The sequence below is a fragment of the Atractosteus spatula genome, chromosome 18 (assembly GCF_055471065.1).
Source record: "Atractosteus spatula isolate fAtrSpa1 chromosome 18, fAtrSpa1.hap1, whole genome shotgun sequence".
In the NCBI taxonomy this organism is placed as follows: domain Eukaryota; kingdom Metazoa; phylum Chordata; class Actinopteri; order Semionotiformes; family Lepisosteidae; genus Atractosteus; species Atractosteus spatula.
The window spans coordinates 11,360,024-11,416,016 of NC_142723.1; the positions used below are offsets into that span (position 1 = coordinate 11,360,024).

A 55,993-nucleotide genomic window follows, 5' to 3' on the forward strand; every position below is an offset into this window, starting at 1 on the left:
CACCCCACCATTTGTCCAATAGCTTGTGTCTTATAATATGTATATATAATATAGATATAATATATGCATGAGGAGGTGGTGGTACTATATATGCATATGTAGAAACAAAGTAGAAATACAATGTGATACTATTAATATTGTCCCTCCAGCAGATGAACTATAATAAGCATTTTAATCATTAGAAATAAAATATGCAAACTGGAAGTTCTCGGTCACACTTTGACAACTGAAATATGTCTAAAACATTAATTCAATGGTTATTTTGTTCATTATCTCAACTGGATCGTGCTCGATAATACACGTTTATACAATCAACATGGTCTTTATCCTATTGTATTATAGATGTAACTCTAAGCATTATGCTGTGCATTTAGAGACTTGTATTGAAACATCCCAGATTTTTGTGTAATCAAACATTTTGTGACTTGTATTTGGAAGACCTGGATTCATAGACACACAATAGATGCAAACCTAATGTTATATTATTCTTACTGCATGTACCTAGTGTACAAATTAACGTTAATGCCCTACTGTATACTGTATATATGAGTATTCTCATCTTCTCAGTGTGCACAGTTATAATAATATGGAATCACTATGCTGGAACATCAGCCTATGATTTATATTATATAAATTGAAGAATGTTTAAAAATCCAAACCAAGATGCATGAATGATTTTGGGTCAAAAAAAGGTCATGCAGAATAAACAGTTTCTTAACTGGCTATCATCATCTATCATTGTTGGCATCTCAACATTTTCATAATGGGGACTCTCACAACATAGAACAGAATTTGTCATACTCAAGGAAGAAGAACTAAATAAATCTAAAAGGCACTGCTTTTGTTAGATTAATATTAAGAAGAAAAACTTTGTTATTAAAGACAAAAAATGGTATATGTGAATCAAGAACATCACCTCCATCCCTAAAAAAGAAACAAATGTTTTCTTTCAGTGTGACATTTCAAAATCTGCTAAATTTCCTTTAAACTGTAGCTACACACAATAAAAATACTCAGCTGCTTCCCTGAGGTCTAATTCATCACTGACTGCAGGCATGTTCTTAATAGGATAAAGTTAAAACAGCACTACATTTCTTTTTTCAGTGTCCGTGGAATCTCTCTCCTCCTGTCCTCCTGAAGATAGCAGTAACGGAAGAGCGGCATATAAGAAGCCATGAACTGCAACTAATAATTATCTGAATGCCTTGAAAATGCCATGTCTAACTGTCACTGCGCAAGCACACAAATTTACAGAAGAGACGCTGGAGCAATTTTCTCTTAAGTGGTGGAAAACTGACATTTCAGCACCAAAAAATTAATGACCAATAATAAATGTAAATAAATTAAACTGACAATCAGTTTCAGAATTTTGGGATTAACAGATGGGGGGTTGCTTTATTGTGAGGGTATCACTGCCAACACTCTCTTTTTTTATTGTGAGTTCCCAAATATGGAAGTCAGTCTTAAATGTCAGCCTTTTAAAGCTGTATGACGCAGTGTAGAATGGCACAGGTACGGTGGTCTCCGGTTATCTGAGCAGAGCGTGTGAGGGAATATGAGCAAAAGCTTGTTTCTGGAAGAAAGGTTCACTGATTTTTCAACTCATTTCTGAGCTGCAGTAAGTTTTTTTTTCTAAGTGTGGGATTTACCAGAAATAATGGGATAATTCTCTTAGATAGGAAGCATTACTAAGCAAATGGTCCCTTCCTGATAACAGTAAGAAGTAAGAACCACATAGCCTCTTCACTATGCTATGCTATAGTGAACATAACATATTCTTCCAAAGAATATCATGTGAAGTTACTACAAAATGCTGGTCCAGTCTAAACATATAAGTCATGGCAGGCTTCTCTCACACATATTTATGTAAAGGACTGATAAAACACACACCGTAATGACACAGGACATGTAGGATAAGAGACTGTCATTAGAGAGATGCTCTTGAGCTACTGTATGCCTTCATGCTACTGTCTTGAAACACCAGTACACAGAGTCCTGGGACAGAATGAAGTTCGGTAACAATCAGAAAGGTGGTTTGTTTAATCAAGCTCTTCTTTGCTAAACAAAGAGGTTGCTAAAGCCAAAAGAACAACTGGTTTTCTCACATCCAGTAACATACATCAGACTGCAGGCTTCAGAGTGCAAAATCGGTAAGCTTTGAAAAAGCATATTGAAACAGCAGATTGAAGTTGTAAAAATGTAAGCCTCATTGGATTTTTTGCTTCAAGGGGTAGTGTAGATGAAGATTGAGGGTGACTGCCAGATTGCCCGTCATAAATGCTTTTGTGAAAGCCGAATACTTGACCAAAGATGGAGATGAAAAGGTAAAGCTGGCCCACTGTATGTTTGCTTTAAAAATTGTCTATGAAGAACAATGAATAATACACACTGTGCTACAGCACTATATTTCTCTTTGCTGTGATTTCTGAGGATGAAGCAGAAATTCTAAAATGAATAGCGCAAAGACAGGCATGCCGGGACAATCAGATGAAAGCTCAACAAAGCATATAAAAAAATTCAGAAGATCATTTGCTGTAAGTGCAAGAGAGAAAACCCACAAGTTGCCCAAGGGATAGCCCAGAGAGTAGAAAGTAAAATGTTCAACAGCAAAATTCTTGTATTAAGTTTCATGTGACTGCTGCTTTATGCTTCCTTGTTTGAAGTCTTTGCCCATTTTCCATACTTTTAAAGTGAGGTTTGTCTAAATGCAATGTAGCTCCCTTTGAAGTAAAGGGTTATGAAGATTTGTATGGTGAACTGATAGCCTTTAATGATGCCAATCTCATACATTGTTGTTATAATAATCTTCTTAAAAACTGAGGCTACAGTGGTGAACATGCCTCCTTACAGTGTCAGAAGCTTTAATATAATATAAAACAACAGTGATTACTTTATATTATAGCCTCTTACTAGATCTTTTTTTTCCTCTATTCCATCCCATCTCGATCTTTACCACAGTGAGCTTAGCACTCATTTGATTTTCACAGCAAAATGCAATGTTCTCCATTTAGCTAGGCTGGAGCTCACATGGAATTACAAAACACTCAGTCCGGTATCTGATACTAATCTGTTCTGGCCTACCATTATCTTTTCATTTAGATACACACCACAAAGGCCCTGCTCCTTCAGGCATGCATGTTGAGTGAGAATTAATATTTAATGTTTGTGTATTTACAACAGATGAAACAACCTCATCAAAGTCTTGATTCTCCCCCAAATTCCCAAAATCTACTATTTCCACATCCTCCTAAAAGTTTAGTTAATTCCCTACACGTCAGGAATTTTCTGAAGCACAAAATTATGGGGAAAAAAACAAGCATAATGAAAACTGAAACCAATGGTAGTTTCTTGTAGTTGTGGGGTGCTGGATCAAACAGCCCAGGCATGTTTTTGAAACACATTCCCTGGAGCGCTTCGAGAAATGACTGGGCAAGATCCTTGTTTATAGGGTTGCTCTTAGGTTATTGATCCAAGACTACCTTTTCTTTCTTACTTCTTGTGGGGTATGCTGTGACTTTTATTCAGAGAACTTACGTGATACATTGACTGTGTGAGTGTGTGTGTGTCTGTTTCTTCCCTGCAATGTACTGGCATCCAGTCCAGAGTGTATCCTGCCTGTCACACTTTCTTGCCAGGATAGGTGCCAGCTCTGCCGTGACCATGAATTGGGTAAAGTGGTTAGAAAAAGACTGGATGAATGATAAGGATAGAGGGAAACTGTAGATACTAAGAAGAAAAAAATGTACAGTCAATGAGTTCCAGGGCACTAAGATACTGATAACCTCTGAGTAATTATTGTGTGTTACTGACAAAACTTAAACAGTAGTTCCCCAATGAATAGTAAATTCACTGTCTCAAAATATGTAGATGGAGTCATATTTCACATCACAAGATGTATTTGACAATGACATCAAACAGAATATATGTGGTGATTGGAAGCCTTTTCCCCGCAACTCGATCACTAAAAAATAAAATGTCACATTGCTGTTGGAAAAGTAAAGTGAAAAATGAAGAGGACTTTGAATTGTTGAAAAGTACATTACTGCTCTGTAAGGAATTCACAGAAGAGCAAGCAGACTAACTTCTCATTTCTCATTTGAACAGAACAAGACAGGACAAAAGGGCAAAGGAGACTGTAAGGACACTGGATTTAAGAATTCAGAATCCTAACCAGAGGAATTCTTCACAATTCAATTCCATGAGTACCTTTTGGCACAAGTTGAAATTAAGTGAATTTGGACTGGACACAGATGGAGCTTCTTCATGTAAAGATTTGTGGGTGCCTAGAACTAACATTCCAACTGCAGTATGTAGCTCAATCTGATTCCTTGTGATTTATTCAAAAACATAGCTGGATGAGAAACTCATACCCATAAGCTGCCAACATGAGAAAGACAGGTTGAGACTATAATTGAGTTATGTAATTATGTTCACCTGCTGAAAATGAACTGATATGTCTCTATACAGGTAGCAACGTAGTCTACTCATATATAGTTCACTGCAAGATTTTGTTGTGCAGAAGGCACTCCATGCAATCCAGCAGTAGTAGCTTAGTATAATTTCCTTTGGGTAAGATCCAGAGCTTCGCTAGCTTTCACCATGTAGAGATATCACCTTTTGAAAGATAAAAACTGATGGATTGTTCTTTGCAGAAATGGGATTTCTCAGACTCCTTCACTTGGGAGAAACCCACTAAAATTACATTTACAGAAATAAAAGGACACTGACTGCACTTATATAAAAAACATCTAAAAGAACTCCATTGCTTACCTGCATAATACACTGTTCATGGAGCAGTAAATGTAGCTGTGAAGTTGTCATTGTAAAGAAAGGGTTTATGGAATTTAATCTTTAGCCAAAGTGCTTTAGTACAGTGTGTGTGCAGAGATCCACAAGCCTGGATCTTCTCAGACTAGTTGCAAAGACTATTTAAAACCTTGTAATACTGCTCTTTACCACCTTACGAACTGTTTCATGTTCATTAGGTGGTTAATGGTTTGAGCAATACATTTTTAAGACATCCCCTGGGCTTTTCCAATAGTTTTAAATAGGGTTCTTGGCCTGACCACAGCAGCAACATCATTATTCAGAAACCACTGCCTGGCATTCAATGGCAGTGTGGCAAAACACATTACAATTAAGGCTGCTTCAGAATAGAACTAAAAAGCATTAATGCACAGCTGTCAATAATGACCAACATACAGAAATAGCCTAGAGAATTGCATTCTTTTTGAAAGAATGTTTGAAAAAAAATGTTTTCTGTGGTTCACTAAGTAATCCATGGTATGTATCTTCATTCATTATTAGAAACCCTCTTATTTCTGATAAGAGCTATGGCATCCCAGACTACAGTATGGACAGGATACCTGTCCACACAGGGCACACGCACAATTTTGAGAAACGATTTCACCTAGTCAGCTAGTCTCTGAAAGGGGAGGGGGAATCTGAGCACCTAAAGAAAACCACACAAAGATGAAGAGCGCATTCACACTCTACACAGAAGGTGACACAATCCAGAATCGAACCCAGGACCCAAGAGCTGTGAGGCAGCACTGCTCATTCTCATTCCACCCTGGTATCCATATAATCTTCTAGATCACTTGCAGGCTGCTCCACTTAAAAATCACTGAACGACTTTGCAGTTGTTGTCTTTCTGCTTCTGGAAAAGAAGTTAACGCTGAACCTGAAGCATCTCGAGAAAATCCAAATAAACAGGAAGATACCATGTAAGGAAAAGACCACGTGTGAGGCAGCAATACTGACGTCCTCCACTCCACTACGTCGCCCCTCAAGTACAAACCCAAACCTCCTTACACCGGGTTGCAACATAGGCAGCTTGAAATCACCCTGTGTTAGATTACCAGTTACGATTAAGCTCCTGTGTCTAAGGTACCTTGAGCCATCTGAAACTGTGCTTCAGATTACAATATTTTTTCGCGACGCTAGAGGGAGTCTAATAATGGTTAAAAATCAGATAAGGTAAATTCAAACCCACAGTGTATCACTACATCAGTCTTAGTGGCAGCGTTAATAAGGAGCTGGTCCCAGATTTAATAAGATTCCAGTTTTATATTCACCAAATATATATCCCAGCATTAACGCGCCTTTTGCACTGTGCTGCTATTATGCTTGGACTGATTATGTAAACTATGACTACATTACAATATTGTATTTCTTATTTATACCCCAGATTTTACGCACATACTTTGAAATGCACGGAACGCGCACGTGCGTCTTTTAAAGGTGCTCAAAATTATACGAAAGCCAAAGTTGGATCTCTCACTGCAGCAAAGTAGCAAGACAATTCCAAACATCATCTGCCTACAGGCTATGCAAGTAAGGACTACAAGATATACTTCTAAATTTAAAAAATAGAACATTTCCAGTATGAGAAATTTCCAGTATGTAATCTGAATTAGCTTTTAATTACTGATTTCTACAGATTTATCCTCTGCTTGTGTCTTCTTCTAAAGTAACGATATCATATCTCCTGGTCTTGTGACTTGTGATTAACAATGTAGAGGTATTAAAGCGCATTGTGAAGATGCGATGTGTTTTTAGCAAGTCTATGGTGTAAGAACAAATGATTCGTTCATCGCTCACATTTGGATCGATACATGCGTACATACGAACAGGAGTGTTTAAATCTTCGACATACTGTACAAAACGCTATAGTACTGTATATCAAGGTGTATGCCATAGGCTAGCTGGAGAGGCAAACGAGGACGAGGGTGGAATAGAGTGTTGTTTTTTTTCGTATACTGTACGTGTAAAACTAGCAATGTAAAAACGGAGCAGCACCCAAAGCTACCAAGGTATCTAATGTTGCCGGGGTTAGTATTTGAATGTGAGAAGCTCTGGGTATTCCTTTTTATTAAATAACGCATTCAGGAGGCTGAGAACTGACGTCAGATAGCGCCTTTAAATATTTATCATCAGCTCTTCGCTGCTGCAAAGGCATTCTTGGGAACTTTGAGGGAGCAGAAGCTGAAATGCACGGCCTTTAAGCTCTGAAATCTTGCAAAAGCACTCAGATTGAGAAGGAAGGAGTGCGCATTACACCACACTGGTTTAAATGCGTAAAAAAAGAAGCAGTAATAAATCGTCGTGAACTTAAAAAGTGGATTTCTGAAGTTTCCCAAAAGGATAATTCTTTTATGAAAATCTATAAGGGGATGTCCGTGAACTGAATGAACCAAGGAAGTACAAGAATATCGCTGGACTGCACAGAATTGATACAGGATTTTGAGTGGCTTTGAGTGACTCGGTTGCTGCGTAATGGGCAAATCTCAGATTGTCATGTATTGTCATTTTACCTAACTTAAGGAGAAATTGCTTGATCTCACAGACACGAAATGCCTTGGCAGGTGGCGCCGTGTGGCAAACCGGCCACTTCGAGACCTCTCACCGGTCCGTTACGGAAGAATTCTGTCACTTTATCACGGCTAGATTAAACTGCCCGACTCCTATATACCGCCTTGGTACTTCTGGATCTTCTTTCCACATAAGCGTTTTTTGGAATACTGCTTGATCCTACAGATGTCCCAGAAAAACGTAGGAGCCCAGGAAAGATCCAAAAGCAAAAACATGCAACGTCTTAATCCATGGAGACATGGCATATAGGTTCACCAGCCGACTCGTGCCATCTTCAAATAGGTTAACCAGAAGATTTCTTTTTATATTCACGCTTTCCTTGTCGTTTACTTATTTATGCTACAGTCTCATATTCTGTTCTGATACCATCATGCAAAGCCAGCGTTATGAAGAGCACAGGTGCCTCCTATCCCAAAACGTAGGGAGCAAAAAACTTCTGCAAAAATCCCACTATTGCACTTTGCCGGTAGACTCCAAGGCGATCCGGGATGCGACCTCGAATTTGGGTTTGACTCGCCAGGGAACAAGCCCAGTTCATAACCAAAGCAAAAACTTTGCAGCCTTCCTCAGTACTCCGCGGAGTTTCGGCACGCCAGAGCGGAGGTCAAATAATTCTGGCACCCCGAAATTTGGAAACAAGAAATTACCGAATGCGATCATTGTCGGCGTTAAAAAAGGTGGAACCAGGGCTGTACTCGAGTTCATTAGGGTGCACCCAGATGTGCGAGCAGTTGGCACGGAGCCGCATTTCTTCGATAGAAACTATGACAGAGGTTTAGACTGGTACAGGTAAGGCAACGTCTTTGCGCACTGATGTTGTTTTCAATGTGGCACCACATACCAGCTTGTAAATGTTCTCTTGCAAATAAAAAAGCGCAATTTATTTAGTTCGTAACACGTGTTTTTTCTTTTAAGCACATAAACCATAAATTAGAAGGCCAACAAAACTCGTCCAATACTAACAGATAAACAATCTTGGTAATACAACAGGCCTATAATTTCGTTTAAGTTTTTACAATACGTGAAGCTATCAGCATCCTCAAGAATCGGTTCGTTGCCCAAATTCTGTAAGCCCCGAAACTATACGAAAGAATACAGCGTTTAAGTGTTTATCAGACTTTTTTTAAAATTAGAAATCCTTCTAGACCTATAGGAGAAATAAATATATACCGTATGGCGTATTGTTAGTAATTAATCCGCGAATTAATATATATATATATTCTGTATGTATTACATTTTGTGTTCACGTTTGGTTTGCGAGTTTATACAGTACAGTATGAATGGGTCTTCACAGAAAATGCGAGTGCTTATCTATACAGTCTGTATGGGATCCACAGAAGTATTGGAATACCCTCTGTAGCTTAATATTCTGCGTAATAATAATGATTATGATGATGACATTTTTAAATGTTCCTAATACGCTTTGTTGGTACTGTACAGCTGTAGCATTACAAAAATCATCTGGTTATGAACCTGACAGAAAGAAATAAATAAGGGTCAATTGTTCATGTCAGACCTGTATTACCAATAGCCAAAGGGCTCTCGGCTTTCCTGGCTTTCAGCGTGTGTCTTGCATAAAAACGTATTTGCGATTTTGGTATGCAGCGTAAATAAGCGATGATGGAACGAGTTAATGCAAACAATTTGAAAAGCTTCAAGTCTCATTTTTCTCATTTATTGACCGCATATTACCCTTTCCGTGTAATCAGCAGATGATGTATGATGCAGGTTGAGATTAAACAATCTATCAGTGTGGAACGGCATCATCATCGGGTTAAGGAACGGTAAATGGGAAAACAGTTTTCTCAGAATTGCATCACACAGCTTTCTTGTAGAGCGAATTGGAACGTTTGGTTCTTTCGGCAAGAACTGGTCTACAGCAGGTTATACTGTTGTATGCAGTAGTCACTCTGATCTTGTTGCTATTACGTGGTAAAACTAGATATGCTTAACACAAACAGGCACTAAAATAAAATTGCTAATAGTACAGCATGCTTACAATGGTATTTGGAAACGTAATGGCACCATGTGTATTCTACAGTGAAAGTGAAAAGAAAAAGCATACAGCACTGTATCTTCAGATTCACTACAGATGCAATTGCAATGGTCTTATTTTGTTTTTCTCTTTAATTAAGGTCTTTCTTAAGAATATACACTACAAGCTGCCCTGAGTGTACTTTAAGAATTTAAATACCATTTTATAACTGATCTTGAAGTTTAATCATTAAAAAACAAGTCCACGTATTTGCAATTGGGTAACTTTACTGAGCTTGTTGGTTAAGTTTGATTTAAACGGAAAAAAAAACTGAGCATATCTTTGAAAAATACAATTAATAACTATAATAATTCTACACTGGAAATTGGATGTGACTTATTATTGTTTCCTTGTTATTTTAAGTACAGTAAATACCTTGGTAAATTTACATTTCGGTGTCTTTCTTGTTTTACAGTAAGAGTAATCAGAAGAGATATTTTTAAAGCCCGTTTTACTCTGAAGCAGACTACTCTAAATCATACACAACAGCGTAATGAATTCAGCAGGGATGTGTCTGCTAGATTAAGGTTAGAAAGACATTTATATGCAAAAATGACAGGAAACTAATTCTGTTTGATTCCACACCTGGATACTAGAATTGCTTGGCAAACATTCTGTCCTACTTTATACATTTTCTAACCAGCTAAGCCATTTTCATTCTTTTGATCTGCGCCTGTGTTTTATAAAACCTAGGGCTTGAAAAGAAATACTTTTAGGTTCCAAAACATACAGCTTCAGCAGATGACTGAGGTGGTTTCCTCTGCAAACAGTAAATAAAAAAGATATTTTTCTGAATTAAGAAAACAAGATAGTCATGTTCGTCGGTCTTCCCTGATGGACATTATAGAAACTCCCCAAACTGAATCAAACACACTAAATGATATTGACAGTTAAAACAAGTGCACACAATTCAATACCATCAGTACTTGATAATGTAACAGATCCATGAATGCCTTAAAACTAAGGGATGCAAATGATAATTGATTTTAATATGTTATTTCTTTGCTGTAGAAAATGTGTACATTTAAATAATTAGGACAAAACTGGATCAGTACATCAAGACAGCAAGTTTCTTTTTATGGTTTTTAAATAAGGTCAGCCTTGTGAATTTAACAACTTCAAACAAAATCATGAAATGAAGACAATTTTGAGTTTTATCACTGTGGACAAACCAACAATAGGCACATTATTTACTTCACATGCAATTTGTATGGGAGAATAAATAGATTTTCCAATAAATATTTTTAATGTGTGTCTGCAAACACAGTAGTAAATCAGTGCATCCCTGCAATCTATACAACATGCCCCCCGTACAGTTTAGTACTTGAAATAACAAGGTTTATTTTATACCACTTAAGTCATATAGTCTACACCAATCTAAAGGAAAAGATTGAGTACATTGTTGCGATTTGCAACATTACCCTGCCTCCAGAAACAAACTCTGTGAAGAAGAGGTTACGGCGCAGTTTCTCCATTTGTACCTAACTGTTGGAAAAATGGTGCAGGAAAAGGTTAGCAGCTCTGACTGGGCACATCGACCTCAAATATCTAGAACATCACCATCAGAAACACGGAAAATATTGATCAGAGCAGTCAGCTAATGATCAGACTCTCCTTCTGATGGCCTGAGAGGCAAATTAATCCAAGAGTTTCAGGACTATCTTGATTGATCAAAGAAGCACTATTTTAACTACCTTACAGCCTGGGTTGGATATTGCCAAGAGGCTGTTTCGCACATCCAAAAGGGGGGACTCTTAGCAGAAATACTGTAAATCACACCTGCTGGCCCTCAGTTTTGTTTGTGTCTCTGTGGCCCGATGGTTGCACTTCAAAATAAGTCTGTGTCTTTGAATCACTAGCAGAGCCTTTCGCAATCAGGGAAGAACATATTGCTATAATCAAGGTTAAGTGCTAGAACACAGATGAGCTCTAGCAAAGACTTGATTCAATGCCTTAACACTGGAAAGAAGATGCCCCCCCCCCTTGTGGCATTAACAAGTGTTTTCCATCTTGTTATATTTTAGTCAGTAGGATACTCTACATCAGAAAACTAGTTTGTTTTTTTTGTTCTACTTTATCCTCAGAGTGAACCAAGCTGCACCACCCTGCTGATTAATATTCACCTGAATAGAAAGAGATGACTGCATGGACATTGCTTCAGTAAAATAAAATGAAAAGCAAAGAGAGAAACAAACAAAGGGGGGCAGAAGGAGGGAGGGTGAAAGTGTGATGGAGAGGAAATATAGAAATGTATCTAAATTCTTGTGTACTATATCTGCTGTTTCAATCAAGAAGCTTATTTTATTTAATATTAGTATTGGATATTGTATGTATTTAATTAGGGTTAGAATTAGTGCTGATGTGTTTTATTTGTATGTACTGTACACTCTTTACAGTTTACCTTTGAAAATCAAATTAAGATTTTTAAAGAGGATGTTTAGTTGGTTATAAGATTTTCCCACAAATGTAAATGTAAAGGTTAGGTAGTCCATTGATTAAGGTAAAGGACGTGTTACAAAATGGCCTCTGTTTCAAACCCAGTATCTGTCACTGAATTATTGGTTTGCCATGTTCTTTTTCCTTTTGGAAGAGAGTAGACCCAAGATCCTGATGTCAATGACTCTACAGCAGAGTTTGTGCCTAATTCATAATCTCTGTAATTCACTTTTGAGCAAAGTGCCTACTTATTCACTACTGATTCAATAAACTGTTTTTTTAAGCCAAAAGAATAGAAATAGAAAAAGGTGTAATGTCAGTGAAAACTAAGACAACAGATTCTCATATCATACTGTAGCTTCTTTAGGAATTTTACAACCTTTATGAGAAAGAGTTTCAGCAAACATACAGTATTTCAGTGACACTTTGGCCATGAACGGTCTAGTGAATTGATGTGGTAAATGAATCAGAAATCTTATCTACTACCAGAATGAACCTAGCAAGTGTGTGTTAACATGGCCCTAGAAAATGATAGAAAATGATAACCCAAGTGCAGCTTGAGCTCCTTTTTAACATCTCATTCAGAAATGTTTTTCAGACCAAAAAGTGTTTTGCAAGGGCTGTAGCCTGACTGAAATACTTTATACTTGTCACTGAGTTTCACAGATCTCATAAGGCTTGGTATTCGTGAATGCACAGAAAAAAATAAACAAACAATTTAAACAAGACTCACAATTGTTTAATCGAATTATTTAAAGAGGAGTGAGGATAACAAACATAGACTTCACATATTTGCATGCATTTGCATCTGCAGTATGCTGTATGTAAAGTACTTGAACTGAGGTATTTACATGTCTCGAGACTTGCACATGTTAATGCAGTGAAAAGAAAATTACAAATGCAACTGAAAAGGCTGAACCAGTTCCAGTTCTTCCCTAATCCTTTCTGGAAATGATTTTATTCCTCTTAGCTATTGACATCTTGTGAGAAGTGTTATAAAGAATGAAAAACGCAGCAAAGAACTACTAGTAATGAGAAAGATTATTTGGGAGATTAAATCAAAACTGCCAAATTAACTTTTTTAATTACTTTTGTAAGAGTGTTTTATTATATACTTTATTTTAATCTCAGTAATAAGGGTGAAAGACCATTAAATTCTACAGACTAGTGTTGGATTAAAGCCCTTCATCTGTGATGCCTAACTGGATTGCAAACAGTCTAAACCTAATGTGACTTCTATGCATGTCTAAAATTATATACTTTTTACTTCCATCTTTCTACTTGAAGATATGATAATAAACAAACTTAGTTTCATTTTCTGTAGTGCTCAAGTATAGCCTCTGTTCAAAATATTAGCATCCCAGTGGAATTACTTGATTCTCTGTAATAGACAAAGCCTGATTGTCTTTAGGCGCTTGAGAGACACTCCTATCAACTCCCCTAGCCATGACAATCCCAACATCCCAATCCTACGGAAAACCAGGAGAAATGTGTTTTTTAGCAATGACACATACAATTATCATAGCCTCAGCTGAAGAATATGAAATTACTGTTTTTAAATATTTCAGTGCCTTGTTGAATACAGGTCACAATTGTTACCTGTTTTTACCACTTGTGGACGTCAGACATGTTGTGATGAGGGTTCCTAATATTTTGTCCAATTAAGGTATTTTTCTACCCACAGTTGGAGGTGATTTGATTAAAGTAAACATGACAATGCCTTCTTTTATAAAGAAAAATATGAACTTGCATTTCAGACTCTTTCACTGCAGAGATTTTATGCAGATATTTAAGGGATGTACAGCTGGCAGGATGTACAGAAACATTATACAGTGTATTGTCTCCTTTTTATCTTTAGTTAATGTTAAGCTACTTTTGCGCTACTAACCCTGTTGACCCAAGGTGTGTTTTAAGTCCAGTTAATTTCCCACTCCAAGCCACAGCAACTCATTGATCCAGTCCTCATCCTGGTTTCTGTAGCATTCAGAGGACTAGAGAACTTGTGACGTCCCCCCGGGATGGGACACAGATCCAAGGAGTACTTCCCAGAACTGCTGGTCCCTATTTATACAGCTGGAGCTGAAGGGTAAAGTACCTCAGTCAAGAGTACGGCACAACATCAATGTCTGCAGCAGGAACATGAACCTACAACAGTCATGAGACTAGACACTTACACAGGAATGCACCTGTATTCTCATTCTGGTAGGTCGGTCAGTCAGCATCACCGGGATCTTCTCTCAACAGGAGCTCATGGTGTGTGTGGTAATATCCATTATTGATGGTATTTACAGCACTGAGGTCTATCTCCATGTTATAAAAATGAATTCACTTTTATCATCACAAATCAAGCATGCATAAAATACAGCACACGCAGGTGTGTGGTTCTGATATTGACACATACAGTGCAATACAGTAAGTAACACAGTTTTATTACATGCCTACATGATAAAACCTTGATTGAGCCTGAAGGTAGTACATCTTGTAGCATGACGACTCAAGATTTTGTGGAATCTGGCTTCTACTCCTCTGTGAGTACTGGCTATAGTGTATTGTCTTATTTGGTAAACTGGTAAACTCCTATGTGATTCTTTACCAGGCCAGGCCTGGTATGTCAATAAAAGAATATGAAAGGAGAGCAATCAGTGGAACAAATCAGGACTTAGTCCTATTTTATGCACATAGTTCTTTGGTATCAGTCATGTTTTCAAGTATATTTGCAGCTGCTAAACTCTGCTAAGAAGACAGCTTGATTGTCGTAAGTGACCCCTAAGACTTTCACTTTTTTTATAGGTAATGGCAAAGCAGGTGGCTTTTTGCTTTCCTTTTGTCTGAGAAGTGGAACATGTGAAATTTGACCTTTTTCAGTTGTTAATGTTTTATTTTAAAAACATTACTGAAAAAAGCAAGTCAGTCCACTGCCCAGTCTGTCATTTCTTTGTATTGTTTTTTTTCTTCATGGCAAAATACAATGATTAGAATTCAAAGTATCTTATAAATATACTGTACTGATGGAAAAAAGAAACGCAACTGCTCCTCCTCCACACTCTGGCCCTCCCGTGTGCATGGAACAGGCTGAAGAGTGACTCATGCGTGAAGAGGACCTGATGCCACTGCTGACAAGTCCATCTCAGCCTTTGTCTGGCCCAAGCCAGTCGGTTGTGACGTTTAGGAGGTGTGAGTAGAGGGCCTCTGACAGGTCGCCTTGCTCTAAGGCCAGCAGCATGGAGCCTCACTGTCCTGTCACTGATGCAGGCATTGTGTCTGCTGGCAGTTTCAGCAGCAGCATGGGTGGCAGATCTGAAACTCTCTCTCAGATGGAACAGTCCGATGTGTCGGTTCTGCTATGGTGTGGTCACTCAAGGGTGAGTGATCTGTCTTGCCAGTCTGCTGAAACCTTTTCTGCAGTTGGGACTCAGTGGAGTGAGTTACTCCATAGTGTCTGGCAACACTGGCACATGACATGCCTGCCTGCAGCATACCAGTGGCCCTCTCCCTTGCTTCTGGTGACATTCAAGGCATTATGGAATGCACAGAAAAGGGACTAAGTGTGGCCTTTTTCTTGCAGTGACCTAAGCTTTGAATTATGACCTTTTTAAAGGTGACCTGATCATGCATTGTTCCACCTGGACCTCGCTGGGTAAAAGTGCACCTATCAAGCTATCGTGTGATTGGCAAGTTGCAATGCCTCACTGCACAAGTTGTATTGCTGGTCAGAGGGCTTAAAACAAATTGACAACTTTTTGGAAAGTACATAAGCTTTTCCATCAGTATAGTAGCTTCCGAAGGGATGACTCTGAAGGACATGAGAATGGTTTGTCTTACCGAAGAACACAGAACATTATGCACCTTTATTGTAAGAGCCCAGCACATTGCAGATATTATTAATGGTCTTTGCTACTTCCAAAATAGCCATGTGCATCTGGAATAGGAAGATTTATTTATCCAAAAACATAGGATTGTTCCAAAAACAGTTCCCAGTGGTATCGCTGAATATGGCAGCATGCCAAGCACAGAAGCTGCTTTGGCTGTTAACCATAAATGTATAGGCCGTAAAACAAGTCTAATTTGAATATTGTCTGTAAAGTTACATAATAAATACAATATGTGATATACAGTATATAAAGATGCTGTTGTTTAAAGATGATGTTTGTTTCAGATGTTGTGTTTGATGCAAGACAGAAAGTAAAAATTAAACAAAAGTGCATTAAAAATGGATTGAGTGGACTATAACCCTTACCCCAGAAAAATGTTACAGTGGGGACCCACCTCCCAACACTGGGAAGTAGAAAATGCAAGGCAGGCAACTTGTGTACAAGTCAGATTCTTTTTCTGCAATCATTAACTTTGTATTTTCTGAATGAGAAGCCAGCTGCACTTGGGTGTTTTTGTGCAAGTAAAAAGAAATCAGCTATATAAGCATTACTGAACTACGACATTCATCATCCTTGGAAATGTCTAATGAAAAAAATAATAAAAAAAATAACAAATGAAGAGGAAAGGGCTATTTGGATAATAAATCATAAATATCCCAGGGATATCAGAATACAAGTTACAGTACATAGTCGTTTAAGAACTCCATCATATTGGCAACTGAAATATGACATGATCTCACTTTGCATTTTAACCCACAGCCTATCAACCCATCTCAATTTATTGAGAGATTTTTAACTTGATCGTACCAATGGCTCATTTGTAACTATTAAATCTGACTTGTTATATTAAGAGTCATATTGTGTTTGACATGATAGATTTGTATATGAGGTGTAGCGCAACTCTGAAGAAAGAAGAATAATGTAGCCACAGAAATAAATCACTGTTATCTGTTTTTGTGGAAAGGCTCTTAGATCTGATGCACTAGAAGCACTAAAACAGGAACAAATTTCCACCCACTTCACCGTCTCCTTGTCAAAGCTGTCAAATCTTTCTGTAGAGAGAATTCACAACAATGACCTATGGATCCTAACAGTGGCAAAAACTGTGCGATATTTTCCAGACTCCTTCCATCAAAATCATGGGTCATGCAAGTACTTTTGATTGAGACTGAAAGCGAAGTCTGGGTCTTGAACAGTTATCTGCAACTGAAGAGTCAGAAAATGGAGGGTCGTTCTTCAAAAAACACCTTATTTACTCGCCTCACAGGGCATACCTGACGTTGAGGTCTCTATATTTCAAGGGATAGTACTCTATGCTATGTCTAATTGCTAAAACAAAAAGCATTTTCAATTTTGTCTAATTACTTAGAATAGGCTTGTTAAAAAGGTAGTTTTCACTTTATTTAATTTTTATGCTTTGTTGAGAGTTGCAACCCTTTCCAATTCTCCATTTCCTTTAATCAAGAATGGACCTCAGACTTATATCACATTTTTTATTGTAATTTTCTGTATAAATTATTGTTCTTATCAGTCATGGAGATACAATACATTCTGCAACACTTTGCACAGCATTACAGAATTCAAACCATACAGTATGGATTTCTATACAGTGCATATGAATTCAGAGAGAAGGCAGTATTTCATGTTTGGTATCTACGACTAAATTACAGGCATTTTTACATTTTTATCCACATTTCAGAAGCACTGAATTTGCATTCTAGACTTAGACACTGATGGCTTTTTACTAAGTCGGGCTTGTAATGTGTCCTCGTTATTTCTTGCTCTTTGCAAACAGACTTTTAAGCAGCAAAAATGACTAGTGGAATAGAGCTTCATATGAATAATAAATAGTGCAGATGAAAACCAACAGATGTGTATTTTTTAAATGTTTGGAATTAAACCAATATTGTTTTATAAATGGGTACCAAGAAAAAAATGTATTGCTATGAAATAGTGAAGATGCAATGTACTGTATACTGCATCTCACAAATCTGTTTTCCCCTTTCCAATTTACTTGAGGTGCTGAATGATCTAATACTGTGGACTCAAACTGCTGATAATGTGAACACTATTTCAAGCAGACACTAGAGGCCATCATAGTTGAATAAGTGATGGGTGCTTTTCTGAAACTGAAGATTTTCATAGCGGAAAGTTTGTAAGAGGGTAGCATGGTGGCACAGTGGTTAGCATTGCTACGTCACACTGTCGGCACCCTGTGTGCAATTGTGGACCTGGAGTGCTATCTGCCTATAGTTTGAATGTTCTCACCGTGTTCGTGTACAGTAGGTAACCTCCAGGTGCTCCAGCTTCCTCCCATCTCCCAGTCTAAAAATACACTGGTAGGTTAATTGGCGTCTGGAAAACTTAGCCCTTGGGGGGAGTGTGTGCAAGTCTGTATCTGTCTGCCCCATGTTGGACTGGTGTCCAGAGTGTACCCATTGCTTGCCAAAATGGGCTCTGGCTCACCCGCGACCCTGAACTGGAAGTAGCTTTTATAAAATACAGTGTAGATGGATGAATAAAAGGTTGTTAGACATGGACATGCAACTCTTTTTTTCTCCTGTTTACAAGCCACTGCTGTTTGGAAAAATAGAATAACTTGCTGCATCCACAGAAACCAGCAGAAAACGTTGATGCTCATGATGTTGAGTTATCCTTGAGGTTCAGTTATTCTGATTAGAGTAGATTTCTTGCCACATTAAAACAGAAGTAAATTGTGGGTGTTGATCTAAGTTGAGGACTACAGAGTTTATGTTACAATAAAACTTATAAGAAATAATGATGTAAATGTATGGTGGAGAAAAATGCAAAGTCACATTTGTGACTGTGCAGTAAAAGTTACTGAGCTAACTTTTAGTTTTAAAAGTTTTAAATGATTAAATTGTATACTTTTTTATTAAACCCAGATACTGTATGTCAGGAGTTAAACAATTTGAACTTTTAATAGAGTAGCGGTAATACAGTATATTGGATGTGGTTTCCTTCTATCCTCTGTCCTTTAGAAAAGTTTGGCTTCAGGACAGCTGACTACAATGAAATTTGTGTGTAATTAGGGTCTGGGTGTAAGTTTAATCTGTGTAGTTAACCAGCTCATAGTGCATGCACACACACAATTTGTCACTCCATGCTGATTTACATTTTAACCCCTTATTTATTTATATTAATTTCTGCACAAACTTTGCAAGGATTTCTACAAGAATGCTGATGGATTCTGAGTCTTACGTTATCGTCCTTGATAAACTTTTGAACAAGTGTGGGACATTTGGATAAATACATACAGTAAACACTTTGGCCTCGAATTTCATCATGCAATTTTTTTTACTTTTTGGGAGGGAGAAAGGACAATGGTTGCCCTTTCCTGGGTGAGATACTGTACAATATATGTGTCTTTCTATTGTCTGATGTTTATTTTTTCTCTACTCACCTTTGTGCTTTCATGGCATTTGCTCAGAAGATTACTAAGGCATGCCATCTAGAAAGGCTTCAAATTGTTTAAGTACTCAGGCTTTCAGTTTTCATTGATTGAAGTGTAACATGATCTTAGGTGGAATAGCAAGGCCAGTGCTCTGTAAGTCTTGTTTCCTGGCAACCACTAAAGTCTGATGACTTCCTTTCATAGGATGGGAACAGTCACTATCTGTAAGCATGATGCTTAAAAATGAATTCTCTTTAGAGTTGGATTCATTATAAAGTACTTAAGAAACTATTTAAAATGTATAGAAGTAGTTCAACATTCACTTAAGCTTCCACACCAAATGCATCAGGCATTACCTGCTAGATAATTGACAGTGATGAGCTAAGTGTGGATCAGGGGGCTTAACTAGGACACGATTATCTGGTAATTATCTTCCCTGCTGCAGAAGGTGCTAATGCAAGGCCAATACTCCTATTTCTTCTTATATGACTCATTTTATTTTCTGAGTAATGAAAGGGACTGGGTTACTTTAAGAGTAAAATTTGCTTTCATTTTCCAGTAATAGTTTCAATCCCATTCTCAAAGATTACTTCAGTTCATGGTAAACGTGTGCTTATCTGAACAATTATGGTTTCATCCTGAAGCATAAATGCATGGAGCACTTCCAGTTATCAAGGCCACCACTCATGCAGAACTCTGACAATAGGAAGAGTAAATGTACATCATAGAATTAAAACTATAAATTTTTGTAGTTTTAATTACCAAGAAAGCAAACAATAATTACAGGAAATAATATTAGTGTTGTGTCAAATACAGATGTTTCCTATGTACAGTAGTCTACACCAATTCACTTCTTTGACTGACATATTTCAAAATAAATTTTTTAATTATACACCTAGGGGACGGGGTGTGTTTGTCTTTTCCCTATCGCTTTAATTAATCTAAAAGTAATTTCTTTTCAATTTCCTAGCAATACCCTGCTATGTTTTCTCTATCCAGTTTTGTCTGAGGTATGACACAATAGCCATTTATGGAAAATGGGAAGAGCACTATTGGAAATTTTTCAATGTCACCGAGAGTTTTACAGCGGTACTTACTACGTTTTGTTGTGTAAGAAAAGCCCGACACTAGTGAATACTGCACTTTTCTACTGTTGGCGGTACATCAATTTACAATTTGCAAAGTTTTCTCACAATTTACATTTATAGATCTATCTAACTATGTTAGGACTTCATTTGTGTTGTGCAAACCTACTGTATATGTGGGCTGAACTTACATTATTAAGGAAATGATCAAGTAGGATTTAAAAACTCATGTGAGCAGGGTGACACAGCAGCCCCTCCATCAGTAATGTAAAAGCATGACCCTCTTTTTTTTAATTTCATAAAACAAAATTAAGGAATTTACTTATTACTAAGAGAAAATCATGCAGTTCACCTATTATGGTCATATGTATTAATACAATAAAGATGGTCTTACTCAGGTACTTTCATGCTTTACTTCAAGTGTTGGCTTTTGTGCGCTACTGTATGTACTGTATGAGACGGCAGTACAAACCATGGTTTAACCATTGTTAGCAAAATAATTAACTCAAATACAGATCAATGGTAAATTCTTTCTATGTTTTGTAATGTTAAATCAACAAATGTCAGCTCTTAACATTTTCTTTGCTTATCCAAGGTGTGTATCACAGTTGGATTTTTAGCATCTCCTTAGCAAAGATTTGCAATAACTAAAATACATTTATGAAAATTGTTGATTTCAACACAAAAGAGTCCTTGCCTCTGCTTGAACATGTACTTTTTTTTATTTTCAGCACATTTATTTGGGTGTAGATAGTAATATAATTAATTTATATTTATATGATGTGGCTTCAGTAAAAAGCAGAGGAAGCATATATGAAAGCAGATATTTCCTGTTTGGTGTCACATGCTCTAGTCAATTAACTGCAGATTTAATTATTTAAATCTTGAATACTTGTTTTTATAGGCCTAACATTAAGCATTTCCCTTTCAGCCATTCTTATCTTCAAATTAGCCATATTCTGAGTCAGCTTAATACTGCTGGAAATCAATAGCAAAATGAGTCTTTGTGGTAGATATTTTCTCCAACTATATTAGAAACATTATAACATGAAAACCATACATGAACAGCAAACTACAGAAACTCATACCCTGCCATCTATTTCCATACATCCTTAGGGTATTAAAGGATTTTTAAACTCAAAAACTCAATATGAGGCTCTTATGCTCAATCAACACTTTGCTGTTCAAGGTTATTCAGAGTAAATAGCTGGTTTTTAATGCTTTGTCAGAATGGTGCTTTTGATCAATTGGTTTTGATGTAATTTCAATTGTGGAAAGAATTCAAAACAATCTTTCTAGGCAAATAAAATTGTTAGAGATCTACCTTTTTCATTTTGCATTTAAATTGCCAGATACAGTAAATGTACATTTTTTAACAAAAGAGAAAATGTCTATGAAATCAACATTAATAATGAGAATGTGCTGAGGTATCAAAGAAAACCCTAGTTCTTTAAGCTATCTTTTAACATATGTGATTATTGGAGAATATAATTATTAGCATGCATTAAATAAACGTTCCTCTGCAGATTGGTATTTGGAAACATGGATTGACACCATTTCAAAAACATGAAGCGTGTATCAGCAAACTTCCCTTTCTAGTAGTAGTTCTGCCTAAACCACGCACAATTTAGGGACTTTTTCAGAGACAAATCTCAATACAGAACTTTGCTCAGTAACACAGTTCACAAAATAGAGAGTCGCAGTGGCATAGACTATTGAACCCTGACCTTTCTTCTGCTCTTTGAAACAAAGTAATGTGGCTCCATCAGACTCCTAGGCAGCAGGAACTACTCAACCAGCAGAAAAAAAAAACAAATCCGCATACTGTACTGTAGGTAGACTTTGCAGCACCCCACTCCTCCCCCCCCACCAGAAGGAAGATAATCAATAACAGTGAGAGGCACAAGACCAGAAATACCTTTCTGTGAAGTAAACTATAAAAAGTGCCTGAACCTGCTTGGCAGAGATCACTGAAAATCAAGCATCGAGCTCTTGGAAATGCTGTGAAGCATTTTGATATTAACAGGCTGAACACTAAGCCCATTAATATGAGAATAAATTAAAAAAAATATATATCTGCTGTCTGCATTTAGAGAATTTGTAAATAATTTCCATTCCATTAACTCTTTATTTGGCTTGCTTCAGTTCCTCCACTGCCCACATTCTGCTACTGTTACAGAATCACCTCTGCACAGTATTAATGACTATGTGTGAGGCAAGGTGGTGCAATTTAGAGCAGAGCTTTTCTACCTTATAGTGGTTCCTGGTGTTTAAGGTGTTAAAGCACTCATTAGACCATAAGAAAAGACTACATCATGAGCAGGTCACCCAGTTTGTGAGAGCTCATTACTTTCCCCTACTCTGAGTGATTCCGTCAGTGTCTATGACTATTGACAGTTTTCCAGTTATGTCCCCATGAAGATACAGTACTGTATGGATATCAAAATGGTATATTTTGCTCCAGAATGCCTCATATAATCAAGGTTTAATAGTTAAATACAACCACTAAGCACTACATTGTGATATTGTAAATGCTGCCAAGTGACCACTTTTGTCAAAATTCAGGCACAGTCACTATGTAATTTGGACCATTTCAAGTTTACACACAATGCATCTTTTCAATTCTTTTTTTAAAGTAGCCCAAGAGAGACATTTGCTCTTGTGACAGCAGACAGGGGGAACCAGCAGAAGCACTTCATAGATCTCGTGACCACAGCAGGCTGGAAACCAAAGGCAATGGCTAAACTGAGTTAAGGCCTCAATCTGGAATGCTCTGGAATCAGGGTCCTTTTCTTATTTGTGGAATGACATTCTGTTTTCTTTTAAAAAGGTCTGTAATCACGGAGCCATGTTTGTAGTCATGATGCTCACTGAAGCCAGTAGCTAGCCCTCTTGGTTATAAATGATAGGCTATAAGTTAATACTTTATTGTCTGAATTTGCAGAAATTTGTTTTGCTTCCAAGCAGCTGTTTTTTTACAGACTTTAAAAAACATAAAAACAGTTTACATATATAAACTTTACTTTTAAAAATAAATATAAAATTACATAAAAAACATCTCAATCTAAATATGGTTAGTCATTATGTACCACTCCTTCAGGAATCCCCACAGGTTACCAGAACCTGTAAGTCTCTCGTAACCTAAGCCCCTAATAATTGCACAGTACCCCTTATTTGCACATAACCACTAATTGCACTTGGCCATAAACCAATACTTAATGGTGAACTCATTTGTTGAGTTGTTTGATTCAATGTTTGATAAAGGATTTCCTTATTTTGTTACATCTACATTGAGGGAACCTCTGTTTGAAGGCATCAGTTGGTATTCTTCATGTAGAACAAGTGAGGGATCAGAGGAGATACGAACAGCTTGTCTCAACATATTTTTAATGTAAGCAATTTGAAAGTTCTGCTTAAGTGGCTACCACATTATCTTAGAACACATCATCAAAAGTCTGGACATCTTGGCTTTTTGTTGCTTTGTTATACCAAATGGTCATGATGATGGTTATTCTATACTGCATGACACTTTGTGCCACAGAACTGAAAAACATGGACAGAATCTGACTACTGGCACTGAATCTGAATCTGACTATTAGACCTTGAAAAAAGCTAGTGTTAATCAGCATGCTTCTCCTTGCCAACAGGAGTGGCTAACTACAATAAGTATGCAGTGTCTAGCTCTTTATTTCCACTTTACAAGATGTATCGTGAATGCAAGCCTTTTATCTGTCATCCCTGTGGCTGCCAGCAGCTGCCAGTTAGTATCACTGATTTTTATTATTTCTATTGGTCGTCTTGTACTTCACAAAGTGCCATCCATGCACAGGTTTAATGGAAATTATTTTGTTGCGGTTAGATTGCTGAAGCAGTAGGATATCCATTTATCGCTCACAAAAGTATGAAGTATAAATGAATGTCACATCACAGAGCTGATTCCTGTCTGAGCACTAAAAAAAACACTGTGACAAGATAATGTATTTGTATTACCTGTGAAAGGTTTACATAAGTGCTTATTTGAATGGCTCACATGAGTGAAATAACAGCCATTAATATCAAGATTTCATCTGAAGTTGCTGATATATTTTACAGAGAGTGCACCCAATCTGTGGACATTGCTCAAAATATTGTTGCAAGGAGGGTGAAAACTGATAATGTATTCTCCTAAAGTGAGGGCTGTCCAGCAGGACAAAATTGATACCTCACAATTTTGGACTAAGTCATTCTGGCTTTGTCAAAAACTTCTTTTTTTGGAAGAAGACAAGGACAACACTAAGACAAGCTGACATGGCAACCAAATATTTCAGTTTTCAGAAAGCTGTGATTGATTGGTAACATGAAACACAGTATAGGTTGAACAGCAACTGCTGAGCATCAGGTTTTTTCAAGGCTACGTCTTAGGTATCCCGCTGATTTTGATTTTTTCTGGGCAATAAATGTGCTTTGACCTCTGATGCATAGTTAAAATAGGGAGACATTCAGAACAATGCTCTGTCAGCTTGATTCTCTTTGGCAAATTCTGAAAAAAATGTTTGATAGAGCTGTAGTACACATTGTTGTAGATCTTAGAAAATGTGCAAAACTCATTTTAATCCATTTCAGTAAATGCAAAGACTTGATTTAAGAGAGGAACTGCAAAGCATGTTAACTGGACAACTTGGACTGTATTTATAGGATTCCTATTTGGCAGTCGTCTCTTCTCGGTTAACGTTCTCTAGGCTCCTAGGTATAACTTCAACTACAGTGTGAGAGCGCAGCAGTTCTCCAGAGGCAGACCCCATCCCTCCATGCAGAAGAGCTGAGTAGCGTTTTCTTTCATTGATGTTCTGGTGGGAGCAGCATGTTAGACACATTGGTGCTGCGAGATGCAGGTGCTTGAAAAGGTCGACATGCCTGCACACCCATCACTAGCACTCCTCCACTAGAATGAAGATGAGGCAGCTGCTGCTCTTTCAAAGCCTCATCCCACAGCAGCTGTGGCGAATGCTGTCTCTCTGTCAGTGGCTGCTAGAACACAGTCAGGCGGCAGCTCCGTAACAAGCCAGCCTTCCACACGGCAGCACATCTTTGATTTCTATGCAAGTCGTTCTTCAAGCTTCAGTGCAAAATGAGTGTTCTGGAGATGATGCTGCATTGAGTAATTACTGGTACCTTAGAATGGTTTTTACCTCACGTTTGCAGGAATGACATCACACACAAGCAGAAATTCTTCATAGTATGTCAAAAGCAGAAAAAAATTAATTCTGTGGCCCTGCATTGGCATTATATTCCCTTCCAAGAGAGAGCGGCTTTTGCTCATTCTATTGGAAAAGTCAGTGCACATTCTCAGTTCATCTGCTTTATAGTCTTGGGTGAGCATTTGTGGTGAGTATTCCTCTGCTACGTGGTTCATTTTAGATGCTCCCTTGTTTGAAACTAATTTCTGCAAGATTTAAAATGACCGGGTAGCAACCGCACCTCATGCAAAATAAATTAAAAAAAAGAAAGAACTAATATGGATTTACTCATTTTTTTCTTATTGAAACACTTTTTTAAGGTTATGATAATGGAATTTACTATAGTGTTATGGGTTTAGAAGAGCAAACAGCAGAGCATAGTTTCAAGATGCATTAAGTGTTAATTCAGCACTATTGACAAAGGTATCTGTATTTAAATCTTGGGTCATATGATACTTTTGTCTTTGTTCAATTTCATGGAAGCAGTGCATTGCATATTTGGGAAATGACACAATGGCTTGACTCACTTTTATTCAAATCAATAAATCTGTAGATATTTTTATTTTTATAGCAACATAATTTTCCCTCAACTATGAAAAAATCTATAGTAAAGCAAATTGATGACTGGGTCCACCGTATACATTTTTAAAGAGCTGCATTTAGATTCAGCTTTTTAATTAAGTTGTGAGTTTCTCATTGCCAGTGACTTGAAATTCTCATTTGGTCTGATTAATGACTTTGCTGACATGCCTTCTAATGATGTTGCTGTTTAGATTGTTCTTGGTTAACTCCTAATTTACCAGTTCATCAAGGCAAGGTTTTATTCATTTTGATAATGATTAAAAGACAGTCACCCAGTATCTTAAATCTAACCAATTTAAATATGTATTTTAAATGTTTTTTTAAAGAAAGTAGAAAAGGAAATAATGTGTTTTGCAGCTCAGTACTAGAACGTCTAAATGTATGTACTGGTAGTACACTAAGGTTAAGTCTGGTAAATGCTATATGAAACACAGAGACTGAAAATAAATGTAGAAAAAATAAAAGATGTTCAATCTCACAGAGAAAGGTAGTTGAAATTTTATTTTTAGTCTTATCCTCAAGATGAGACGTTTTGTTTGCAAATCACTTTAATCTCTACCAATTTAAAACTACAAGCATTTACTGCTTAGGCTTCTTTGCAACTCCAAGCAGACTTTATTAAATTAAAGCACTAAATCTGTGTCAGCTCCTCCCCAGACAGTAAACTGCATCACACTAGAGCAATTAAAGTGTGAAGCCCTGGCAATGTCTTATCTACAGGTAGTAAGGAAGTCCATAGCAGCAAAATAGTGTAGTTTCCCAGTCTGGAAACACACACACTAAGGTGTACACTTCTGACCACACACACAAGATGTCCGCATGCTCTAGAACGGCTGGCTGTTGTACTAAAGAGCAGAGAGCAATACATGACTGTTATCAATGCTTCATTGCGTCAAGCCCATGATATTATTTAATGTAATAAGTTTAATTGTTAATAAATATTTGAAGAGGCTTCAACTATACCAAATGAAGTGTCAAATAACACCAAACAAGATAAAAAGGGATTTTAGTTCAATTACAAGTGACGTCCCACAAAAAGCACAGATTACCCCAATGTTTAGTGACAGCCATACATTTTTAATGCATAATTAATTATACATTTTTCTCAGCAACAGCCTCAATCTCATCTAATGACCTTGCTGAATTAATTTGGAGGCACTGTGCCTCTGGCTGAACTTTCACTGACTTCAAACAGAGATGCATAAGAACTGCAGTCCTGAAGACTTGCAGGTCGCAACATTAAAATAAATAAAGATTGGATTTTTTCAGTCCTAGTTAAAGATTGAAGTAATCGTTTATTTCAGGGCTGTTCATTACCTATTGCAGGTGATTGCAGGTCTCTTTCCTCATATGTAAGGTCTAAAATACGCCCTGCGTCCTTCAGCTTCTGCGCAGTTTTCTTATTGATTAATGAATTCCAATTTGAATTTCAGAAAACAACAGTGCTGGCTCCTCCGGGAATGGTTTACTTTCTAATGGGTTAGCTTACTGTTGAATATTTCAATTAATGTGAAAATCCCTGGTAAATATGTGAAAGTCAGCTGTCTGAGCTCGGTATTATCTTTGTTTGCTGAGTGTTGGAGTCCCTTTTAAAACAAATAATCTATTCTAAATAGTGCAACTCACTGATGTCTGATGAACACCTTTCTGCAGTTTATCAAGACGTTGTGTAGGTTAGTGTCTGAGGATCTGTAGGTGTGTGTCCATAAGACCGCACTGCTGCCCCTGTTTTTATGCTCTTGAATAATGGGCAGGGGTTGTTCAGTATGATCTCAACAATCAAAATGTTACATTTCTTCTTTCTACATTTCAGAGTGGAATTAACCTTTACTTGTTCCTTCGCAGCCAACACACCCTTGATGCAGCTCTCCACTTGAACCCCTTAAATCAGAATAAATTAATAAACCATAAGAAATGGACTCCACTCCAAACAGATAAATTAAAACAGTTTTAATTTTCTTTGGAAAAGTAGGCTTGACCCCCACACTAGGACTAGCACAAAAGCAAACACACACCCAAAGGATTACATTGGCTTTAGTGTAATACCTATGCCAAGTGCCAAGGATCAGCTGTGAAAATCCTCTGTACACAAAAGCGCTACATGAGCAAACATTTACTCAACAGCTTTTGCATGCAGTTCATTCTCCGTGGTTGCTGAACCAAAACACTGTTGTAATGATACTGCAAAGGATTGAATTCATTTTTTGCAGGGAGATTATCTGTGGCTCTTGCAGACCCATAACTCAGCATTTCACGTGCGTGTTGGACATCAAAGCCATGCGGCGGGCAAGGAAGTGTATGTTTCTTTAATGCGGAAGAGTTGTACAGGCCACAGGATGCCTGGAGGCAGATTAGAGCCAAATTAATAATTCAGAGCATTGGGAGAGATATATAGGGAATAGTTAACCGTTCTAACGCTGGCTGTCATATCTAAAGCATTATATCAAGAAGGCATCAATTAAATATCCAGTTTCTTTTTCCTTTTCAATTACACAGCCCTATGGGTGGATTAAAATGTCTGAGTTACATCTCACTTAGAGGTCAGCTGGCCTGTATTTAAAAAGATCCTTTTTTTTTGTAGTCGAAAGAGGTGACTGTGAAGTGTTCATTACGTCCTTGTTAGGGCACAAACAGAATTAAAGCCTATACCCTGGAGATGTGCATGACAGGCACATGCACCTTAAAACTGTGAAGTCAGTCATGCAATGTCACAATGCCGGTTTGTTTTGAGGTATGCTTTTCTTTAAAGGCATTACAACGCATGTTTTTAGCTGAGCCTTATTCTTCCAAGTGCTCTGCTTAAAATCAGTCTTAAAATAAAAATTGTGAAAGTAAAAGTCATAAAGACACTGAGACATTTTTCATAAACTCAATCCATCTTCAAACTCTGTACTCTGTACACGCATGCAAATAAAGATTCTGCAGTACTACATGCCCTGGCTACAATAGAATTCACCTCTTGCAATTTATGGACATTACAGTTTTCAATGACATACAGTAACAAATAGGAGAATTAACAACACAAATGCTTCAGCCACCAGAACCTATTGTCTGAATTATAGTAATTGAACTCTTCTATCACAGTTTACTGTGGTGCTACCATAGTAGAAGTAAAGAAAGGTGTTTCTCCCTTTTATTCAACCCAGAGAGAACTTGGTAATCTTGGGTCACTACTGCATCAACACATTTTACATCCAAATAGACATAATAAAGAATGTGATTTTACTGTCAAGTGACAGCTCAGCCTACTCATTCCTGTTTTCATATCTGGTACTCTGCATCGTGCTGGATGCTGAATTACACTTATTTATACGTTATTTATTCCTTTCAAAACCAGCTTTAAATCAGATCTTGGCCTCTGGACTATATTTATTGAAGCTGAAAGGGTTCTTCTACCTGGGATAATAACAACTGCTTATATGTAACAGAAGAGCAGTGTTGTGTATGACAAGTGATCTTTCCCTGTCATTTCATGTCTCTTGTTATCATCATTCAGCAGGTGAAAATAAATATAAGCTAAGTAGCTAAGTTCTCAGATACCTTAGCAGTGTGGCCCTAGAGTCAAAACCTCACTGGTTCAAGACTGGGGTATGTCATTACTGAGGACAGGTTACAATCAGACAATGTTTCAGATACATTGAACTCCCAAGTGACTTAACCAGTAAAGACATTAGTGAAGAGTCCACATTGGGAGACCCTTGGGAGGACAAGCAAAATTCTTATCCTAAACGGATGCTTCAGATCATTCCATGTGCCTTGAAAAAGTGCAATTTTACAGTCGGTCTAATGGCAGAAGACGTCTTGCACAGTGACAGCCCTCAATGTGGTGCTTGTGAAATGAAGGGAAAATCCAGCAGTTTAGAGCTATACTGCCTTAGTTGTTGGATCATTAAAACTTGTTCTAGAAATATCTGAAGACAAATGTAGAAATTCTTAGGATTTAACTGTATTACACTGACGCCTGCTATATTAGTAGAAACATACTGGTTAAGAACACTATATTTCAGTTGTTTACAGCAGTGTATATAATACTACAAAATTAATCCTGACTGCATGTGCTTGATTATTCCGACTGTACCCAACAGCAAGAAAGTCGGTGTTGGACCCGGATTTCTTGTATCATGTGTGTGCATTTTAAATGGCTTATAGAACACATTTTGGAACAATGGTTTCTAGTCCTGTTTTTTTTTTTGTTTCTCTCAGGGATAAATGTTATTTTATTCTTAGCTAAAAACCATAACATGCCTTTCCTCCCAGAAAATACCCAAAATAGATCATGTATCTGTTAGTCATTAAGTCATTAAATAGAATACTTATCATTGAAAGCCTTATAAATACTGTTATTCCAATTAAAAAATTACCTAATCCTAACCCAACCTCACTTTTCCTGAGAAATAAAAGCACAGTCATAAACTGACTGAGTTCTGAGGCTTAACCAAGCTCTGAGAGCTCTGAGAGTGGACTGTGGATTTGAGACACAGGCTTTTAGAAAATGATATAACAAATAAACTTGCTCACTGTAGCAAAATTGTACTTGTTACAGTGTATTGTGGTACATGTGTTCCTGCAGTGTGATGATGTTATAAATTGCTTTACAATTAAGCTCTGCAGAATAAGCATTCCCTTTAAAAGTGTCCTCTGGTATAAACACATTAAAAATGTGGCAAAGCCAGAGAGTAATGGCAAGAAATTAAAATCCATGGTAGAAATGTGTGAAACCTATGGGAAAATACAGTCATGAAGTCTGACATATTTTACTTCAGTTAATAAACATTAAGAAGTTCTAACATTAAAATTAGAGATGGGTGTTATTCTCTTGCTCAGCTAACGATATGGAAAGTCCTGCCATCTCTCTACGGCTGACTAACGTTGAGTCAGCGGTTTGCTGGTCAACTCTAATATACCCTGAGCTCCCTTTGGCATCTTTAATGGCCTGGCATGTCCTGAAATAAAAGGGCACACAGCACCCCTGGTGGTGAGAATGCTGACACACTGCCAAAGCAAATCAATCCATCCCAAAGCAAAACTAGAAAGCAAGAAACACATGGCAAACTACTCCTATCTCTATCAAAGCACAATTCCCTTCTTAAACATACCAGCTCACGTTGATGGTTGTGGTTGTATTATTAATCATTTAGGTCATGTTATCATTTATTTGTTTACCATTCAAGTTCTGTTAATTAAATGTTTTTTTTTGTGATTGATATTGGCATTGATATTAATTAAAATATTGATAAATAGGGCCATTAAATTAAAAAAAAACAAGGTGCAATAGAATTTTCTACTACTGAAATATTAATTAAACTTGCATAAATTAGGCTGAATGTGATAGATGAAGCACTAAATGTCTTGGGGAGAGCAGGCTTTACCTTTTCAGTCATTTACTCCTGTATGTATCCTGCGGACAACAATGATGGGTTGAAGCTTAATGCTTTTTGCCATTTTCTAACACTAGTTCTCTCCAACAGTGAATGCTGTGTCTTGATTAGTACCCATAAAGAACTAGGAATAAAAAATAGCAAATCTTAATTATTTTATATTTCAGATTTAAAAATGTCTTCAATATTGGCACTAGAAATATTGATAATTTTCCATTCCCTTATTTGGGGAATGGCTGTTGAACAATAGTGAAGAAAAGCAATTGTCTTAACATCTTAAGATAATAGACAGAGACTAGTGTCTATTGTAATAGACACAGTGAACTACTCAATTCCCTAACAATTTTAAAGAAAAACGCATTTATTTTATGATACAGCTGCAAAACTGGAACAGGGTATTGCAGACAATGACATCTTAGCAAATGCCATGAAAGATAGTGGTGGAAGCACACATTCAAAAAGATGAAGATGGGGCTGATTGTGTGATATTGAAGTTTACTTGGTGATTAATCTGTCCAATCACAGTGAGGTTCTGTTGTCTCAGCAAGCTGCAGCTCAAAGCCACTGATCCGAGGATGGGGAGGGGGGGTGGATTTGGGGAGGGGAATTAATTGGAAATTTCCAGTTTCATTTTTCTAATTTATTATAATGGATTGTTTCATTTTTCATAATTGATTGGAGCAGGTGACTTCATTTGTCAAATACACGGATTTAATGGACACTGTAATGAAAGTGTAACAAGTATGAAGATGTTCCATTAATGTAACAGCAGCTTTACCAATTTCTGTTAATAGCAAACAGTTATAAAGCTGTCTGCCTCTGATTGATTGTGAAAACTTGGTGATGGAGTGAAGAGTACTTTCCTCAGGCAGCAAATTAGAACAATTTGACATACTTTATCTAACCAAGGAACATTCTCCTTCATAACATAACCTCCCCACAAATTACAGAATGTCTTTCATTTGTATTCATTTGGCTGTACTGCACTAATAGGAAAGACGCATGCAGTGAGTGCTTAAAGCTTGTGGACCTCTAAGAACACAGTAAAGGTAAATTGGAAATAACGATCCTGCTGTCATCCTATGGGACTGAGCGCTCTACAGCGGCAATCTGTGCAGTGGAAGTTAGTTTAACAAATGTAGGCTTCAGGTAAAAAGACAAGTTCCCCTCTGCACTTCAGAAGGTTGTATCAGGATCACCCAGTACTTGTTCTAAAGTTCACTTTCTAACACAGAGATAAATCTGTAGTTCTTAATTGAGTGCAGAAAAAAATAATATTGTTCTTAGGAATTTTGATTATACATAGCATTGTCCATCCATCCATTTTCTAACTGCTTTACCGAATACAGGGTCACGGGGGAGCCGGAGCCTATCCCAGCAAGCAATAAGCTCAAGTCAGAGTACACCCTGGATGGGACACCATTCCATCATAGGGCAGACACATTGGCACACACACTCACACTAGGGACAATTTTCCCAGAAGCTAATTAACCTATCGGTATATCAGCACCTCAATATAGCTGGGCAGTTTGTTCCAGATCCCCAAAACCTTTTGCATGAAGAAGTGCTCTTCGTATTCATAAATGCACAGCCTCTTCCTTTCAGCCTGAGCAAACAGGTCCTTGTTACACTATTTGTCCAAAGGGAGATCTCTGCATTGATAGTCAATATCTTTCAAGATTTTAAATAATGTGCTTCTTTGAAGTACGGTTGTCGACTCTTTTGTTCAACATTGAAAGAGATTTGTTTTTTTTAACATGTCAATATACAGTAAGACATTCCTTTAAAACCATGAATTAAGTTTTTGCCTTTCTTTGCATTGATTTCAGGGCAGCAATTGTCTTTTTTGTAAAATGGTGACAAAAACATTGTACACAGTATTCATAATAAGTTTTTACCAACCCATGGTATAATTTCAGGAAAGCTTTCCTTTGATTGGAATTCAAACAAATTAATCAAAAACATATTTGAAACATGAAATATGAATGACAGATAGGTAAAAGGATTTCATTCGCACTTTAGCAACTCGACACAAAAATTAAGTTTGTATAAATTTTCTGAAAGGAACTCCTTCAGATTTAACATCTTTAAAAAAACAGAAGATGAATCACTTAATTTTGCAGTGTACTTTCCTTTTTTTTTCTATTTAAGTTTTCGGAACTTCTTAATCAGCACCATCTGTTTTTTCGTTTCTGCTCAGCTGAAGTGGAAGTTATACAGGACTCAGACAAGTACGCATTGCTGGAAACATGTTTACAGTGTTGTCAGTCAGCACCTTTCAGTCGAGCTTCAGCTGCTATTGCACCTCATTCGAGAGGTTCAGCTGATTCATTTGCTCACTTAGTAATCCTCCAGGTGCAAGGTATATATCATATAAACTATAGGCAGATAGAGTCCTCAAAGAAAAGATTTTGCTTGATAAAATTCTAATGTGTAAGTCCTAGGCATTAATTTCACTTCTAATATCTAAAGTCTGGACAGATTCAACTTGAATCAGACCATAAAAATGTCTTTCAAACTTTTTCAAAGACAAGTAGGAAAGACGTGTTAGATTTTGAAATGATGCCCTTTTTCATTTAGAAACCATAATTTCAGAATGAAACTAAGGATGCTCAGAAGCTCTTTTAATAACAATTGTGAGTAAGATTTCATTTGCACTGCATTTCTATGTTTACAGTGAGATGACACTGCAGCTATAAATAGGAGAAAACAGGCTACTAAACCTGTGTTTGGCAGCAATCCATCAGGAAATGGTTTCAGAAGAGAAAGTGCGGTAGTTATGAAATACCGTAATTATTCTGAGAATTATGCAGAGGGTCCTAAATGGAATGGCTTCAAAACTACAAATAATCCATAGCCAATTTGCTTTTGTTGCTCCTGGCCATACTCCATTTAAAGGACGACTACAGTTTCATAGCCCATCCCACACAGACCAAACCCACTACACCAGACGTCCAGTCCCTTAATGTAGGGGATTTAATAGGGGTGTGACATTACCAGACCTGGGATGGCAATGATGCTCTACAGCTCTACAATTTCTCTTGAATAGCAAATACCTTTTCTGTAACCTCCATTTAGGATGTTTTTACAACAAAAATGATTCACCACTTCAGTTCCACCTTTAGAATACCAACCTACATCCCACATATGAGCTTAGGGAACTCAACCAGCATATGCCATCTGGAGTCAGCAAATTCAGTCACTGAACACCATTAAGTCGTCAACCCACACAGCTCTCCACTACACCTAAATAAGTTATTTCTTAGGCCACTGCTCCACTTGGTCTAGAGAAGCACAGCACAGAGGCTTTAAACCAAGAAAATCCCATGCCTGTATAACACAAATCCCTGGCAGCAAAGATACTGGCATGACTGTACAACAACTGGTGGAGTTCTAGGGCATTTTTAGTTCAGCCCGTTTTCCCTGCAATTTTCTGCAGCAGCTACGAGCCCCATGCCATGGCACAAACATAGGCCTGGCCTGGCATAAGCCAAAGCAATTTTGATCACAGAAGCAGGAATGAGCTGTTTAAATGCAAATCAGAAGCAGAGGCTTGGTATGTTTTCCATGTTGAAAATTGCTTTGGATCCTTGACAGCATTGAAAGCTGCTGGGTCTCCCTGGCATTTTTTTCTGCAGACTGAACCCAGATGTATGGTAGAGGTCAGCTCTGTGCTTTCTCCTGATCCACCTTTTTCTAGTTCCTAATGGTTCAGGCTTTGAATAAACTTTAGATATGCTACTAGTACATTACTTAACAACCTCACCTAAGTGGGTTTAGTGGGCCTGTGTAATATTTTCTTAACTGCAAATGTCTGCTTTCACCTTGGTCAACAGAGCTCCTCACCGTGGCGTCAGGAAACTTGGCATTTAACGTAGGTGACACGAGGGGTCCAGCAAAATTTTACATTTGATTAACGGTTTACAAGGTGTGAATTGTAGGACATGGAGAGAGAGCTAGAGAGAGAGAGAGAGGAAGAGAGTGACTGGGCTACTGAGAGAGAGCGAGCACGTTCAGAGCCTAATGAGCTTCTTTAGTGGCAGTGCCGGAGCGGTTGCAGTGCTGTGATGCTGGTTCCCAGAATGCTCTGAAATCCATCAGGTTGTCAGTTTCACTGGGGCTTGCTGGAGTGTAAATTAATCCGGAGAGCACTGGCTCGAGTCTCTAATTCTCCCACATTGTTAGGTTGGAATATGCTTCCTGTTACTGAAATATTTTTACAGTGCCCACGGGAAAGGTGGCAACTGAGTAAGTGGCTTCTTTTCCTCTTGCAGTCTAAATTCAGGTCCTGGAATAATAAAAGGGCTCATGTAGGCTATGCACTTTCACAATGGAGGGGCACGGTAGCTCCGATAAGGTACCTTTATGTGTAGGCTGCACTGTCTAACCGTATAAAGTCTAAAAATTAATCTTATAGCCAATGCAAGTGACACTCATTACAATAAACATTAAGAGAAAATAAATGTGTTTAAAATTTCAGACTATGATTTCATGACAACCATGGCTACTTTTGTCAGTGGCACTTAAATACTTTAGTTAAAATCATTTGTTCTGTAGTATACTAACAGGCAGGTAAAAGTGTCAAATTGCTGGACATTTTTGCCACACCTGAGGACAATAAAATACACTAATTATATTCACTGTAAAACACATAATCAGATTTTATATAATGCCTATATTCAAAGTCTTAAGTAGAGGTTAATTCCATGTTGAAATGTAGAAAGAAGGAAAACAACACAACATTTCAGTTGTTGAGGATTCTTTGCGTGGAAAGGAGAGACAAACGGTACAGGGATATAAAACATAGAACCATAGAAAGATCAGGTGATAGTAGGCACTGCGGGTGCAAAAGAGCCCAAATTAATTGAAATCTGAAGGATGAAGTCTAGGAGAAGTGTGAAAAGATAATTTGTGTAAATGAATAGAGATGTAGAAATAAATTAGCTGATTACTTAGAGCTGATGGAAAGTTCCTAGGCTTTGTGGCTTCTGATGTCTTTTTGGACAAAGAGTTCTGGAAACCGTGGAGACCATAATCAGTATTTCTGATCTTTCCTGATTTTCAACTGCTTTTAGATTTCCTCAGCTAAAGAGACCAATTACAAATATTATGAATTAACAGAACTCTTATTTCATATCATATTTCTTTCTACAATACAGTTCAAGAGCAATAAATAATGACACTACTTTACAAAACCAGATTTTGGATAGAACCAAGACACTTACATCCAACAACCTCAATTCTAGAAATTTTCCCAGAATTTATCATCAGTCAGGTTGATGAACAGTCATCAAGGTTTCTATTCTTTTACCAAATTGGATTGAACCACCTCTTATATGCATAGGGCTGGTTTTCATGAGTAACTGCTGGAAGGTTATCCAGTGTATGCATGTGAAGGGGTTGCAGATTGCTCAGTATTTTAATATGCAAATGTGTATATTTTCAAGTGTAAACATTAGAAGCTTTAAAGGCTAATGAGTACTGCACCATAATACCTCAAACATTAATATTTATCATTCTGTTTGATTATTCCTATAAATATCTGTTTGCCCTTTATTGTATTTAGAGGCTTAATTTGTAATGGCTATAAAATGTAAACATGTCTTAAGTTACAAATGTTGTCATCAAGACACAACATAGAAACATCTCTCTATATATACAACACATACAATTTTCTTGCATCAAAAAGAGAGTATCAGAAGTTCTTATTTTCATTTTCTACTTGAGAAGAGGAATCACATGTTAATGTTACTACAGATGGTTCTAATTATCACTAATAAGTGGTTGTAGTTAATAGTTTCAGAGTTTTGTGATGTAGTTCACAGTATGAATTTCACTGTAAAATTACACTTAAAGTTTTCATAGACAAACAGCTACAAGAAAAATAGAGAAATCTTTCACAATGATCTATACCTGGAGATTATGATAGAGGCAGTACAGCAATACTGGTTATAGTTTCTGATATGGTTTATTAAAGTGAAACAAGTCAGTAAATTATGTGCTCACATCCATGCAGAGATCTTCGTATCACCCCAATATCGCACCTCATATCAGCTGCAGTAGGTTATCTTCCCCGTCTTTTCCAGGCTTATTCCAGGGAGCCCATTTGACTCAATGGCAAAAGTAAAAACAATTTTCTGCAGTTTTGTGGATGATTTGCAACCCCTGACACATTTTCAATACAATATCTTCTAGTCTCTCTTTTAATCCTGTGTACACAACACAGCTCAGCCTCCAAGAGCTCAAAATGTGGCACATAGCTTATGTAATATGGTGTTCTCATTAAAAAAGTTCAAACTCTTATGTGGATTGATTTAAAAATGAAATGCTGCTGCAAGAGCATTGCTCTTCTAGAAAGCTGTTATAATATACATAAACTGATAGTACTGTATATGTAGGCTCCCCTGGCAAGGGAAGCATTTGTTGTACATTTGATAAATAAACTTTAAATTAATTGATTGATTACAGAACATAATGTCACCCTCTTAGAACGTGAATAGTGCTAGATTCTCCTGCAGCAGGAGGCCTAGTTATTTGGCGCAGTAAAATTCTCTTCTGTCTGTGGAGTGTGGCACTATGTGGCTCTAACACCAGAGTTGCCAGCAAGCAGTCATGATCCAGTCCTGATAAGGGCTGAGATTTACACTTTGCACAATTCATGCCTGTGATATACAAATGACTGGGGTATACTGCATATACAAAAACTGTTCAGAAATCTAAGCACAGTTCCAATATCAACTATATTAATAATTTGTTTTATTTTATAGGTTTTAGTTATGATATCATTTTATCATTTGTAATTACGTTTCTAATGGCAATATTTAAGGAATGTGTGACATGGGTCTATTATTATTAATGTTAATTAAGGTTAATGTCTGTCACCAAGAAAAGAGCAAGACACAGACTGGCAGTGATGTTGCACATGGATCAAAGATCCACCATTCTTTCTTTAAACCAACTCCCAGGGTAGTAACATTATCTTTTAGCACTTGCTTTTCATATATCTATGCAGGTGCTCAACTTAGTTAAGAAAGCTATATACAGTAGATGCCCGGTGCCTGTCATTGTTATGAGGCCGTGCAGAACGTTTTAAGTAACTCTTGCATTGTGGAGATGATGACCATTATTGTCTCAAAGTTAAAGAGTTAAAGGATTACATTGATATTTTCCACTGTATGCACACAGGGTACCACACAATTTTGAAAATAGCTTTCCACCTCTAATGAAATCATATTGAAACAGGTTAATTATAATTTCATAATGAACAATTTGGGGTGAAAATACCTCCTCTATTTCTGTGGTGTGTTGGGCTATATACAGTGTGTGTATTTTAAGGCTACCTTCAAACTGAAACTCTAGAACAGATGGGGACCTTCTCCTTCACACTTTGGCAGGTTTCTCACATTTCTGGTGTTAAGTAGCATTTGCCACTAAAAACATTCGCAAAAGTAGGAAATAGAAAGAAACCCTGATCTAAGAAAAAAATCTGTCTTTTGATGTATTAACTCTGCAGGAGATCCTTTGTTGGTTAGTTTTGGAATTGAGCTTTTTTTTCCCTCCTCTCTCTTTGCTGTTCATTTGAGCTGCGTCTGGCCTTGTGGCCCAGAGCATCGTGGCTTTCTGGACCAGAAGAAAAGCAAGTGACCCGATACTGCAGGAGCCCCTGTCGACAGCCTCTCTCTGCTCTGACTAATAGGAAAGCTCCAAGGGGAATCCAAGCACTAAATGCATGAGAGCATGTGGGTAGAAAGAGAGATACAGTGATAAACAAAGTTTACAAATGAGAAGAGGTAATCATTATTAGTTTCTTACATCTGTCACTCTGTGAATCTTTTGTTGACTGCGCCTTGCTTAAATGAGCAGATGTGTTCAAAGCATTATAGAATTATTTCCATACCCGTGACAGGGAGTTTGGCCTAGGGTTTTTGGAATGTCTGTCCTGCCTAACGAAATATAGCAGATGCTAACGTTTTTCTATGTGCATCTCAAACTAAAAAATTTGATTTTTTAGTAACTAAAAAATCTAACTAACTAAAGTGATTTCCAGCTGTGTCACCACTTAGCCAGGGGTTTCTCTTTCAAATCCAACGGATCTAAAGTCAAGTACATTCTTATGGCTTCAGTTATTTTTAATGCAAATGCATTAAAATGCTTGTCTGTGTCTCATATTTCTATGAAAAGAAAAATAAGGGTCGCCATCAAAATCATTATTGATTTCAAGAAAAGCTGCTAAGCAAACAGAACAAACATGATAAACAGTTGAAAAGTTTTGTTCATAACATATGTGAGTTTTCTCACACACTGGATGTTTTTTGCAAACACATCCCAGAAGCATCATCAATAATTTGATATGAGGGGATTAAGTTACTTGGAATTCTTCCTGTTTGCAGGCTGGTTTTATTTTTTATTTTTTATTTTCCTCATAGCCGACTTTGTAATCTTGTACAGTATTACACTGCTTCTCCACATGGAGGGATCAGATGGAAACGTCCATATCACCTGATGTCTAGTAGTGACAAAACAGTCATAAAAATGCATTTTCAGAAATAATCCCCTGAAAGCAAGAAGAGAAAGTTTGCTTGCTGTTAAAACATGAATAAATGCATCTCATCATGACTGTCAGCAGAAGAAGCTTTTAGCTCCTTTGCAGTTTTTTTTATGTTGTTTATCATATATTTGTTTACAGTCGCTAAGAATTAGGAGAAAAAAAAGTACAAAAAAGAAATTCCACAGAAAGAAAAGTTTCATTTAAAACAGAATTTTCCTCTAGCAAATGTGCATCTGCAGCAGCATATAAAACGAAACAGAAAATGATGAGTTCTTTGGTCCTTCAGGGTTTTAATGAAGGTTATCACAAGTCTTTTAGGTTGTAGGCTCTGTCAAAGAAATAGGCTTGTTTTAATTAAAGGTTGCAAATACCCTGGTGATGGAAACCAGGCCTAGATTAATGAGAGAAAACCTGTATGTAGTGTATATCAGAAGACCTGGGAGATTTGTCTGCATCAGGAACTTTAGAATGTTACGCAGTATCTACAATAAGGCAGTGTTATCAGTCAGGACCAAGGGCTTGTATTACCAGTCCTATAATGTGGAATAGAAAATGTCCAAAATTACCCTGAAAAACAGAATGAATATACAGTAGGTTATTTTACCGCAGAAATGAGTATATTTAGTTTTTTTAATATATTTAGCACATTCTTTCTTAAGCATGATTGCCTTGTGTGCTGCACATACACAAAAAGTACCATTTCCTTCCAGGGGAGATAAATACTTTCTAATGGCCCTAATCTAGTAAGGCTAACTGAGACATCTTGGCACATACTGCAAGATCCATTAATCAGTGTGGATTGATAAATATTTGTGGGACTCACAGGTAACTGAGGGCTGTGCCTACCTCAGGAAAGCCCTTAACCAGAGCTCTAAATCACTTGGCAAGTGAGTGAAACAAACAGGATTCAGTGCAAAGTCTGCACCCCTGTTGTTTTAAATCACAAACCCCTGCTTGCTCCAGTAATTAGCATCTTGCTAATACCGGCTAAACTGCAATTAATCTGCTTCTGGAAGAAGTCAGGGGAAACAGAGACCATGTTTAGTGTATATAAAATTACACTTATTTAGTAAGTTTGTTCCAATGAGGTTTGCTCATTAGCAGGACTGTTATTTTCACCCTAAAAGAAATTCACCTCAGGTTTGCAAAAAACAAATACAAGAATTCATATGCAGGAGGAAATAAAAAAGTACATTGAATGTTGTCATTTATTATTGTTATTATGTATTTGTGAAAATAAATGCTTTTTTCTTTGGAGATGAAATATAAGGCTGCATGAGATTATGCTGTGTTCCCTATGGCTGTACAAAATGACTTAGCTTTTTTGAAAAAGCTTATTTGGACTTATGTGCTACATGTGCATTAAGGCGAGGAAAATGCTGACATTAAGAGATGGTATCACCAATAAAGATATTGATTCAGAATAGAAAATATCATAAGGTGCAGCTCTTTTTCATGCACTGAAGGAGTGCATCTGGAACATGCATGTTCTTGACAGCAAAAAAGGCTTTCAAACAGAAATGTTCTGAGAACATATTCCATATAACCCGCTGAGTTTGATCCATTAAAGATACAACCTAACAACAAATATCAAAGTATATATAGCAGCCTTCAATTACTCCAACATTTCTGATAGAAGGATACTATACATGTTGAAATAGACAGGCAAGTAGAAAAATATCTCAGGGCTACAATCAGATCAGTTCTTCTGTTTGACCTCTTTGAGTCTTCATAACACTCTGTACTGAGTGGTGCAATGATCTTGGGATGCATTTCATGAGCAATTTATAAACAGTGATCATCATCAGTCAAGATCATACAGAATGCCTTCAAGCTATCATTATTTGATTTACACTCATCAGCCAAAATTTTAGGAACCCCCTGTCAAATGAATGGCAGGCAATCTACTGCTAGCTTGGAACGCATGAGACGTCACTTTCACTGGTTTGAATTATCCCTAGATCCCAGTCCTATGGAAAAATTGTGGAACCTGTGGGGAGTGCAGTTTAGTCGTACACACATCACAATCATCAATGCTCAGATGAATTTGGTCTTTCAGAATACACCCTGTCAAAGATGTTCTAGCAACTTGCAGATTCTAATCACTATAGTATTTTGCAGGGGCCATGTTCAGTGTGGAGGATGCGTTGGAGTAAGGGCCATGGATTAAGAGCGATGCGTTGCGTTTGCAACCACAGCTATTCTGGCTTATTAACGACAAGCTGCAGCTGTGGGTGCACTTTAAGATGAACACTGAACAGCGCCTCCACACTGAACACGCCCCCCTGCATAATGCCACATCACTGGCAACTTAATTGCTCATATTTCCTAATATTTTAGCCACTTAGTGTAAAAGATCTTAAGATCACTTTATAAAACTTAAATAACTTTCACTAACATTTCTCCATTTTTGTGTACATTTTCACAGTCTGAAGCTAAGTTCTGGGTGTTGCAGAATTGTGTTAATGAGTTTAGCAGGTTGAGATCACTTGAGCTATGCTGCTACAGGCTGATTCATATTGTGTCACTTACTCTCAACTGTCTATGACTCAAGGACATGTTAGTGAGAAAATACAAAAAAAGATAAGGAGCTGAATCAAATGAAAATGCTGGACTTCTTTGAAATGTATGAGGAAACATGAACCAAAGAACATAAATAAGATCTAAGGGGTGGTGCTTTTGAAACTGAAGGTGTCTGAAACAAGCTGCCCGGCCATGTTGTTGTGGCTGGATGAGATCCTAAGGGCAATTAGCTGCTAGCAACCAAACAAGCTAGATGAGTTGAATGGCCTCCTCTTGTTTGCAAATTTTCTTTTCTGTGTTATGAGGTACTACAAAGTCCAAGGATTTGTTTTTCAAACAATTCCCTCTTTATTTTCAAAAGAAATGAGGAAATCCTAGTCATCCTGGGTAAAAGCTTCATCCCTAAAACATCCTCAAAGTAAGCATCAGTAAATGTACTGTATTTAACCTTACAATCATAAACTTCGTCTAATTGCTGGATCCAAAATTTAAAGAGCCTGCATTTCAAAACAGCACAGAAACACACCTCAGAGGATCCCTTCATATGTTAGGCTGTTCAGAATATGTTTTCAAATATACGCCATATGACAGCATATATATACTTTTTTGACAATTTCTGACTTGATTTGCCTTTGAATGCTCAGAACCCACACCCACTCATTCCCTTTATTGTTCCTTCCCTGCATTTTAAAATCATTTCTTACAAAAGACATGACAGTAGCCACCACTATTTGACAGCAGAATAACATAAACATGCTTTATAATTACAGAGTCAAGGCGCATAAACAGATGTATAACAAGCATACGACGGGCAGCTGCCTCAAATTCCATATTTAACCAAGCCTGTAAGCTATTGGTACCCTTTGTTGACAAGCACATGTTACTATGATACATTTTATTAATCTATTAATTAAATATTTTTATTGTAAAAACGAACAGGACAGTACCTGATTTTACCAGAAGAAAAATTTATAACTAAGATTGTAAGCCCTTTAAATGCTTAAGTGAAGGGTAAATTAACTATTGTATCTTTAGTTCTGAATATATATTGCCTTAATTTTGCATAGGAGACAATAGGAAGAAGGGAGTCTGCAGTTTGTCTCTTACTTCCCATTGCAAGTTGAACAGCTGCACAAGAACATGACTCACACATAGGATTACATGTCACACAGCAAAGTGCTGGAGCAAAAACATAAATATGCAATTGTTACAGCCTCAATGTATGCATAAATGTAGAAGACATTTCCATTTGTTTTTGACAATGATGGCTACCCTAAAAAGAAGCCTCAGTCTGCTGACCTATTTTCAGCGCCCCAGATTTTTTGATGCCACTCCTTCTTCTGATTCCCTATATCAAAGATAATAGTGATTTATGACTGGAAACAAAAGATCCAGCAGAGACCTAATAACTTTACAATGGTTTGCAGGATCTCAGTCTCACACTAGGGACATTTCAGAGAGGAGAGGAGTGAAACATCTCCTGCCACAGCCAAGAAAAACAACAATACAAAAGAGCTCTCCAATGACAGAGGGCATCAGTTCAAGTCCTCTCCACTCTGTCCATTCCTGTGTCACTGCCACTGATATTAAGAAAGTCTTTAATTTAGGAAGCTGATAAACTAGGGTAAAAATTGTGCTCGGTGCATGCTTTTCTTCCAGACCTAACCTGACCTTTCTTGTTGAACTTTCCATACTGAGCTCAAGCATTGCTTTCGAATTGCGCATTTGGAATTTTTTTCTGCTGCATGTCATTTTAATATTAAAATCATGCTGGTTTGCTATAAAAATGTTATTGCTAGTTACTTCAGATCCCATGGCTTCTCAGTCTAAATTTAATTTTTTGTGCCATGTTTCTTCTTGTATGGTCCTACATCATTACAATCCCCAAATCTGCTGGTTAATCCCTCTGTTTAATTTTCCAAGGACTTGATTCCTTTTTCCCAGTTTCTAATCTTCTTTTCAAGTCTCAATGCCTCATTTCTAGGGCCTGTATTGCTTTTATTGTCCCCTACTCCAGTCAACCCCCATATAACAGCCAGCACTAACAGAACACACAGATTGTCACAGTGCCTCAACAGGCAGTCTGTCTCAGTGGCTTAAAATGAAATTGTATGGCACATGCAAATGGCCCTTCTGTAATGTGTAATGTGAGGCAAACTGACAAATAAAGCCACAGTCAATGAGATTTATAAAGCAGTCGCACACAGGATATGGCAGTCACTGCAGACTCATTGGCTATCAATTCATCGGAAAGAAAAAAAAAATCTGAACAATATGCATGAGTAAGTTTCCCATGAATTGATAATTACAAACTGTAGGAATGTTTAATGTGCTGCACAAAACACCAAGGCAGTTCATTATAAGACTCCTGGATACAAAACAATTCATTATTCTCCTGCTAGTTTTTAATCATCTGTGAAATGTTTGTGGAGCGCACACACATAAAACTTGGAACATCTTGAAAGGAAATATTTCCATTGAATGCAGTGCTGTAAATCCATTGTTTGCTTTATCACTTTGTGTCATTCACAGCTTTGTTGACATTAATATTTTTGCTAGCACCACACTGTACAGATTATTCCAGGGTACACTTACAGTCTGATACAGAACTAAAAGACTTTCTTTAAAAAGATTAGCTGATGTGCAGATATCCGCTAGGAAGTTTAAAGCTCTTTTTGTGTTTTTTAGATCAGAACTCGGACAAGCTAATGCTTGGCTGCTCTATGTTCAATTAAGAAGTGATGATCATTAATATGATTTAAAAGAACAAGCAAAGTTTAATTCTATAATGAAAAATAGAAAGAAGGCTTCTTCTTCAGGTGTCAAGCCCAACAGCTGAAATGTTGTCTTTCTCCTTTCTGTTTTTCAGCATGGAACTAACCTTTACTTGTTCTTTCACAGAAAAAAGAACAAAATGATGTGACCCATTGGAACCAGGGCTGATGAGTACTAGGCTTTCTGAGCCGGTTGGTTTTTGTTAGATAATTTTGGCATTATTTCTGGATATGTGCAAGAAAAATAGGTGCAGTTTCAATTGACTTTGAATTCCAGGGTCATTCACTGAGTCTGTGCTTCTAAATCCTTGGTCCTGTTTACCCCCTTCTTCATCTGAATTACAAACTGATGCTTTTTCCAGCTATGTGTCTGTGAGCATTTTAATTATGTTGCCTTGCAGTCCCACAAGGGCTCCTTTCCCCTGATATTCACTGGCACTTTCACATCCCTTTTCCCTAAAAGGGGTGACTTAAGTAAGATCATGTGGTAAAATAACATGAAACAGAGCCATCAGAATGTGGTGGGTTAAACTATTGAAGATGGCGCCTAGAAAGAAAAGCAGAACAGCCTGTGGGGTCCTGCCATGAGTCGCATTCTTTGTCCCACATGACCAGGAGCAAGCGGCTCTTACATCATGTCCTCCTCTTTCCCTTCAGGCACCAATTTGAAGACCATAGCATTAAACTCTAACCCCCCACCAAGTTCTGGGAACCAACTCTCAGCAGTATAACACCCAGAAATTCAAACAGTAAGCTTTTTCACTGCTTCAACTTCATGAGAAGTGTAAAAACAACTAGTAAGTAGAAATTTTGAGTTTTTAAGAACCTCTGTAAAACACAGGTAGCAGAATTCAAGACCTTTGTTTAGCCGTTCTTCCACGCATCTCAGAGACAAAGTGTCTCTTATGGGCCTGTGTCATTTCATCTGCTATTATGGTCACTGGAAGAGTGTGCTACCATCCTTGGGTACAATTAAAGAAATGGCAGTGCTAAGGGGCATTAATGAGACAGGACAGGGAGCAAGGCAGGAGTTATTTGGATGACTTGACCACCTCAATACTCTATCGCACAATGGAATGTCGCTTGTTAATAGTTTTGTAAGATATAAATGTATTCACAGTGGCTTGGAAGTCACTGAGTAGAAATAAAGCTCTGGGCATGATACTAATACTTCCTAACTTTAGCTTCTTCTCTCTCATTATGCTACAAGCTCCTCACGATTAAATACAAAAAAAATAGTTTCATGACAAGAAGAAAGTGACATGACCTTTGACCTACCTACTGTATGAGGAGGGGCCTAGTGCTTCACTTCAAGGGTATTAACACAAAGTTCCAGACAGGAGGATCTGAGGAACTGAAACAGTACAGCATCTAATAAGTCTCCACAGGTCTGCACTTTCTGTAGTATTTCAAAGGGAATTTACACAGCACTCTACAATCCTTAATTGCTGGCTTTCTCGCCTTTACATTTTTAACCACAGATATTTTTTTTTAAAACAAGGCCCACATGACTGCATGTCCTATATCTAAAAGTAATTTTCAATTCTTATTAAAAACCAATCTGAAAGGAAAGGCCTCAATGGGGGAATATGACCTGATACAGTCAAGGAATGCATCAGACAAAAGAAGCAAACCCACTGTCAGAAATTCAAGACTTGTATCTGGTACTTTACAAATAGCCATCACTAAAGGTGTGACACGTAGCACTTCTTTTTAGTTACCCTGAAGATGGAGGCCTGAAGCACCTGGGAATTTTTCATTATTGTACTTTGGGTTTCCCAAATCCAGGGCTACATCCTAAAGCTCAAATGACTGAGTGCTATGTGGTAATAAAGTGAGCAGAGGAGCGGAGCCATTCCTTCTACGTCTGAGTTTCAAAGTCCCAAAATCCTACACTATTTCAGAACATGGAGTGTGTATGTGACCGTGTCTCCCACATATTACAGGGAAGGAACAGCATAACAGGATGAAAAGAAAAGAAAGCATTTCTTTACCTTTTGTTGTGACAAAAAAACACATCTTTTAAATGAATGCCTAGCAGGGACGGTTGTTATTTTTATACCTCAAAGCACCTGGACTTCAAGATAAATCATCGACCCTGTCAGGATAAAAGCCTACTGTATTACTTTAGTTTACATTTCAATGGCATCATTTAGTTCTTTTATTAGGGTTTGTTTCCCACCAGTATTGTAATTGCTGCATAATCTCACGGCAATTACATAATGCTGATATTTTTTCATTATGAGAAAAGAAGCCGAGAAGTTTAAATTATTATTCAATGATAGTTGCTGCTGTTGTGATATGCCTATCATAAAACATCACAAGGCAAACACTTACCTATAAGGATAATTGCACAAGCTAAAACACTGTACTGTTCTCGCTGGTTTCAAATTGCTGCATTTCTGAAGTAATCTAGCATGATGACAGTTGGAATTGTGTTTAAGAATCTGCATCATGACTAAAAGAAAACATACTGTAATCTTGGATTAGTTAATTTTTTCCATTTAATCACCAAATAACCAGACCCTGCATTACTATAATTCTATTTGCCAATCACATTTCTTCAAGTCCTCAACTTGTGTGGGTTTCTGTGTGTGGTATCACCTCAGTATGCGGCAAGCCTACTCAATCTGCAACCAATCCAATCCACACCGCTGCAGTTGTCTGAGGCAACTAATTCCTGCTAATTATGAAATAATTAAGGCGCTAAAGGTAGCAAACTGGTGACCCTTATTAATGATTAATTGCATCAGTTGGATATTTATCTTTTCCAAATCAGTTAATTAATTTATAAAATAATGGCTACTTTACTGCTAACAACAGTGTTAGACACAGACAAAGTGAGATTTGCTCCCTTATTCTGTACTGAAGTGAAATGCTGATTTGCAGAATCAGGCAAGAATTACAAGGATAAGCTAAAACAGCTATTTGCCATTATTCAGACAAAGGCAGTATAGTGTGCACAGTACTATGATAATGTGTGCTGACAGAGGATATGTTTGTATTACATTGTTTTTTTTAATTAAAGACACTGCACTGGAAGCAGTGCTTACATATAAGCCACAATAGTCAGGTGAGGATGGCTCACTTGAATAATGATATCAAGTTCGCATAGGAAAGAGGTATGACACTCAACCCATAGCCCAAGGGCAAGTATCCTCATTTATTTATGCTTCACAGGGTAAAGAGGGAGGTTATGCTTCTTTGTAGCTGTTTTTGGAAATTGCTTTCTCTGCAAAGCAATAGACATCAGAAGTTTCAGCCCCCTATACAAAGGTTATTTTTGTTCTCAACAGACAACACTGACATAAAGCAGACAGATTAAGAAAACGTTGGACACCATTAATATATGCTGTATATAATTTTAAAGAAAATGTCTTTGATCAAACTCCTTGAACATACAGTGCATCAGTTTTAAAAAGAGTAACTGCTTTACTCTGTCATTGCCAGATGGAGATTCTGCATACAGTAGCAGCATTTTCTCTTACCATTCAAAGTTTTGAACAACAGAGATGAAGGATAAAAATGCCGCAGACTGATCAGTCAGATGCTATTGCATTAATATAAAAAAAACATGTAAAAATGGAAAAAAATACTGTTGACACTAAGCTTACAACAATGTGAAGTTGATCACATTCCTTCCCTAGAAAGAATATAAGACTTGCCTTCTCTCTCGTAAGTAATTGTTTCCCAGGGGACTGACTTTGTCATTTTTTGGTGTACAGAGCAAAAATAAATCACTGTGTATCGCCATGATACAGATATTTCTGAGCAGGCAATTTATTAATGCATTTAAGATGAAAAAAAAAATAAACACAGTCATGTAGTATCAATAACTAAACAATTAACATCAGTGATGGTCATTTTGAACACATTCTTGGTGATAAGTTTCAATTAACTACTTCTCCAAAACCCTCACATGTTGTTTCCATAGGAGCTGGCAGATCGCAGCACTTATCACTAGATAGGCTGTGCTTTTAGATCACAGACCACATTTTCTAAAGTGCCTACTTTAGAAAATGTAACATCTGCCAATAATAAATAAATTATTTCCATCCATCCATTTTCTTTCCGCTTTACCCAATACAGGCAGATTAATTATTGATTAAATTAATAAAAATAATCAAATGTGCTTATTTGTGTTATATGCATTGCTGTATGAAAAATATTCTGGATAACATTTTGCCAATTTAATGTTGATTTTGCTTCAATTAAACATTTCTTTACATTACCATTCAGAAATAATTTGGAAAACAAAATTAAGGCACTTAATGGAATTTGTGTGTGTTGAATTCACTCCCTTTATCATCATGCTCTGTACATTCTTTTAGAATATCTAAGCCCTAGAATGAATATTTTATTTTAATTATTGGTAGACATACAGTAAACAGACCAACAGAAAATGGACAAATGTCACCCTTAGTACTGTAAAGTTTAAAGGCAAAATAGTAATCATATTAAAAATACACAAATAAAATTGAACCATGTATTTTGTAAATGTTTCTTACAACAGCTTTTTAAATATCTTTGCATCCACATTCATTTCACTCTGTGTTTGACAATAATCTGATTTTATTTAATGGGGCTCCTTGTCATTGTGGATCCATCTTTCAAGCACTTTCCATGACCCAGGTTGAAGGAAAGCTGATAAATTTCACTACATGAGCTGCAAATAACATATAAAGAAAAGCAACATGATAAATAAAGTTTGAATGTACTTGAAGTTTACAGATTTACAAGAAGCTACAGTTACCTTCAAGCCATCAAACGTTTTTTTTAGTGAAACAGGGTAAGCCATAAAAAAACTCAACAAAATGCTAAAAAGTCTTCTCAGTGCTGTTGCTTTTGTTCTGCTACAGTATATGACTATGTTTATTTAATTTGAATTTTAAACATTTATCTTGGTTTTATGAACACATCAATATATCTGCTTGTGGGGTTCAGCTTCCTTGAGATTTTTGGTTAAAGAGGACACATTGGAAATAGATTAGATTGAGATAAAGCCACATACAGTACCAGAGGGGACTTTGTTCTCTAATCACATGGTATTTTCGGTGAAGATCAAAGACATTTCAGTGTTTTCTGCATAGAAGCTTTGCTTGAAAAATGAGTGTTTGACAAATAGATTGGAGTTCAGACATAAAGTGAACAACAAAAACATTGAATTAACTGAGCTGGAGATCTCCTGGGCATTTAGGGAAGGTTTTTGTCTTATTCTGCTTTTTCTTGTAATGCAAATCCTTGTTACTCGTCTTGTAGATTGTACGATAAAAGTATTTATGCTACAGAAATACAGTCAATTTAGACATTTAGTCCTGCAAAACGTTTTTTGTGATTGGGGAAAGGTCTTTTACATTGACAGCATTTTGTCTAGCATTCTTAGCCACTGATCATTATTGCTGTTAAAGAAACTTTTCATTTATTATAGTCTGTACTGAAGACAATAGGCATTTTTTAAAGACAAATTTACCATTACTCCCATTGTGCTTTCCCTTCATCTCACAGTAGTATGAATATTGATTATTTTATGCTTTCAAGTTTGTAGAGGGATGAAAGAAAAATAAAGGCTTCATAAGACTCAGTGGAATAACTTGTCTTCAATAGTGAGAAAAGCAACATTTAAAGGATCCGTGATAATGTATGGGATTTTTATTGGCCCGATTTTTAAAAAAACTAATGTTTATTCTGCTCGTGAGGGTTGACAGAATTACAAAACCGCTTCAAGAAAAAGCATTGGTAAATTATTTCACTTGTAGATTTTGAAAATCAAATAACTTTGTAACTGGTAAAGCATGCAACAAAATGTGTTGATACATCCACAAGCACATTTAAGACACTAGGATATATCACTTAAGCATTATGAGTATAGGAAAAAATAAAAACAGCCAAAAATAATAATTATTTTTAGCAATCTCAATGTCAGATTATATTCTGCCCCTCCATATCCTCTGCAGCAACCTCAGATACTAGTACTGTACATACTGTATAATTCTCTGTGTTTCGAATCACAGCACCCTTGTGACAAGTGCAGTACTGCACCCACTGGGATTCACCCCCCAGACATCGGCGAACACCAAATAAACAACCTGTCCAGGTTCCAATGTGATTATGTGACATAAGTACCCTGTTACATATGACCTAGTCTGTTGTAGACTGCTGTGTTTTCTGAGCCTGGTTGTGGTTCATCAGATTTTCTCTAAAGAAGGAAATCTTCAGCCCTGGTACTAGAGAGTCCCTGTCCAGTAGACCTGTTTCTATATTGTACATTGGAAACACTTGTAAGTTCACATGTTTAATCACTTAAGCAACTAATTTGTTCCATTAAGAAAGGGCTGAAGAGTATTCATGTTTGTGTTCCAAAAGACTTCTAAATTGTTTAATTCAAAATCTTTAATTAGTTGTAATTGAAATGTTCCACAGCTTCAGAAATTAATGATTTCACGGTTGCATATAAAACCTTTAGAACAGGACTCTTTAGAACCCATCTTCCAGAGCATAAGTGTTCCTCTTGTAGCATGGTGACAAAACTGAATACAATATTCCCAGTGAAATGAAATATATTGTATCTAGGCCAATTTATAAGTATAACAGTGCTCCTGCTGATGAAAGCTTTTGTGTCTGTAAAGAACCGCATCCATACATCAGAGCTGTTTGCTCAGATCCAGTGAAAATGAAACTGCAGTGGTGTCCTCACCTCCTTTTTGTTTGTTTGCAGAAGCCTCATGCCAAGGACTCTGGACAGCCAGATCACCATGGAGAAAACTCCCAGTTATTTTGTAACCAGAGAGGCTCCCAGACGCATCTTCAATATGTCTAGGGACACCAAGCTAATAGTGGTGGTGCGCAACCCTGTGACCAGGGCCATCTCGGACTACACCCAAACCCTGTCAAAAAAACCCGACATTCCCAGCTTCGAGGCCCTGGCCTTCAAGAACAGAAGCCTGGGGCTGGTGGACACCTCTTGGAATGCCATCCGCATCGGAATGTATGCGTTCCACCTGGAGAACTGGCTGCAGTACTTCCCCCTCTCGCAGATCCACTTTGTGAGCGGGGAGAGGCTCATCACCGACCCTGCCGGAGAGCTGGGGAGAGTGCAGGACTTCCTTGGCCTCAAGCGGATCGTGACCGACAAGCACTTCTATTTCAACAAGACGAAAGGGTTCCCCTGCCTCAAAAAGCCGGAGAGCAGCAGCTTACCCCGCTGCCTGGGCAAGTCAAAGGGAAGAACGCATGTCCAGATAGACCAAGAAGTCATCGAGCAGCTCAGAGACTTTTATAGGCCATATAATATCAAATTTTACGAAATGGTAGGACACAACTTTAGGTGGGACTAGATTCATGTGGTTTGGAAGCTTACTCGTATGCACCATGCAGAAGAAAGATAAAGCAAAGTCTTCCTTAAGTATTGGCTGTCTTGATCGGACCTTTACTCTGCCTGCATGAGTGTAAGCCAATTGATGGCTCGTAAGTTAAGCAACGGTTCAGATATGCATTATAAGTCTTCTGGTGCAACCAGTTTTTGAATTAAACAGTCCAGATATTTGCTAGAAGATTAAATGGGCTAACAAGCTGTGGTTTTAATGTAATTGATTGGTCTAAGTTCATCTTAAAATCAAGGATATTCCAGTACTGCAAGGTAAAGTACATTCTCCTGCTGAAGAGTGACATACCCTTCACATCATAAGACACATTTTTTTCATGGTTTCCGAGATATAACTATTAATAAATTGACAAAGATTGGAATTTTGACCTCCGGATCCTTCCATCGTCAAGAGGAAGTTACTACAGCTGCTTATTAATCAGTACAGAATTTTGTTGTTTACCATGAACCTCTGCTGTTGTATCACAATTTGTGCACTGTAACATTAGTTATTCAGGCAACTAGACTGCAAATCAAAGGCCTTTCACATTTTTGACCAGTCCAAAAAAAAACTAGAATTGGCACTGTAAGTTAAAGTGCTTTGAAATAAATACCTTTATTTCCAAAGAGGTAAATAATTAAATAATATACCCATGAAAATGGTGATGTATGCTTGAAAACCTGTCTCAGATTTTATTGTATTGTAACAATATTTTGTCCTGTGAATAAAGCACAGATTTATGCCATGATAAACTAATGATATTTGTTTTTTTCATAATGGGAAAGAAATAGTAAGCTTGATGACTGAAAACTTTACTAGCTCCTCCTCAAAATGTTTTTTTTTAAATGGAGGAAAAGAATTCTAAAAACATGATTAATTAATCATGGCCTATGAGGTACACCAAGACATAATAAAATGTGAAGAGCAGCTCAGTAATCATGATTTTGTTGTTGTTGAAAGCTTCCCAGGCCAACCTTCAAAGCTGCAGAAAGGTCAAGTTAGCTTAGTCAATTAATTTTCATTTCTTAAAAACACACTCATACGCACATGCTGGTGATAAATAGGCAAGCACGTACTGTATGTAGAATGTGTAGTCAGAACTTAATACCCCAGTCATCTCCACACCCTGGGAAAGCCCCACTGTGCTACAGGGCTGGGTTTCACCTGAAGACTGAAGACTATTGAGAGTCTTGTTAAGTGACATCACCATAACAGCCTCATCTTATCCTATTCCATCTGTTGCATCTGTATACAGTACATTATGTATACTACAGTATATATTCACAAAGTTGTGCCCAGTATGTATTCAATACAATTTTTGGGATGATTTTGGTTTCATTTGGCTGTTATCAGAATTCAAAACTTTGTTATGTGGGACATAAAGGGCAAAGGTATTTTTATGAAGCTAAAATGGGAAATGCCAAATGATACATTTTTTAAAGCTGGCATCCTAGGCCCCAGTACAACAGCTGGTATTCAGTATGGCATCTTACAGGTTGAATAACATGAAGCATTGTCGAAATGGATTATCGTAGTGGAAATTCTGTAGTGAAAGAAGTAGAAAGCTTGTAGACAGTTCTAAATTGGGTCTTTGGCAGCCTAGCCTAACTTTCAACTATAGAATTATTTTAAAGCCCTTTCTTTATCTCTTCTTAATATCCCTGATAAAAGACTAGCTTGGGTAATCGTGTAACCTGATCTGAACAGGCAAGTATTATAAATTGAAATAAACTGTAGATGAAAGATTAAATACTCCAATCTAACCCTCATACAATTGAATATTTAGGCAGCAATAGAACATGACAATTATTAGGTTTTTCCTGACATGCCTCACAGTGTACTGGTGAATTTGACGAAACAGAGGTTGGATGGAAATGTGAATATTAGTTAGCTTTTACTTTTTTGAAGTTTCTTGTAGCTCTGACATTGTAACATTAGACTCCATTTTAAGAATTTTCATAGAGGATCTTTAATTCACCAGAGAGATTTTAATTTAATTACCAGAATCTGTTATGAGTTTGGCTGTGTAATATGACACTAAAATCTTGCCTAAACATCTGCCAAATATCAAACACTTATAAGTACACTTTAAATTACAAATTGACTACATGTAGTACTAGGGGAAGGAGATGCTAATGGTAGTGTGTGAACACTGTGCAAAGGCTTTACATACATCAGAAGTTACTATATACTGTATGTTATTAGCTTTCACAAATTGTTCAAATCCAATAGTTGACTCAAAGCCTCCTCTAATGTTTTCTATGACTATTAAAATTATTTAAGTCACTCCAACCAATCTGGAGCTAGCAGAGACAGGAGGCCAACAACTAAAACAGTATCATCTAGATACTAAGAAATGAAATCCCCCCTATGTTTGCAAAAAGACGTTTGCTACTGTAGTAAAGTAACAAGTAAATATATTTAATCTAACAGCCTTTATGCTACTTTCTCTTGAACTGTCTACTCAGTATCTCATTGGAGAATCAGAGCAGAAAGCTACCTTCAATAATGGTAGAGCACAATGTTCTTTTCCTGCATTATTTACTTAGAATTACTAAAGCTGAAATGCTGACTTTAACTTTGAGTCCCCAGCTGTTTCTAATGAGAGAAATCCCTAGCGTTTGTAACCAGAGACTGCTCAAGCTGGTGTTCTTGTTTCATTTTGGCTATCTAATGAAATGACGTGTAACTATTTAATTAAAAGAGAGCTCAACATCTTTTTGGCAAAAGGTCAGGAATAAATGCTTTTGTCCTTGCTGTAAATGTGAATCATGATTTCTGTATCTTTTTTCCTGAGTTACTTTTTTGTGCACAAAGGTCCTATTTTTAATACCAAATATATCCCATTCCACCATCAAAAAGAAGCATACATCATCGGATTTCAGGAAGTGCTAATTACAAAATGTATTCTCATTTGCACACCTTTGATTGTTGCAAATTTGATCTCAAGTGTACAGAATTTAAATAAACATACAAAATATACATATTTAATATTTCACTTCTGCATTTAATTATCCTCCTCAATTTGTTTCTTCTTCCATGTTATGCTTGTAAATATCTGAAATTTGTTATTGCAGTTTTATTAACAACTACAGTGCACAGCTCAGAGCTCATTAGCCTGGCCTGTATCTATTTCACTATTTTAAAACAGGACACCAAATTCTACCATTTAAAGTATGAGCAGGGTGTTAGAAACAATACTTAAGCCCAGCAATACAGTGGAAAGTAGTGTGTTGCGGATGTTTTACATCATATATCATTTCACTTAAAGGCGGCACTTTGCTTTACTACTTTTAGCAGTTTGGAACACTAAAGCTCAACCACTTACACATTCTGTTAGAAAAGACTGGTTAAAACCTAAGATACAACTTTTTTAAGCAGCCAATTATTAAAA

General features: G+C 37.1%; 1 protein-coding gene across 2 annotated transcripts; it reads left to right on the plus strand.

Moving 5' to 3' along the window:
• The first annotated feature begins 7,612 nt into the window (after nucleotides 1-7,612).
• hs3st2 (heparan sulfate (glucosamine) 3-O-sulfotransferase 2) lies at nucleotides 7,613-52,572 on the plus strand. 2 transcript variants are annotated; one of them, XM_088936735.1, is made up of 3 exons: nucleotides 7,613-7,880; nucleotides 7,935-8,163; nucleotides 51,954-52,572. In XM_088936735.1, exons 1-3 carry the CDS (start codon nucleotides 7,613-7,615, stop codon nucleotides 52,570-52,572), a joined length of 1,116 nt encoding a protein of 371 aa, XP_088792861.1. The 2 variants fall into 2 exon arrangements, with proteins under 2 accessions (XP_088792861.1, XP_088792860.1); XM_088936734.1 differs by having other exon boundaries at nucleotides 7,613-8,163.
• Nucleotides 52,573-55,993: the final 3,421 nt, after the last annotated feature.

Bases quoted from the DNA above. Each gene is read 5' to 3' on its own strand.
- hs3st2 (XM_088936734.1), top strand. From the start codon at position 7,613: ATGGCATATAGGTTCACCAGCCGACTCGTGCCATCTTCAAATAGGTTA. The intron at 8,164-51,953 runs GTAAGGCAACGT...GTTTGTTTGCAG, and splicing joins AGAGGTTTAGACTGGTACAG to AAGCCTCATGCCAAGGACTC.